This window comes from Amia ocellicauda, chromosome 1 (assembly GCF_036373705.1).
Source record: "Amia ocellicauda isolate fAmiCal2 chromosome 1, fAmiCal2.hap1, whole genome shotgun sequence".
Classification (NCBI taxonomy): domain Eukaryota; kingdom Metazoa; phylum Chordata; class Actinopteri; order Amiiformes; family Amiidae; genus Amia; species Amia ocellicauda.
The window spans coordinates 38,341,910-38,413,998 of record NC_089850.1 but is presented as its reverse complement, the minus strand read 5'-3'; positions in this window follow the sequence as shown (position 1 = coordinate 38,413,998).

The following is a 72,089-nucleotide window of genomic DNA, read 5'->3' as shown; positions in this document are numbered from 1 at the left end:
CAGGAGCGAAGTGGCAAAACTCTGATGCAGAATTTCAAGAAGCTTTTCAAGGAGCAATGCGCAGTGTGGAAACAGGAGTTGCCATTTATTGCCACAGAACTGCATCACCCCAGATGAGATGGACTACCCTTCAGGTAAATGGGGAAAGGTCAAGAATAAGTCTGTGAGCAGGTCATTTCTGGAGATAGGCTTCCTGACCCGATTGTGCTGATGTAAATTCAATTAGTATCCCTTTGTCTTCCAAAACAAATGAACACTTGACCTTGAGGATGAAAAGTGTGCAACAAAATTCGAAGATGTTCAAGTTTACAAGCATCAAAATATGAGCAAGAGGCCGTGGATTTCAGAATTAAAAAAAGGATACAGTAAATTAACTTTCATTGTGTTAGTGATGTAACCCCTCTGTGAGAGTATTAACCTTCTGTCAGGAGACTGGCCTTTTGGCATTACTTTATGAGTAACATATAGTGTCAATTTGTAATGTTTTATGTGTTTTTTTGCTTTTTGATGCAAGCTCAATCCTTAAGCAGGTGGCTCCATGGAAGCATTGCATTACTGTAAAACTTCACTTAGTTTCATTTAGACATCAACAACATTAAGCATACAACTTAACATTTTCTAAGAAACCTTTTTGGGTTGTCAAGGGATGTCAAAGACAACACAAGTGAAAAAGCAGGAGGAGCTCCTCCCAGCTCTTAGGAAAGCACACACAATTTAGATCAGTGAAAAGCATCTGAAAGATGTCAACTGCTATGTGGTTTGGGATTTACTGCAGATAAGGGCTAATCACAGTGTATAGAGTTTATTCACTGTGTGCTTTTTCTCCTGCACTTTTGCCACAATGTTTGTATTCAGACTGTAATGTGCAATTCTGTTTTATCAAAAAATAGGGGTGGGAGGTATTCATGAATTACTATTGGAAACTTTATCAGTTATCATCATATTGGTGTAGAAGGAATCACAGCAACAACAGAATCTTGTTTAAGTGTTGCGTTTCTTATCAAGGTCTCATACAGCAATATCCATATTATAATCCCAGAGAAATATAGTGGAGCACCGATTCAGGCAGGAAGGGCAACTGATGTCTTTCGCTGCACTGGAAATTGTATGGCAGCAATGTATTACAGAGTTCGCATTAGGAAGGGTCCTTAGAAGTAAATATTACTGAGAAGGGTGGGCCTACACCCTTTGGCCATGATAACTTTTTGAACAACAATCAGTTGTTTTGAATGTAATACTTTCTGTTTTACAAGTGTGATCAGTTTGGAGTTTTGTACTAAGAGTTTTGAAAAATCACCACATACTATTGATAATAGTACCAAAACAGTAAAAAAACGTGTAATAGGTAAATCCAATTACAGGTAATATTGTATGATTTTAGTATTTCAATGGTTGTCTTGGTTATTGCACATCAATCAAATAAAGTCTGTTGATACACACACACACACACACACACATATTCATATAGTGTTAGGCTTAGTGATCTTTATTTACAAAATATTTATTTACAGCTGAAAGACTACAGCACCCATAATGCCTTGCTGCCTCTCCTCCATAGGTTTCACTGAGCTGTGTCACTCATATGCTCTATGGGAGCTGTAGTTCTTGAACCAAATACAGACAGAAAAGCACATACACACAGTACAAAGATTAACATCACCATCATCATCATCATAATTATTAAAAACAACATATTTGCTGATCGTTCTGCATGGCATAGTCTTGCATTTTAATATGATTGTTTTATATGATTGATTTAATTGTATTGATTTAGGCTAGCAACATTGGAATAGCTACACGTGTCTGAAGCAGTGTGGAAGATATTAATACCCACTGCCGATTCGTCCACCCCCCCCTCCGCCCTGCATTGCACCCGCACCCCAGTCTGCTACCTATAACATGGGTTATTGTACCTTTCTCTTTGAAAATGCAGTGCGATCACCTTCGTGAAACACAAAAGACGGACCTCTCTACTTTTCATGTATGGGTGTTCAATGATTTATTTTATTTTTAAGTGTGTTTGCTCTTTTGCTTTACGCATCATGAATGAATAAATTAGTAATTCCACGTCACATAAAAATACTCTCTCAGTGTAACAACTGAAATATACACCTGAAAGCATCAAAAAATCCCCTGGATTACACCATAACCCCCTTTATTCAGAATTGTATAGGATGAAAAGAGCGTGGTTACATGCTGAAGACAGGCTAGTTGCAGAAGCACAAGTGCAGGTACAGGGTGGGGCTGCCTCGCCATCATCACCATTCAATGCATTTGTGATCACCTAACCAGCCCCATGTGTGGCTCATCGGGGACCCACATAGTGTGACCCACTTGTTGCATCTGACAATGACTTCAGCTATTGTTAAAATGATTAATTTTGCATCATTTATTATTATTATTATTTTTATTTCTTGGCAGAAGCCCTTATCCAGGGCGACTTACAACATAAGTGCAAACAAAGTGCAAAGTTTATCATTTATTATAAAGCTTGTTTGTTGGAAAGCCTTACATTATACACTGATCAGCCATAACATTATGAACACCTGCCTAATATTGTGTAGGTCCCCCTTTTGCCACCAAAACAGCCCTGACCCGTCGAGGCATGGACTCCACTAGACCTCTAAAGGTGTGCTGTGGTATCTGGCACCAAGACGTTAGCAGCAGATCCTTTAAGTCCTGTAAGTTGCGAGGTGGGGCCTCCATGGATCGGACTTGTTTGTCCAGCACATCCCACAGATGCTCGATTGGATTGAGATCTGTTGAATTTGGAGGCCAAGTCAACACCTTGAACTCGTGATTCATCAGACCAGGCCACCTTCTTCCATTGCTCCGTGGTCCAGTTCTGATGCTCACGTGCCCATTGTAGGCGCTTTCGGCAGTGGACAGGGGTCAGCATGGGCACCCTGACTGGTCTGCGGCTACGCAGCCCCATACGCAACAAACTGTGATGCACTGTGTGTTCTGACACCTTTCTATCAGATCCAGCATTCACTTTTTCAGCAATTTGAGCCACAGTAGCTCGACTGTTGGATCGGACCACACGGGCCAGCCTTCGCTCCCCACGTGCATCAGTAAGCCTTTGCTGCCCATGACCCTGTCGCTGGTTCACCGCTTTTCCTTCCTTGGACCACTTTTGATAGGTACTGACCACTGCAGACCGGGAACACCCCACAAGAGCTGCAGTTTTGGAGATGCTCTGACCCAGTCGTCTAGCCATCACAATTTGGCCCTTGTCAAAGTCGCTCAGATCCTTACGCTTGCCCATTTTTCCTGCTTCTAACACATCAATGTTGAGGACAAAATGTTCACTTGCTGCCTAATATATCCCACCCACTGACAGGTGCCATGATAACGAGATTATCAGTGTTATTCATTTCACCTGTCAGTGGTCATAATGTTATGGCTGATCGGTGTATATAGTACAAACTTCAGGATCCACCTCATCTCTGCACAGGTTAAAGGAAGGTTTATTATTAAAGGTATGTTGGTTTGACAGTGGGGATAATTTGTCTCTTTTGGTCAACAGAATAGAGATTAACAGGCTGCAGGCAAATACACGCTGTAGTGTCAGCATAGAAAGATCTGCACTTACTCACTAATGGCAAATAAACTATCAAGATTATAGTCCAAAGCAGCAGACCTTAAATTAATGTCATTAATTTTATCTTGCTTATGGCACAAACTAATTAACATCTCTTTTTCCTGGTCGTGAATGTTTAATTAAACACAGGTTATTACATGGGCTATTTTACATCTTATTCGAGCTAGCTGGTTAAGGGAAGTACGACTGTTCAAATGGTGAAGATCAGAAATAACAGGGGGCTAGTGAAGAAGCACGTACATTTTCCATTAGCTTTTTTAAAAGACAGATTTTGTTCTTATCGAATTTCAAACCAGGTCCTAGAACTAAATGCCCTCTGGCTTTTCATACTCCTTTCTATCTGACATACAAAATGCATTTTTCCTGACTGCAGGGCATTAATGACAAATGTCATTCACTGCAATTGTCAATCATTATTTTCAATGATTTATAATGCAGGAACATTGCTGCAAAATTGACCAAAGTTGACCTATTGTATTTCTTCTATTTTGTCCCTCTACAGTAATTCATTAAAAGCCCAAACAAGAGTATACTCTAAAAGGTCTTTCAAAACATTAAAAATCAATACCTACACCAGTTTTCTGTTTGAATGTATCATACTTGTGTTCGCTTCTGAGATCAAGGGGGAAATTAAAAACGATTTATAAATATGCAAATTTCTTGAGCTCTACATATCAATCAATCTCCTAAATATGTGAAGGAACAGGTTTAGTTTTGAATGTATTTAGTTATTTATTTTCTGTCCCAGTTGAGTTCAAACGTTGATGACACCCATGACTGAGTATTCAAATTCACTCCACATACCATATCTTGATCTTATTGTCTTAGTGTAGGAGACAGGATATGGCCCTTCATTTCATGGAAGTTACTTCACGTCCAAGTGCTTCAGTCCTTCCATGGAGTCTGTAGAATTGAAAAAAAATGTGTGTGTGTGAGTATGTGTATTCTTATTTAAGACGCTGTTCTGGGCACATGGGATGAAAGGAGAAATACAGGTGAATGATGTTCTTACCCAGGGGCAAGAACTGATTACTTGCACAAGTAAATAAAACATGAGACTTATTAACGTATTGGAATCATAGCTCCCTGTTTAAAATGAATCATTTCCTTTTTTCCTTTTTTTTATTCTAAAGGTTCATTCATTAGTGTGGCTGGAACCTGGGGCTGGCTGTTTTGAAATGCTTCCCTGTTGAAATCTATCTTGCTCTTCTCTATAATTCATAAATATAAAATGGAAAAGTACAAGTCATGATGGACAATTGCTTAAATCCTGCTGCTAAAACCACACATATATATATAACGTTAAATTAATTGATTTAAAAAATGTTTAGAATAAAAATAAATTAAAAAAACATGCTCAGAGCCAAATTGCAAATGATTATTAACTGTATTCTGCGGTTTATATGTCAATTAACAAGAATTGTAAGAATAACAAAAGAAGGAAGTTGGAGAGTGAAAAACAGTGCCTTCTCCAGTCAAGGTTTCCGCTCAGTCTAGATCTGATCCACAGTAACTTACTGACAAGGAGACCATGGCTGTGATTAAATCAAAAATTTGACCCACCCGCTAATTGAAAACTATAGAGCTGTACTCAGTTGTGGCTTCATTTTTAGTAAGATGACACTTTCATCTAATCATAAATGTAACCGATATGATGTACAGGTTTGCAGTTTTCTATTAGCAGGTGGGTCAAAGTTTTGATTTAATCCGGCCCCATAAATCTTGGCTACAGGACATTTTTGGCCTGGAAATCTGCCACTTAACAAGGTCAACGTTAATCTGAAAAACTAATTTTGCAACATGTATGTTATTCAGGGGGAGGTAAAAGTTATTAAAATAATTGAGAATCTCAAAAGATATTAGACATAATTGAAACCCAGGTTACAAAGAATGAATAAATACAATACATGCAATTTAATCCTTAATCCATGGTGTTCCAAATAGTTTGTCCCACTAAATGCTCTCTCACCAGAGAAGATACAAACTTTGATACAAACTTTGATGGACATTTTAAATCCAAGGTCAACATGCAGCTATTAGCACTGATTTGATTTCAGTTACAAACATTGTGATGGGTATTTCCTATTTATGTTAGTAATTCAGCAAGACAGAGACATTTAACATTTTTTCACTAATTGTATCACTAATTTGCCTACATTTTCAAAGCTGTAATATGACTGTTAGAGTTGTAACCATTTTATAGTAATTGAAGAGACAATTTTAATGTTCTTTTGGCATCATAGATAACTAAATCATGTTTTTTTTTAAATAAAATATACAGACATGGAAAAAAAATGGTTTTGGGTTCATCTATAATCACACATTTTGAAAGATAATAATTAATGTATTATGTTGAAGGAAAATAGCTTACATTCATGCTATACAATAACAAAGAGCCAAGGGACTACTGAGGGTCTCTAATTCACTCTTATGGCTGTTGAATAATAAAGCAGCAAACATATTCTAGCAGTGCTGTTTAATCCATACCAAGTGATGTTAAAACAGAAATAAAATGTTAATGCAGGAAAATCAGTCTGAGGAGAAAGAAGGCAACACTACAAGAACTGTAAGACCTACTAAAATAGTCTATATTGTTTTATATAGCTTACACATTACCTGTGTATGTTCTAGATACCAGCTACATAGTTTTATATGGCATTGCATACATGCCATTTATAGAAAGTATCACTTGATTCATGCAACAATTCGATTCTTTTTATGAAACCTATTTTTATGTTACCTTCTTCTTGAGCAATAATTTGCATTCTCCAGCTAGTCAGGATCCAACAACAAAACAAACAAACAAACACAAACAGCATTCAATTAAAATTCTCATTGGAAGAATGAGACAGAAGGAGATGGACCATAATAACAAATTATAATGTGCAACAAGAAAGTACATTGCATAATTAATTATAATGACATCCTCCTAGATCAAAAATCTACTCACGTTATATGTGTATGTGGAAACTCCAGAGCACTATTTTAGTGCAAACAAAGCCATCATTCTGTTATTGAAATCTGGAGAAAAATATAAAATGAATGGTGAATAAAGCCTGCAATTACATAGGTCCCTATCAATCTTATTTAAATAATAATTTAAACCAGAAAATTCCAAGTGTATTTCACTGGACTTAAATTCCTGGAAATATGTCCCTTCTTTCACAAAAGACCCATTATGGATAAATAACTCTAATGCCAAAAGAAGACAATACAAACTATAAGCAAGACACCGAATCCCCTTTCATTACAATACTAATTGGGTGGGTGTCATCTGAGAATTGTTGTGTGTGTGCGTGTGTATCTTAGTGTGTGTGCTGATGTAGACTGTCTCCCTACATCACCTGCCTTGGGGAAAATACGCTCATGACAAGCTACCATATGATTGATGGCTTTATACTGGTTACTCTTTTAGCAGGTTTATTTGGAGGCACAATTTCTGTAGAAAAAAAAAAGTATCTGCCTCACAATCAAAACAAATGTTGAAACTCCTTGCCTGGATCCATGGAAAAGTTATGCTGTGTAAATAACCAGAAATCATATTCAATGACTCAGCTGCCATTTTTCAGCTGTCACAGTAGCACATTGTGGTTGCAGGGTCTGCATCGAGATGAGGCTGTTTACAGGAGTTTTATTTGGCCTACAATATATCTGAAGCTGATTTAAAAAAGAAAAAAGAAAATAAACTGCTGAAAGACAAAGGCAATAAAAGCTAATAGAAACAATGTAAATGTTCCCCTTGTTTTTTAAATGTTATATATATATATATACATATACATATACATATATAAATGTACATTTTCAATTTGCTAAATATCATATTCAGCTTTTTCTGAAATTATGAAATATTTATATTTCTCACTGATGAAACCAGTTTAGTTGATGTATTCTATTACCCCCAAATCCATGAATTACTATTCTAAGCCTAACCATGTGCTTTGACACTATAGTTTTCTCATAGATCATTTTGATTACATGTGTGCCTGGAATCCAAAAGACTGCAACTCAGCCCTGCCTGTGAATTCTGGATTTGCTTTATTTGACATGATTCAACTTAAGAAATAAGTGTTTTGTATTTGCTTCAGATTACACATGGTACATGAAAGTCGGTAATCAAAATCTAGCTAGTGTTTTGTTTTTTGTTTTTCCAATGCATTTGAATAATAAGGTTACAATTAACCCTTTGGGGGATAATGGGATTGTAAATTCTGACACAGATTTTAAACTACTCATAAAGTCTTGTCAGCATTGCATAAGTATAGGTTATAATACCTGTATGTGATATAAAACCATTGATTTAAGAGAGTAGCGATGCAACATTGACCTACATGACTCGTGCTTTTACAGAACCCCAATGGCAGTGTATCGATTACACATTTAGACAGCTCAGACATTTTGTGCAATTTCAGCTCCTACCTTGGGCTTCTTGGTTTTACTGACAAAGCATTTAAAAGGGGGGAAAAAAGTGTTATAAAGGTTTCCAAGTCTGAAAATACAAAGTTCCTTTCTAGCCCTTGGAAATCAGGGGGGAATACAGCAAGAACAATCATTTACATGGTGGAAAGAACTTAAGCTTGCAATGCTTTAATTCTGATTAAGTTCTGTTTCTCTATGCATGGCGTTGCATCAAAAGATTTTGACAGTGCAGGGAGGCTGAGGAGGTAAGAGGCGAGAGGAGGGAAATTAAGTGCAATTCAGTTCAGTTAATGGCTCAGTGAACCATAAGATTTGACCATTTTCAGCTGATTTGTTGGACTGATTTTCCGCAAGTGTGGAACTCCCAGTGGAGATCCCGGCAAAAAAAAAAAAAAGAATCTGATTTAGAAGGAGAATTTGGAGAAGCCATTTATGTATTTGCACATACTTTATTAAACCGCATACCTGAGTCACGTCCCACACCACTGCATATGACTTTCTTAATTTACTTGCTGCTCTGGGTGCAATGTTGAAAATATTACCAAATATGTGCATGATAAATAATGCATACCCTACAGTTGCTTTGTGGAGTATTTTCCAAAGATGCAGAAGAAAATCAAATTTATAAAGCAAGCATAGCCTGGAAAGATGCTGCCAGGATATTACAAATCATAAACAGAGTTCAGCTGCATACAAAGTCCTATCAATTTCACCTATAAATTAAACCAGACAGGCATGAACCTAGAATAAAATCTATTTTCAGGTTACAAGCCACAACCCGGAGGCTAATCAAGCCAACTTAAACCATTTAAACCTTTCACCTCACAGTATGAATGATTTTCATTGAAAAATACAAAGGAACAGTTTTTTAATGTTTTGTATCAGATTTGTATAATTTGTGAGGGAAACACAAATATGGAGCATGTGCTGCAATTATAGATTGATTGATACATTAAATGATGAACTTACATTAAACATTAAACTGTCCAACCAGTGAATAATTTTTGGTCTGAAAAAATATTTCCCTTGTGATTGATAAACCATGTGGTACTCAATACATGTTGTAATCTACATGATATACATTGTCAAACTAATTGGCTAATGTTTATGTTCATTAAAATCCCTTTAAATTAGTTCCATGTGGTTTAGATGTCTGCGTAAGTGAGCAAAACTAGTTTATTCTGAAACCGCCACAAATGTTTACTCTAGCATAAAAAAGTACTACATTTCCTTTTTATATTGAGATTATTCATCTCCTTGAAAGATGTCCATGAGTTATTCATATAGTCCTGTCCCCAGATGACCACTGGAACTTTGCTTTTGTGGATTTTTTATGGAACTACAAGTCCCTCAATAAATTAAGGAAGGAATACGAAAATATTTAACTCGGCAAACACTCACTATATCAGTTTTATTAAACTTGTTTCATTGACAGTGCATAAGTCGGAAAGAGATTATGTGTAACATAGCCAGGTTTTGAAGGATTGTTCTCTGTGGATCAATTAATCCATTCTTCCCTAGCTCAAGGTTGTGCACTGCAGAATCATTATACCATTTGACAAATATGGGGGGGGAAAGTTCCAACTCAGGCCCACATGAAACCAGTCACCTTGCCCTTGACTTAAAAAAGAGAGATCTTGTGCTGGGAGGTTTTTTTCCACTCTGCAAGAGAGCTGACTACCAAATAGATCTTTTTAAGTGTTCTGAAAATGAAATCGGATAAAGTGGTTGTTTAATTTGAAAGCTATGAACAATTCTGACTAATCACAGGTGATGTAAAACCTTAAAGTTGACAATCACGCTTTCTTGATTGCAGCTTCTGCTAAATTTGAGCCCAATCAAAATGTGAATTATGTTAAGTGCCTTTTTCTCCTCCAAGTGTTCACAAGAAGAAGACAAAAATCACAAATGAATTACTTTTAAGAAAATAATTGTTATAGACATCAATTGAAGATAAATATAAGGAGAAATTAAAAGCCTTGCAGGGCGCTGCAAAAGGGACCAGTAACAAAGCAAATGTAAGTTAGAAATTAATATTGCCATTGGGAATAAAACTAATACAATATGTTTTTTTGGAATTATAACAAAAGGACATTTTAGGAAGTAGTACAGTTTTAAGATACAATGGGATCTGTCTAATAACCTTAGATGATAAAAAGGAAATTACTAATACACTTACATATTACATAGGTGTTCATTAAGAAATATCTTTATAATATACAGTACCAAAATTACATGGCATATGGATCAAATGCAAAATAAAACTGAGTATTTAAAATAGGCAACATCCATGAATATTACGGAATGTATATACTGAGCATCAGGTGGATCTGTATTAGGTTCACTGTCCTTTTGAATGTATATCACTGATCTGTAACTGGTTTAGTTTGTAAATGTGCAGCAAAAAATATGGAGAGTAGATTGAAATTGCATAGCAGCTGTATATGTAATACAAAAACACTTAGATGGTACTCAGGACTGAACAGAACACCTGGGAAATGAAATTTAATGTAGACAAGTGCAAAGAGCCACATCTAGACAGCAGAATTGTGCACTATGAAAACCAGGTGGGTGGTACTGAACTTGAAGAAGCAATTTGTGGAAAGGATTTATGTGTTTAAGATGACTCATCTTTTCTATAATCTTGACAATGCAAGTGCAGTGAAAATGAAAATGCTTAGATATACACTGAAATCTATGCAATTTAAATCAAGGGATGCAACATGTACTTATGTTATCATGTTATTCAAGGTAGTGATTGGATCTCACTTGGAATATTGTGCTCATTTATTGTCTTCTCTTTATTAACAGGAAAAATGTAGCTCTGGATGGTGTCCAAAGAGGAGAGAACAGAATTATTCATGGTGTTGATTCATGATTTCATTTTCAGAAAGGTTAAAGGAAGTTAGGCTTTTTAGTCTTGTTCTGACAGGTATTATAAAGTCTACCACATATATATGGTTGATCTCAACAATGGAAACAAGGCCCTGAGGACACATGTGGAAATTAAATGTGAAAGAGGTGATAACTGGAAATTGGAGGCAGGTCTAATAAAGGGACATGGATTTCTTGAACTAACAGCCCAGATTGAGCCATCTAGATGAGATTCTGGGATTGATGAGCTACAACCAAGTCAGTATGATGGGCTGAAGTATCTCCTCTCATTTTTAAACCTTCTTAAATGACTTTTAAAGATCATGACTATGAATGCAGTACTAATAAGATGATTTCAAAAATGTTATATTTGTAATTGACCAACATTTCAGAAAGTCCAAACTAGAATGTTATAATAAACAGTTGAAACATTCTTATGTAAGTTATGCCTTTCAGATATGTGGAATCACAATGTATATACTAACTACATACAGTTGTAGCTGAACATATTCACACCGTTCAATTGAAACAATGTTATTCAGTGATTCCTTTAGATTGATCTTTAAACTAGATTGTAACTCAAGTTCAGAGTGTTTAACATTGTTTCAGCCTGTACAAATTCCAGTTGATTGAAACAAGTTAAATCATTAAACGTGACACTAACGTTCCAATATAGTTTAATCAAAAGTTTACATACAATGTATAGCACAATTAACAGACAGTAATTTAAACAAACTCATATCAGTTTTAGCAAATAACTGTTCCACACTGCATCTACAGAAAACCAGACGTGTGGTATTTGTCCACTGCTTTGACACTGGTATTCGTAGTCACATATTCATGTAAATGAGAAAATAACTTGTACATAGGCAAAACAAGCCCCCTTAGAACCTAGGTATAAATTGTTCCACTATAAAATCAATAAAATAGTCTGAATGTACAGTGACAGTCACTACAAAACAAACCTATATGAAGAAAGAAACGGAAGCAGACTATTCAATTATACTCAAGAGATGCATACATTTTCCAGAAAGCTACAATTTAATTTAATGTATTTCAAGATCTTGGGACTTTGCTGCTGACAGATGTCCTTCTCACTTTTAAGCCCACAAAAATTGCAATAAAAGGCATTGTGCATGCACTTAGGAGGTGTTTTTATTTCATTATTTCTTGTTTTAAGCAGATTAACAAAATACTCCATGGCACAGATTGTGTGTTGTGCCATCGTTCTTGACAGGATACAGTTTTGCATGAGGTTTGCTTGTTTGCAGTAATAGGGCAATTCATTTTCAGTGTGGCATCAGTCCTCTAGTATTAGCACAAATGAGCTGTAGAATAAATGTCATTTATTGCGTTGTTAGTCAGGCTGTTTACCTGTCTGTAATGCAATGGCTGCATAAAACCCCAGGCTAACACAAAAATGACTTGAATGTACCCAAAACCATGAAGTAATAAATGTCTGTCTGATGTGATGTTATAGTCTCGGCATCGACTGTGTCTATTATATTTGCTTCCAAGTAATTTACTGAAAATAAGTATGGTAATGTCAACCATGGCTTTTTAGATGGCGTTTTGTTTTGCAAGGGGGAAAAACGTAGCTTTTAATGCAAGTATTATACTAAGGTTTGCTGAATATGACTGAGGAAGTAGCTGTAGCTTTCCTTGGATTGAAAATGAAAAGGAAAGCCTTTTCAACCATTGATGTTGTCTTCTGTTTTTATTATCCCTAACCATGATTCCACTATTCTTAACCTAAATGGAGGGTAGTTTTTGGTAATATAAGCTTAAGGTTCATGCATAGGCACATGTCTACAGCAATCTGTTTTCAGAACCAATATCAGAAAGACTATACGACTGAGCATGTAACTGCTTACGTGGGCATTTAGTGAATGAACACAAACAATTACAATGTTTAGCATATTGTTGTGTGTCTGACATACTTTGATATCTCTCTCATATCAGAGGGACCTACAATTTGTTGGAGAACTCTCAACCTTTAATACAGCATGTTTCAATGAACTGTAATATTGGAATTCAAAGACATATTGACTATTTTTGTAGCATTTCTCCAACATTTATGAAATATATCCATTGTTTGCACACTACGCACTTATTAAGGGCATGTTAAATAAATGTCAGTACTCACTACATCTAATTGGGTTAATATACAGAAACATAATTACATATTATTATTATTATTATTATTATTATTATTATTATTATTATTATTATAGAATTTTATATAAACTCATGAAGAAGATGTATGTATGAACTGCTGGTTATTTTGCAATGAGAGTGCAGTTCTGACAATGTCCCTTTGCTAGTAAAATATCCATGCTAGACCTTCCTGAAACACTCTCTTCGGTGCAGTCATCTTTAATCTGTGGCATGAAAAGCAAAACCAGGATGCTGTCTGATGGAGGGTGAAGGGTTTCAAACACTAGCAGTTTATGTAGTCCATGTGATTACGTGTAATAAAATAAGCAATTTATTTGTATACGATAATAAAAAACAAAAACAAAATGCATACATTGTAATGATAGGAAAAACAATAAAGGTATGATTGCACACCTATATCAAGGCCATAACACTGTAGAGATAGTAGAAAGTAGAAAGTAGGCAGAGCAAAAGTACAACACAGATTCAGATCAGTTGATATATGATATATATGACACATACACACACACACACACGCATATATATATATTGGTTAAATTTGATATTTTCATTTTAGACTATAATATATATATATTTATTATAGTCTAAAATGAAAATATCCAATTTGGGTGCTGGTACTTTAGGCAACTTTTCATTTCACAGATTGTGAGTTTTCCATTGTACTGCCTCTGTACCTGTAGAACTCATGACCAGGGTTTCTCATTCGTCAGCACTTCTGATGAACAAGTCTGCATGGTGTTGGCTTTCAACTCATATGTATTGGTGTCTATTTCAACTTCATCCAACTTAAATTTTCTTTTCAACATAATTCTGTTTCTGCAGCAAAGCTCAAATATAAATATAAACTAAACATCACCCTTTTAGAACACTTTTTGAATTAATTAATTGCAGTTACATGCTGGGTTCTTCACACCTTTTTTGAAGGTCAGATTGTAATGGGCTGGCCATGTGCTTTGTCAGCTGGCACATGACTTATAACTGTCAGACACCTTAAATGCTAATGGTGAAATCAGTCTTATAACTGCCTCCACTACACCTGCTAACTTCTGTAAGGAAGTCACCATGCCTACATCCTCAGAGAGACAAAGAGTGGCAGATATTTGCAGAAATAATTGGATGACCTTTATTTCCCTTTGCCTGTAAGGGTATTATTCCAAATACAGTTATATAAATAATAAAACTAGATCGAGCTTTTAGATGCAGTAGAGCTGCACAGTGTGAAATTGATATTACATTATTTTAGGAAAAAACAAAGGCGTATTTAGTGTTTTATATTATGTAAATTTTATATTGTGTGTTTTGTTGGGAACATTGTAAACAGAATTAATTTTACGTTGAGACAGTAACTTTTTAAAGTTAAAGTTGTCCGTTGTATGGAATGGAATGAGCCATTGCAGAACCATAACATACTCCCATTTCATATTCCTGTTTAATGTTCCATTCCATATTCCCTGTGAAAGATGAATCCAGGTACTAAACAGAAAATAAATACATAATATATATATTAAGAAATGCCACATATCTAGTCTAATCAGTCACTTTTAATATCTTGTGCATGCACATGATGTTCACATAATAATATCTGGAGTGTCTCATTAAAAAAGAGAAATATTTAAAAAATAGATTTGTTATATATATATATATATATATATATATATATATATATATATATATATATACATGGATATCCATTATGTTAAATTTAATAAGAATGGTTCCACAATGTTGTGAACGTGAAACAGTGTTTCAATGTGAAGAAAACGGTGACAATGTGAAGAGAAAATAAAAAAGAACATGCAACTATATCTTTGAACACAATGGTGAATTTCTAAATAGTATGTTTTCATTTCCTAGTTCCCTAGCTCATAGCAACTGAGATAATGTCAATATAATACAATTATTTTACCCTTTGTAAAGTGTAAAAACAAAGTGACATTTCAAGCAAGGGTTTTTGGGGTCCTAATCATTCTGTTGTTCAATTGGCTTATTTCCAGATGGGAGAGCATAATGGACTATACTTTTGCTGATCAATGACTTCATCTATTTTGTAAAGAAGACCAGCATGAATCATCTAAAATGCTCCATTAATTTTACCATCTGTGGCTTTGTGTTCCTATTTTATTCTTATTTTCTAAGCAATTGCATATGAGATATGTTTGCATCATTAATAATATTAGACAATCAATAATGTGTGTGGAGTTTGAATTACACTGGTTTAATTTATACACCACAAATCAAAACTACAAAAATGATGGGTGTCCTAATGAATAGGCACACAGGAAGCAGTGATGTGTGGTGAGGTCAATGGCTGGGGAGGCACTGACTAGTATCAGAGCTAGATTTACACACATATGAACCCAATAGATTAAATTCACCATTCAATTGTCAGGTTGCGACTATTGGTTGGTGATCGTATGTTTCATATTTCATATCAGCAATCTTTACAACACATACATACAGGTAAGTTACATATTCGATTCACATTTTATAGGCAAATGCAGTTCCACTATTCATACTCATTCAACACAAATGAAAATATATATTGCATGGTCTTACCTTTACTTGTAAATGAAGTCCATTCGCCTATCCTTCTGGACAAAGATGTCAGTGACGTTGTTGTAGAAGTCCTCTTTATTTTCTTTTAGTTTTAAAAGTCTCTCCATCTCAATAGAGATGATTGCCAGGGATGAAAGTTATCCTTGGTCAGTCTGATTCCGACTGTATGTTTTGAGTTGTTTCAAAGCAGAGAACGACGTTTCAACGGATGCTGTTGTAGCTGGTATAGTGAGCACCAGCTGGAGTAACTTTGTTGCCTCAGGAACCATCTGCATTAGATCATTCTGGGCCAAAAAGCTGAGGAGCTGTCCAGGTGATTTGCATTTGTTCCTCACTATTTGTGAACTATACAATCTGGTAAGATCAGCCTTTAGTCTAAAAAAGTCAAAGTACCTTGCATATTTTGATAGGCTGTGCAGTTTGGTGTCATCTAAATGTTGTGACATTTCATAAGATTCCGTGCAGTCGACCAAACCAAGGAAAGTTAGCTCACTGAAATGATCAAACCTAGATTTCATTTGAACACTGATATTGTCCAGAATGTTATAAAACATTATTTTCCTCTCATCTCTGATCGACTGTTTACTTCGGGCATTGTCTGTCAGACCAAGTGTGATGCATTTCTGCTCGAATCGATCATAGAAACTGTCAAACTCTTGTCTCTGGAGTTCCACAACTCCCATTGTGTTGCGGATTCGCGCACAGCAGAATCCAATGTCCATTACGTTATTCTGTATCACACGAAAGAGTGCATCGGTTTCATTGAAAATGCCCTCATATGCCGTTATGAAGAAGAAGGATGATGCTTTTGACAGCCAGAGGTCATATCCAGCGGCCATCATCAGGGTGTCATTGTCCCAACCATCGGGATTTTCACTCATAATCCGGAACACAGCATGCACACTAGTCTAGAATTTGAGCTCCAACTCGTGAGTGCTGCTCTTGGTAAACGTCGCTTCACAACATCATCCAGTAGGTGGGTGCGCTTGGTCGACTTATTGAAAAATTTGTGTGCATAACAGTGGGTAAATGTGGCTTCAGGTACCAGCTTTTCAACGCAATTGTATTTCCCCAACACCCCCAAAACATAATCAGCAATAGCCAGAGCTCGTCTGTTATCACTCACATCATCAAATCCCAAGAATGCCTCCCTCACCTTACAAGTCACCTCACTTTTAGCCACATAACGTAAAATTACATAGACCTGGGCTTTGTTTGTGATATCCGTTGTCTTGTCTACTTCAACTGCAACAATTGGGGCTGCATTAATCTCCTCTTTTATATCATTTCTAATTACATCACCGTCTGCTTCGATTAAATCGTTCTTTATTCTGTTTGATAAGCCAGAAAACACAGTGGATGTCTCCAAATGTCTAGCTAACTTTTCATCTTTCTCGGAAAAAGCATGTAATAGCTCCACATACTTGCCACGATTAGAAGAGCTTGCACTCTCATCGTTACCATGAAATGCTAAGTCCTGTCTGGCTTAGAAGCAGGTCGCATTAATAAGGTCTTTTAAAATCTCAAGGTTTTCCTTTACCTTAGCATTGTGGATGCTGATATTTAATTTCCACTGTTCATTCAAAGCCAGATCTATTCTTGAAGTTCCAAAAGTTTTTAAAGCAATTTGACTTTGAATGTGAGTTGTTGATTTTTCATGTTTGTTGAGGCTCCTTGGTAGATTTTTCAAGTCACAAAATCCTGTATTAGTCCAAACGTTGTCAGTAGTGGAGAACAGAAGATAGGGAAAGCATTAAAGGCAATTCTTCATAGCACAGCCACACAGCCAGTCTTTTCGTTGGTACCACCCTATTTGGAACGACCGTGTTATTTTCTCTCCCTTCATTTGAAGTAGGTCCTTAAACTCAGGAATTGGTCTTCCATTGTTTATCACAGTTTTGATTGAAAGTCCAATTATGAGAATTTTTTAAGGTTAGATATAACGTTTTCCATTTTTGCAGCCGCTGCAAATTTTTTCCTAGAGCTAGCTTACATGGAGCGAGCATCAATTACATGGGCTCAAAACATGCCCCCCTCAGTGAGGCAGATGTGATAGCTACTTCCCCTGCTGCTTTTTCATTGCAATTTTATGACGAGACCAGCGAGCCTAAATATCTAGGCCAGCAGAGAAGGCTTTGCTGTCCCTGATGGCTTGCCACTGCTTCACATACATGAAATAAGATACCTGGACCATGGAAGGCAAGGACATGTAATGAAGGGGTCTACAGACATTACATTGGTGACATACCGAGAGATAGTAACAGGCACGTGCTTATTGCCTGTGATCTATCCAGTTTCTGAGGGATTGCGCAATCATTGGGGAGGCTGAGCTAGTTGCTGCCTCACTTCTTGTCTCTCCCTGTATTTGCAGCGGAGCTCTGCAAATTTAGCAATTTTGACTATAAACAATGATTGGAATCACACAGAAATGACATAACACAGATCAGTGGAAAAATCTTAATATTTATTTTTTTACTTTTCGTAACAGCTATTTTCATTGGAGTCTGACAGGTGAGGCTCTGCCTCCCCTGATTGCATGTCCCTGAAGGGAAGTGATGGAAGCCAGCTGATGGAAGGTCTCATGGCCTTCATAGATTATTGATGATGGCAAACACAAAGACAAGACTTGTTTCTCTAGAAAGAACCAACTCTGGCCCAAACATCATTCCAACATTTACCACCAAAACAGATTAACACCAACATTGGCCTTTTATGCCTTGGTTCCACTGGCCTAAGCATCCGTGCCATCTGAAGTCCATCCCCTGTTGTGGGAGGAGGCAGAGCGATTGTGGGGTAGTGTTGTGTTTTGTTATAAAAAAGCCTGACGTGGAAAGGACTTGTGTGTCTATTTTATTCTCTCTGCTTTACATGATTGTAAACAGCATAATAAATACATGTTCCTGTTAAGAAATATTAGGAAGAGCTAAACGTGTATAGACAACATTTTATTCAGACATTACGTTACCGTAAGAAAACATTTCCATGTGCAACAATAAAAAAATACATTTGCTATTTATTATTATTATTATTATTATTATTATTATTATTGTAATCATCATCACAATATGTGCTAGTAGATATGCCTTTTAAACGGCACAACTTGACTCTCTTAACTTATTACTCTTAGTACAGATTTGTAACTGCAAACAACACTTTTTGCCGTATTATTTTTTATTTACTTAGCAGACGTCCTTAAACAGGCAAGATACAGTTGAAACAAAATACACACGTTTCATGATTAATCATACAGTAACAGCAGCTACAATATAACAGGTTGTAATTGAACTAAAGTGTGCACGTTTCAGTGATGGTGTTTATGGACAAATTAACACATTTATTAAACCAGTCCTTAATGTTTTAGAGGGAAACCCATATCTGCTGTATTTATTTATTAATTAATTACACTTGTAAATGGGCACAAGCTAACTAAATTCGCCTTCATACTGATTGTCTCTGCGGAGCTGTGGTACAACAGACCTGCACACCATTCACAGGACAACAGCCTGAAACACGGTCCAGTTGTTCATAAAATATTAATAATGTTTTGTTTTACTTGTCACGGCACTTGTTTATGGAGTCCTGTAAAATCCAAGTTTGGCAAGTTTTTAATACATTCGAATATTAGCTGTATGCAGTAATTGTTTCTGTATGTGGACTTCACTCAATGCAGCTAATAAAACTAATTTCTTCATGATCACACACAGCACTTAATAATGTAGCTGATGTGTATCTGAGGTGTTTCTCTTCCCTGTTTCCCAGCTGTGGGCTAGAACATGTCCAGATGCTTAAGCCAGTGGAAACACCCATTAAAGCGTCCGGGGCCAGTGGAAACGGGGCATTAGTTGCTTAATGGGCAGCCATGACTCGGGTCACCACTTTGTAAATGCCTAGGATGGGACAATGTCATTTCAGTCTGGCTCTTTTCTCTAACTGGCATTCTAACTGGCCATTTTTCCATTTCCTTTCACTGCACAGGCCTCTCAGGTTGGCCTGAGAAAACAGGTGCTTCTGTTTGCACTAGGCACTTTGGCAATATGAATAATTATTGAAAAACTGAAAATTAAGAAACCTTATAAAATTAAGATTGTGTGAGCAATACTCCAGTATGGCCATTGGCCATATATGGCCAGGACTCACAACAGTCATGTCCTTAAGCGGTGAAAGGAGGGTGAGCTTTATTCACCTGTGTCCTAACTGATTGGCCCAGAGGGGTCTGAGAAGAGACTCTTTTTGTTTGTTGACAGTGAACAGAGATGAGACGGGAGAGTTGTTTGTTTTTATTAATAACTGAATGTTCTTTCATTTTATGTTTCATTATTTACAGTTACAGTCAGGAAGTGAACGTAACAACAATACAGTTTATAATCGCTGAACCTTGTTAGTTTTACATTGCATTTGTAAATGGTTAGAATTTGTTGTGAGGATTTCCTTTTTTTTTCATTCCTTCTAAGAACATAAGAAAGTTTACAAACGAGAGGAGGCAATTCGACCTATCGTGCTCGTTTGGTGTCCATTAATAACTAAGTGATCCAAAGATCCTATCCAGTCTATTTTTAAATGTTCCCAAATTTTCAGCTTCAACCACATCGCTGGGGAGTTTGTTCCAGATTGTGACGACTCTCTGTGTGAAAAAGTGTCTCCTGTTTTCTGTCTTGAATGCCTTGAAGCCCAATTTCCATCTGTGTCCCCAGGTCCGTGTGCCTGCAGATCTGGAAAAGCTTTTGCAAAGAAAAAGCCATGCTCCAAACTATGCAAGAACTATTTAGGGAAGAAACAGTCAGCTGGTATTCTGTCTATAATGGAGTGGCCAGCACAGTCACTGGATCTCAACCCTATTCAGCTGTTGTGGGAGCAGCTTGACCGGATGGTACCTAAGAAGTGCCCATCAAGCCAATCCAACTTGTGGGAGGTACTTCAGGAAGCATGGGGAGAAATCTCTTCAGATTACCTCAGCAAATTGACAACTAGAATGCCAAAGGTCTGCAAGGCTGTAATTGCTGCAAATGGAGGATTCTTTGATGAAAGCAAAGTTTGAAGGACTCAATTATTATTTCAGTTAAAAATCATTATTTCTAACCTTGTGAATGACTATATTTCCTATTCATTTTGCTATATTTCCTATTCAAACTCATTTCATGTATGTTTTCATGGAAAACAAGGACATTTCTAAGTGATCCCAAACTTTTGAACGGTAGTGTACATATTACATAACGTATTATATTATATATACATATTATATAACTTGAGTGATGCCTTTACCTGCCTGAGAGCATATATTAACAAAGGTTAATTTTGTCTTTTGGTAGAAGGATCACAGCATCCACCCAAGTACTCTCTGCCTTACTGAAGCAAGAAAATCAGATTTTTAATATGTTTTTGAAGATTTCCTAAAATTTTGTTTTCCAGTGAAGGAAAGCAGGGTTGTTTTTACCTCTTTAACTGACATGGTTTGCTTCTGGCATAGTGGCAGCTGTTGGCTACACCAACTATTATTTTGGCAGCAGCAGGGGACCTCTTACAGAGATGTCAGACAGGTAACAAGTATATTTTAGTTATAGGGGAGTCTGGGGTCTGCTGCCAACATAATATCCCTAAAGAGGCATGCATGCCGAGCAGGTGACACACACATTATTGCAACTGTTCACAGGGATAGCAGTTCTTCTGAATGTTTTTAACTGATCAGTAGACCAATTTTCAATAAATGACCTTGAGGTAAATGTGCCATCTGTTAGACATTAAGGGCATTAAGATCACTTGTTACTGAGCTCAGACATACCATCTGGTCCAACATTTAACCAAAACCAACTATGCTAAAAATGTCTGTCTTGGACATTTGAAACCTCAGCCTCAGTTTACTATCTTTCCTCTCTCTGAATGTACCAAAACAAGTATGACAAGCCAAATTATCATTTAAAGATATCTCTAAATGCATTTCAAGATATCTTCAAATATTTCAAGATATCTCTAAATTATTTAGGTGTTTTTTAAAGATATCTCTACATGATTTGCAGATATCTCTAAATCATTTAAAGACATCTGCCAATAATTTAGAGATATCTGCAAATAATTTAGATCTCTAAATGTACTTTTAATTGAGATATCTTTAAATGATTTGCAGATATCTTTAAATGATTTAGAGATATCTCGAAATATTTGAAGATATCATTACATTAATTAGATATCTCAATTATAATATGGCTTAACATTAAAACAAATCTGAAATCAGTTAATTTAATTGTATTGATTTAACAAAGTGGATGCTAATATACTTCATATAAACTGAGAATGAGAAGCAAAACACAAAACAAAGCTGTGAGATATATTCTTTAAAATTATATGCAGGGGAAAGATAGATAGATAGATATTGTATATTGCTTGACAACTAGATATCTAAGCTAGAGAGTAAATGGTTAAACATTTTGCTGAATAAATGAAAATCTAAACCTCAAAGCACTTTTCTGAATGTTTATTGTCATCCCCCCACATATTTCCTGTTGTGCTCCAGGCTCCATCATTATGTTTATCTGAGAGATTGGTCAGCTTCTTTTAAAATTACATCTAAAACTCATATTATCTGGTTTTATCCTACATGTGAATTTAAGTGCCTCTGTAAATGGATTTTAATGGTCAGTAGTGAACATTTAATACATGCAACACAATAGATTACATTTTTGATTAAATGTTGTTTTTTTGTCTGGATAAATTTGACATTTTGTTGTCATTGAAGAAAATCAAAACTCACAATTTTTTCGCTTTATTTATTCATTTATTGTTTTTACCATTAAATATATTTACTGTGGAAAGCATATTACAGGAAATTGAATCCTGCTTGTCCTGCAATGCATAATTTAGAACCAGAAAACAAAACATACATAGAGCAAAATGTGTTTGTGGTCTAGCTGTATTATTTTTCATACTCATAAAAACATAAAACAAATTAATCCACTTTCTAGGTTCTGATCTGATAAGTACAGTGTTTGTAGATTTCCCTTTGTAAAATGGAGTGCAGAGTAGAGAGTGTAATTTCTACAAAAACAAAACTAATTTTCCTACAAGCCTGTAGGGCGGTGGGTTAATGATATTCGTCAAATGGGCTTTCTTTGTTTGAGTAGGGACTTTTAGGATTCTGTTCAGAGAAGGACTGCCGTATGCTTAGGGAGAAAACTAAATTCCTCTAATTCTGTAATTTTATGACCACACACAACTATCTTACTTTGTTGGGGAACAATTTTAAAAGTGGATTTAAGAAGGAGGTGTTTTGCTTGGTTGAAACTTGGATATTCCAAAAATACCCTCATACAAAAATATTCAAATGTTAAACTCGAAAACAACCCCAGGTTTTTATATAAAATCCAATTTAAGGCAAGACATTAAGGAATTTGGATTTGGAGAAGACAGGTAGGAATATGAATAATTTTTTATTGCAGTTATGCAAGACTCAACAGGGAATAAAATGTTTGACCAAAAAGCAATACATGACGAAGTTAGAACATTTTAAGGTGAGTTATATAAGACAAATTATCATATAAATAAATTCTTAAATGGCATATAATTTATAGGCTTACATTCTAGATTCCCCTGGATCAGATATAGAACACAGTGTATTTAAATTTACACAGTTGAATCAATCTGATTTCTGTACTACAGAAGAAAATATGATTCTTCCTCTTCAGTTGTTACGATCCATGATCACTACTTAACACGGATTTAAATATAACATGTAAAACTGGAATCCGTGATTCCACACTGCTCTCACCAAACCTAATAAAATGGATTTATTAAGGCTAAGCACTATTCTGAAACTGAACAGATTGTCCGCTAATTTAATGAGCCTCTTTAATGAACCTCTTAAAGCATTAGTATACATTTGACAGAGCTGGCCATTTTGGTTAATTTACATATAGCCACCAGTTAAGTATTTATGGAGTATTAGACGAAGCTGCCTTTATTTTTATCCATTTTATCTCAACTTCTAGAGGTTGCTATATGTCAAAAATACAAATATAAGGATTTCAAACAGGAGTTTCCTGCCACAAAATCAATTAGTATGATTTATTATTATAGCCATTTTAGCAATGTTTGATTATACTCTGGTTTGGTAATAGTATCTGCCTTCTCTATCAACTATTCAGATGCTACAAATATACAGTTCAGTCACTGGATATTTTATCTAGGCCTAGACTTCCTCCTCAGATGGCCAGTTTTAGGATTTCAATATACCCAGCTGACTTTCACTGTTCAACAACCATTACAGAAGATTTCCAAAATGTGAAATAGACCCCAATGGATTTAATGGGGCATGTAGCAGCAATAAAAATAAAAAAGTTAATTATTTTCTCTGATTCTTATTTTGGCAGAACAGCAACTAGAGTCATAAGAACATACGTTTACAAATGAGAGGAGGCCATTCAACCCACCATGTTTGTTTGGTGTCCATTAATAACTAAGTGATCCAAGGATCCTATCCAGTCTATTTTTCAGTGTTCTCAAATTTTCAGCTTCAGCCACATCGCTGGGGAGTTTGTTCAAGATTGTGATGACTCTCTGTGTGAAGAAGTGTTTCCTGTTTTCCATCTTGAATGCCTTGAAGCGCAATTTCTATTTGTGTCCCTGGTGCGTGTGTCCCTGCTGATCTGGAAAAGCTCCTCTGGTTTCATGTGGTCGATGCCTTGAAGACTTGAATCAAGTCCCCATGTAGTATTCTCTGTTCAAGGTGAAAAGGTTCAGGTCCTCAGTCTCTCAGTAGGACATTGCCTTCAGACCTGGAATAAGTCTGGTTGCTCTCCTCTGAACTGCCTCTAGAGCAGCGATATCTTTCCTGAAGTGTGGAGCCCAGAACTGTACACAGTATCCAGAAGAGCTCTAACTAGTGCATTGTACAGTCTGAACATTACTGCCCTTGTTTTAAATTCTACACTTTTGACAATATACCCTAACATTCAGTTTGCCTTTTTATTGCTTCCCCACATTGTTTGGATGGAAAAAGTGAGGAGTCCACATAGACTCCTAGGTCTTTCTCATGTGTTACTTAATCTAGTTCTTGTCCTCCCATAGTGTAATTATAGTGGACATTTTTGTTACCTGCATGTAATACCTTGCACTTGTCCACATTGAATTTCATATGACTATTATCCTTTTGAATAGCCTGTGCTGCTGAGATTGCATCTGCTGAGCCACCTATTTTAGTATCATCTGCAAATTTGACAAGTTTGCTAACTATCCCAGAGTCCAGATCATTAATATAGATTAGAAAAAGCAAAGGCCCTAATACTGATCCCTGTGGAACTCCACTAACAACCTCACTCCAGTTAGAAGCAACTCCTCTAATCGACACCCTCTGTTTCCTATACATCAACCAGTTCATAATCCATCTACTTAAATTACCCTGAATGCCTACAGCTTCCAATTTGAGGATCAGTCTTTAGTGTGGAACCTTATCAAAAGCTTTTTGAAAATCTAAGTGTATCATATCATATGCTTTCACGTGATCTGCAGCTGCAGTTGCGTGTTCAATTACTAAGACATTATCTGCCTCTAAACCCTATCTAAACCCATGTTGACTATCTCCAAGAATATGGGTTTCATTAAGATGCTCTAATAATTTTTTTAGTAATGCAGGTGAAACTGATTGGTCTATAATTTCCTGGCTCAGTTTTGTCCCCTTTCTTGTGGATTTGTATGACATTTGCTGTCTTCTAGTCAGTTGGCACATCCCCTGTTCTAAGTGTCATTTGGAATATTTGAGTTAGCGGCCTATAAATAATTTCCCTAATTTATTTAAGTACTGTTGGAAATATCCCATCTGGCCCAGGTGATTTGTTGGTTTTTAATTCTGCTAGTCCCTTTAGTACCTCCTCCTCATTTATCCTGATCTCTCTTAGGGTTTGACTGGACTGGTTGTTAACCTGTGGCATGTTATCTGTTTTTTCCTTTGTATAAACCTCTGTGAAATACTCCTTTATAACATTTGCTACATCTTGTTCGTTTTCCAAGATACTTCCATTTTGGCCATTTATCTGTTTCACTTCCTCCTTTATTGACCGCTTGCTGTTGTAGTATTGAAAAAACTCTTTGCATTAGTTTTAGCTCAAAGAGCTATGTTTATTTCTATTTCCCTCTTTGCTTTCCTGATCCCTTTCTTAAGATCTCTTTGCAGTTTTACATATTCTTTGTATTTTGTTTCGTCTATCCCTTTTTTATGTGCTATACAACATTTTTTTTCCTCTTGATATTTTTTTGCATACCTGTATTAAACCATTTTGGCCAATGTTTTTTGGTCCTAAATTTGCTAAGTTTTGGTACAAATTTCTCTTGAGCCTCAAGTAGTATATTCTTAAAATGTAACCATCCATTTTCAACTGACTCTGTATCCAATGTGCTCCAGTCTAACTCTTCTAAGTGCCGCCTCATACCTTCAAGGTTTGCTTTTTTTAAATTGTAGATCATTGCTTTAGACTTGGTCCTTGTTTTTTGAAAGTATGCCTCAAAGCTAATCATATTGTGATCACAGTTTGCCATTGGTTCTCTAACTAGTGTCCTTGGTCATTTGAAAATATCAAATCAATGCATGCATGCTCTCTGGTTGGTTCCCTGACAAATTGAGTTAGAAAGCATTCATTTACTATCTCAACCATTTCTATTTCTGATTCTGTAGTCCCGACTGGGCTTTCCCAGTCAATGTTTGGGAAATTGAAATCCCCCATTATAACAGCCACATCCTTGCTACATGCAGTCCTGATTACAATGTACAATGCAACATCTTTCTGAATATCTGAGTTGCGTGGTCTGTAACACACTCTTACCACTAATCCTCCAGATCTTTTATTCAAAAGTTTAACCCTTAAAGATTCTGTTTCATTACTAGGATCTAATTTGAGTTCTTCTGCCTCAATGTCATTTCTGACATATAATGCAACCCCACCACCTCAATTTGGAAAACAGGTAACTTTAAACTAACCACACTCAAAAAATCTTCACCATAATTACTTTATGAAATGCCAAGTGCAAAACTCGTGACCTGGATGTGGGGTGCAGAAAGTGAAAAACAATTTCATGCTCGATAAAGAGAAAACAGATTACGGTGAGCTCTGTATTGAAGGCTCGCCACATACAGGTGCTATCATTAAGAAACACAGTTGGTTTAAGAACCTTGGAATCCCAGTCACTTTTACAGCACACTGGAGGACAAATCAAATGGTGTGACTATGTGTGTCATTTTCTGGTCAATCCAGGTGTTCTTTTATATTACAGTTACGGACAGAAACAAGCATTCCCCAATTAAAGAAGATATTTGAGAAGGGACTTACAATATATTTTTTCAAAATAAAATAAGTTATCATTAACCTGAAAATAGGACTTAAAACTCCAAGTACAAATTCACTCAGCAGCATTGCTAAAAACATTCTGTAACAAACCTGAATTCGGCTAATTTGATAAGAAGTACATTCCACCTGGAGAAGGTTATGTGTGGGGTTAGCAGGACCTGTGACCTATACACAACCCCTGGACATTTTACATTCAGAACCTGTGGCTTTGTCCACCAATTCATCATTTTTACAATGTCGATGAGATATTTTTCTTATTGGGCAACATTGTCCTATTTTCTTCATCTGTCATACTAACTGTGGATTTCTAACCTCTGCAATCCTTTCTCTCACAAGATGAAAATAAAAACCTAATATCTGTGAACTGGAAGAATTAAACAAACATATCCTTGACTAAATGGCTTAATTGAAGGACAGAAAATTCCTCTCTTGGAAGACATATTGCATCAGTCCAAGGCAGGCTCAAATAATCTTATTGTATCTGGAACCCTTTTCTTATCATAAGATAATTGATGCCTTCAATAAGAAATTGATAAATAGTTCATTCACTTAAAATATGAGCTTTTAATGTAATCTTTCTGGCCATGTTAAACGTTTCTCAGTCATTCAATTTAGAACATGTCTATGTGCATGTTGAAATATGTTAGATGTCATGAGCTAAATTGATTCATATGAGTGTGGAAAGAATAGTTATGGGCTACATCAATTTGTTAAATTATTGCAATAGTAAATAAGTGAACATAAATTCAATTCAAGTGGATTTAGCAAAACTAAATATATATTTTTTCACCACAAAAATACAGAACCAGCTACCTGGTTTGACTCGTCAGAGTCATGCCCGTCAGGTTAATTATTTTTCATATATGTCTTTCCTAGGTTTTATTCCACCATATTTAAATACAGAAACTATGAGCTGAATTATGTAATTTATCTGAATTTCATTACATTACAACTTTATATTTTGCTGATATTGATATATTAGATTGCCTTGTTAGACACTCAGACTTTACAAATGATAGTACTTGCAAAAATGGGTAATTCTGCAGTAGGAAAAGTTAAGAGGACAAGTTTGATAGGTATGTTAATCTATGTCCCTAGCAGGTATACACAGAATGCATTTCTTACACAATAAAATATAGCACTGTTGGTTAAAAATAGTATGAACAACAAACAATAGCTTTTAAATCTGTACAAATATCATCCTGTATTTATACATTTGTGTGGGAACCCACCAACAGTCCAATTCTGAACAGGTTCTCTTCAATAGAACAAGGATAGCATATCAAATGGTTAAAGTTACAGGCTATAAGACTTTGGATTCAAAACTGGTGTGACAGACACAATTCCAATCGCCCCCTCCACTCAACCTTAATGAGAGACAAATCTGCCACTCCATGCCAAAAGACCAGTCCCTTGACATGTGGGATTAGTACACTCTTCCAAGTTAAGGAGAGTGAATTCACTGTAACATGCTCATAAAGACAGCTAGCCCTCTCACACTTAGCTGGGGTTTGCCAAATGGAATTATTGTTGGAAGGAGAACATTAACTGAATTTCTTCATGCCCTATGTGTTGTAAACATACTTGAATGCACTGGGTGAATTATTTATGCTTAGATTGCTGTGTGCAAAACTTATTACCAATTTCATCAAACACACAAGAAAACCCAAAAGCTCTTGAGGAACCTTCTCAGGGCACTGTACTGGATAAGAAAACATTGTTCTACATTGACAATTTGAGTGTCTCTTCAAAATGAAATTGCTTCCACGATTCCTGACAGTCAGCTTTGACAAATCTCTTCAGCAGCAATTCTTGCCAGACTAGCTAGTTAGCCTCCTAAGTCAAGTAATGAACATCCACTGGCAATCGTATTAAAGGCCGAATTGGGGAAAATTACCTCTCAATACTGACAGACTTCAGGAGAATGTCTTGATGTGTTGGGACTGTCATTAAATCACATTACTGGCTTACAGTTTTGCCACAATTGGCAATGATTTGATTGCTTAACTTAATTTTGATTTGAACAGTTGTTAAATTACTCTGAATAATGCTATGTAAACATCCTAAACATGATAAGACCATCTGTATTACTAATTAAAACTTAGTTCTTAATATTTTCCATTTTATGAATTTTCAATTTCCTTTATCATGATATTTTGCTTCAACATCCAAATCTTCCCTTAATACAGATATGGCAATTAATTACCCTAAGACCTAAATCATGTTTAGAATCTTTAAACTGAACTGTGATTAAGCAGAAAAGAATGAAAGTGTTTTCACTGTAACCCTGTTTACTATATCAGAATTGTAGTGGTTTCAATAAATCCCAGGAAACACAGATGAAGAAGTAACAAGTTTATTATACAAAAAATAAATACAGGTTAACCCGGAGCTCTCCTCTCACATGAAGTGAGGAAAAGAACTGAAGATGTGAGTCTGAAAAAGACCCTTTGTATGTTTTGATAGACAATAGGTTAGAGTCTTCTCACTCAAACCAGTCGGAGGAGCTCAAGTTACCCCATGCATACCAATAGTCGTTGATTAAGTATTCAAAAGACAATAACTGTATACAATTCAAGAAACAATGAACGTAGGCGTAGGCAGGGCAACATGACCCTGGTAGATGTCTGCAACTTCCTTAGTTTGGCAAGAAGCTATAGATCAAAGATGTTTTAACCAAACAACAAAGTAGCTCCCACAAAAGGGTTAATACAAACAAATGATTGCTGCATAGACAAAACTGAAACAATTAATACTATAATAACATGAAACAATTAATAATATATAAATAATATACAGAACATAATAGAAGTATTTTTTCCCTCTACAGTCTTTTAAGTGCCCTACTTCAAGTCTTAACAACAGCCCGAAACCCTACCCTAGCCAATACCAAATGTTCAAGATATATACAAATCCGCATCCAATTCAGTCAACAGCAAATCAACCCTAAATGCAAACCTATGGTTACTTATAACAGTAGCCCAGGCCACATCACAATCCTAATTTGATTGCTTAACTGAATTTGCATGCACAATTGGGGTAAATTATTAAAAATATTTCTGTGTAAACAACCTAAATGTAACTGTAAAAACAATTCCCAGCTCCATGTGTATCACTAATTAAAACTTAGCTTGTAGACATTTGTCTGTGTTGGACAATGTTGGCTCAGGGCAAGAGTGAAATCTCAGACTCTACATTATGACTGCTTGACCCCACTGGTTTAATTATACCACTGTTATGTATCCTCTGCTGGTTGTTTGTGTACACTGAGGCTACATGGGCAGATCTTCATGCTGGGGACCTAACAATTTTTTTTAAAACAAACAGAAAACAATAACATCACACCTCCAGATTTTTTTTCTTTTTACTGCAAACTTGTGCCCATTGTACATTAATTTGATAATGTAACACTGTGGGGGAAAGGCTGAAGTATAAATTGCTTAATTTAAAAAAAACAAAAACATCCCATCCATTGAATGCATCAATGTAGAAGGTCTCTTGCAAATGCTAATAGCTCTCTCCGACTAACCTGGAAATTTCCATCTCTTTTTGACTAATGGGTATCATTTCCAAAAGATGCTATGTCATTTTGAAAATGTGGCAAACATGTTTTGTAAGTAATATGATAAATATTTAATACATGCCTAATTCAGACTTTGGTATTTGGAAAACCTATTTGATATTGATTCATTTTGTAGTGCTTGGCTTGACAGTTGTAAATAGGCTGTGCTTTACAAACAGCCTATACAGTACATTTTTAAAATAGTAAATTGACATTAATAATATTTCTGCAGGCCCTTTATTGATTTGTTGTTTTATGCATGGTTATTATTATGATACACCAAATCTTTATGTCAGAGCATCATTATTATACATATTCGGTTTACATGGATTTCCATTTGCAACCTTTGATTCCAACTTTATTTTATAGATCCAGCTCTAAGTAACATCTGTGTTCGGATATCTGAGTCTTGATGACATACAATGTCAGGGGTTGCTCCCTATGAACATACACAACTAATTACAGGGCTAACTTGTCAGTGATAATAGTGTCATTTAGGACTAGTGATATACCAGCAGATAAATTATTAATATGTCACAGTGCTGCATTCCCTCAGTTTTGATGATATAATATTAGCTACAAATGACATCTAGATTCAAATCATTTAACAGATATATCAGTAGGCTGAGTAACATAGAGACTGGAATTATAAAGGCTTTTCCATTTCCGTATTTCAATATTGTTTTCTCCTAAACTGGAACCATTTGAAGGCTTTTATTCAAGTTTGGATTTGAACTGGTTTATTTACTTGTTTACTATTACAGATCATCTGGTGATTCAACATTAACTATTGTTATACATTTTCTATTTGTATTGTATGATTTCATTATTTTTATAATATTTGAATGGAAAATGAACTATATCTATAACACACAGTAACAATGAATGTCAAATGTTAACACAACCATGTACTCAGCTTTTCCAATTGCAAGGTAAATTGAAAACTAGTCATTAGATTTCAGTATAGAGGCTATCACCTCAAACATCTGGACATCAGCAGCCTGCTAAGGTTCTGCAGAGTTTGCTAGCATTTTTATTGAAAGGATTGTGAGTGGAAATCGTAGAGTAGGTGTTTTTCTTTTTTTTTTTTTCTTCCCAGTGTCCTTGGCTCTTGAAATACAAAGGAAATTAAATGTTAACTGGACTGATGGATGGAACTCAATAAAGATGGTTGTCATCCATCAGACGACTAGCCATTAACTGAAGATATTTAAGTAAATTAAAGTAAGGATTCTAACACAATCAAAAGGACATTTATATATATGAAATTGGACACATGTTGTGCCCTATAGTAATGAATGTGAGATAGCAATTGCGAGACAAAGGCTGGGATTAAATAAAAACTCTGACCCACTTGATAATCGCAATTTACTAAACTGGTATGGATAGCAGCTCTTTTGATTGTTGGAAGGTGCAACTTCAGTGGGTGAGTTCATGTTTTGATTTAATATGGGCTGAGGTTTAATATTGCACAACAAGCAAATGCATAATTTAAGAACAGAGTGCTATTGTAGCTTGATCACTATGGCATTGCTGTTCTTCATTTTCTCAAAAGCAAACGAACGTATCTTATTGAGTAGTCTGCATTACATATTAATGTTAAACACTGAACAAACAGATAAGCAGGTTTCCAAATTCATCTGATTGTAGGTCACTGTACTGAGAGAAACATACTTGGCTGTTTATTTTAAATGCAACATTGTTATTTATAAATGAAAATTGTGACTATAACTGAGGCTGAATGCCCTTTACTTGTAACTAGCAGATATTAAACTATGTATTTTAGGTCACAAATCTGATATATCCCCACCAGACAAGAATACAGCAATTCACAAATATATTTGCTACATTTGCTAAAAGTACAAACTTATATAGTTATTCAGATATTCAAAGAAGTGAAAACTTTTATATTGGCAACAAAAAACTAAAACAATACATATATGATTTTGATCCTGGCAGCTGCATGGCAGTCAGAGAGATGCAGCCCTGGTTTAACCCCAGAAGCACAAACACTAGCCCAGCTTAAGAAAATGAAAAAAAAAAAAAAAAAAAACATGTATTTGTACATACACATGGGAAATGAAAAGAAACACTCTAATGACAAAACTGTTTGCTGTAACCCTTTTGAAAATTACATATGAATAAATTAATAGGTGGCTGTTTGTTACATACTTATCAGGTAATACATTCAGCCACCAATTGTGGGTTCGATTGTTTTTTGTCACATTAGGTCCTCCTAGCTACTAGTATATTAGTAATACTTTTGTATTAAAGCAGTATATCAAAGTGAACCATGCATGTACACTCACCTAAAGGATTATTAGGAACACCATACTAATACTGTGTTTGACCCCCTTTCGCCTTCAGAACTGCCTTAATTCTACGTGGCATTGATTCAACAAGGTGCTGAAAGCATTCTTTAGAAATGTTGGCCCATATTGATAGGATAGCATCTTGCAGTTGATGGAGATTTGTGGGATGCACATCCAGGGCACGAAGCTCCCGTTCCACCACATCCCAAAGATGGTCTATTGGGTTGAGATCTGGTGACTGTGGGGGCCAGTTTAGTACAGTGAACTCATTGTCATGTTCAAGAAACCAATTTGAAATGATTCGACCTTTGTGACATGGTGCATTATCCTGCTGGAAGTAGCCATCAGAGGATGGGTACATGGTGGTCATAAAGGGATGGACATGGTCAGAAACAATGCTCAGGTAGGCCGTGGCATTTAAACGATGCCCAATTGGCACTAAGGGGCCTAAAGTGTGCCAAGAAAACATCCCCCACACCATTACACCACCACCACCAGCCTGCACAGTGGTAACAAGGCATGATGGATCCATGTTCTCATTCTGTTTACGCCAAATTCTGACTCTACCATCTGAATGTCTCAACAGAAATCGAGACTCATCAGACCAGGCAACATTTTTCCAGTCTTCAACTGTCCAATTTTGGTGAGCTTGTGCAAATTGTAGCCTCTTTTTCCTATTTGTAGTGGAGATGAGTGGTACCCGGTGGGGTCTTCTGCTGTTGTAGCCCATCCGCCTCAAGGTTGTACGTGTTGTGGCTTCACAAATGCTTTGCTGCATACCTCGGTTGTAACGAGTGGTTATTTCAGTCAAAGTTGCTCTTCTATCAGCTTGAATCAGTCGGCCCATTCTCCCCTGACCTCTAGCATCAACAAGGCATTTTCGCCCACAGGACTGCCGCATACTGGATGTTTTTCCCTTTTCACACCATTCTTTGTAAACCCTAGAAATGGTTGTGCGTGAAAATCCCAGTAACTGAGCAGATTGTGAAATACTCAGACCGGCCCGTCTGGCACCAACAACCATGCCACGCTCAAAATTGCTTAAATCACCTTTCTTTCCCATTCAGACATTCAGTTTGGAGTTCAGGAGATTGTCTTGACCAGGACCACACCCCTAAATGCATTGAAGCAACTGCCATGTGATTGGTTGGTTAGATAATTGCATTAATGACAAATTGAACAGGTGTTCCTAATAATCCTTTAGGTGAGTGTATAATATTCTACCACGAGTTGGACTTTGTTTCCAATAAAGAGCTTATTTGGAGGCTGCTGATTAGTAAGAGCTTTGTAGTCATGGTTGTGAAGTGAAGGCTTCAAATGTTCAAATGAACAATTACAATGAAAAGCATTACCTTGTCAAAAACCTTAGTTTGTGAAGAAATAAGGCAGTTGCTAGAAAATGTAAGACATTTAAGAGAGTCTTTTTAATTGATTGGTTCTAAGTTTTACATTTCAGTCTCAAACTTGATACCACCAGCATGTTTTTGTAATTGTTTGTTTACCCAGTATATAATACTAAACATAAACTACCGTTCAAAAGTTTTGGGTCACTTACAAAAGTCCTTGTTTTCGAAAGAAAAGCACATTTTTTGTCCATTACAATAAAATCAAATTGATTAGAAATACAGTATAGACATTGTTAATGTAAATGACTATTGTAGCTAGAAACGGCTGATTTGTAATGGCATATCTACATAGGCGTACAGAGGCCCATTATCAGCAACCATGAGACCTGTGTTCGCACGTTAAGTTTATCATTTTAAAAGGCCAAGTGATCATTAGAAAACCCTTTTGCAATTATGTTAGCACAGTGGAAAACTGTTGTGCTGATTAAAGAAGCAATAAAATTGGCCTTTAGACTAGTTGATTATCTGGAGCATCAGCAATTGTGGGTTTGATTACAGACTCAAAATGGCCAGAAACAAATATCATTTTTTTTAAACTCATCAGTCTATTCTTGTTCAGAGAAATGAAGGCTATTCCACGGGAGAAATTGTCAAGAAACTGAAGATCTCGTACAGCGCTGTGTACCCTTCTAAGAACAGCGCAGACTGTCTCTAACCAGAACAGAAAGAGGAGTGGGAGGCCCCGGTGCACAACTGAGCAAGAGGACAAATACATTAGAGTGTCTAGTTTGAGAAACAGACACTCAACTGGCAGCTTCATTAAATAGTACCAGCAAAACACCAGTCTCAACGTCAACAGTGAAGAGGCGACTCTGGGATGCTGGCCTTCTAGGCAGAGTTGCAAAGAAAAAGCCATATCTCAGACTGGCCAATAAAAAGAAAAGATTAAGATGGGCAAAGGAACACAGACACTGGACAGAGGAAGATTGGAAAAAAAGTGTTATGGACAGACGAATCTAAGTTTGAGGTGTTTGGATCACAAAGAAGAACATTCGTGTTCATGTAGACCAAATGAAAAGATGCTGGAGGAGTGCTTGACACCATCTGTCAAGCATGGTGGAGGCAATGTGATGCTCTGGTGGTGCTTTGGTGGTGGTAAAGTGGGAGATTTGTACAGGGTAAAGGAGATCTTAAAGAAGGAAAGCTATCACTCCATTTTGCAATGCCATGCCATACCCTGTGGATGGCACTTGATTGGAACCAATTTCCTCCTACAACAGGACAATGACCCAAAGCACAGCTCCTAACTATGCAAAAACTGTTTAGGGAAGAAGCAGTCAGCTGGTATTCTGTCTATAGTGGAGTGGCCAGCACAGTCACTGGATCCCTATTGAACCCTATTGAGCTGTTGTGGGAGCAGCTTGACCGGATGGTATGTTAGAAGTGCCCATCAAGCCAATCCAACTTGTGGGAGGTGCTTCAAGAAGCATGGAGTGAAATCTCTTCAGATTACCTCAGCAAATTGACAACTAGAATGCCAAAGGTCTGCAAGGCTGTAATTGCTGCAAATGGAGGATTCTTTGATGAAAGCAAAGTTTGAAGGACACAATTATTTCAATTAAAAATAATTATTTCTAACCTTGTCAATGACTATATTTCCTTTTCATTTTGCTATATTTCCTATTCAAACTCATTTCATGTATGTTTTCATGGAAAACAAGGAATTTTCTAAGTGACCCCAAACGTTTGAACGGTAGTGTACACTCACCTAAAGGATTATTAGGACCACCTGTCAATTTCTCATTAATGCAATTATCTAACCAACCAATCACATGGCAGTTGCTTCAATGCATTTAGGGGTGTGGTCCTGGTCAAGACAATCTCCTGAACTCCAAACTGAATGTCTGAATGGCAAAGAAAGGTGATTTAAGCAATTTTGAGTGTGGCATGGTTGTTGGTGCCAGACGGGCCGGTATGAGTATTTCACAATCTGCTCAGTTACTGGGATTTTCACGCACAACCATTTCTAGGGTTTACAAAGAATGGTGTGAAAAGGGAAAAACATCCAGTATGTGGCAGTCCTGTGGGTGAAAATGCCTTGTTGATGCTAGAGGTCAGAGGAGAATGGGCCGACTGATTCAAGCTGATAGAAGAGCAACTTTGACTGAAATAACCACTCGTTACAACCGAGGTATGCAGCAAAGCATTTGTGAAGCCACAACACGTACAACCTTGAGGCGGATGGGCTACAAAAGCAGAAGACCCCACCGGGTACCACTCATCTCCACTACAAATAGGAAAAAGAGGCTACAATTTGCACAAGCTCACCAAAATTGGACAGTTGAAGACTGGAAAAATGTTGCCTGGTCTGATGAGTCTCGATTTCTGTTGAGACATTCAGATGGTAGAGTCAGAATTTGGTGTAAACAGAATGAGAACATGGATCCATCATGCCTTGTTACCACTGAGCAGGCTGGTGGTGGTGGTGTAATGGTGTGGGGGATGTTTTCTTGGCACACTTTAGGCCCCTTAGTGCCAATTGGGCATCGTTTAAATGCCACGGCCTACCTGAGCATTGTTTCTGACCATGTCCATCCCTTTATGACCACCATGTACCCATCCTCTGATGGCTACTTCCAGCAGGATAATGCACCATGTCACAAAGGTCGAATCATTTCAAATTGGTTTCTTGAACATGACAATGAGTTCACTGTACTAAACTGGCCCCCACAGTCACCAGATCTCAACCCAATAGAGCATCTTTGGGATGTGGTGGAACGGGAGCTTCGTGCCCTGGATGTGCATCCCACAAATCTCCATCAATTGCAAGATGCTATCCTATCAATATGGGCCAAAATTTCTAAAGAATGCTTTCAGCACCTTGTTGAATCAATGCCACGTAGAATTAAGGCAGTTCTGAAGGCAAAAGGGGGTCAAACACAGTATTAGTATGGTGTTCCTAATAATCCTTTAGGTGAGTGTATATCTCCCATGATTCCAAGCCGCCTGGTAAAAGTGTATTTCCCCTGGGGTTGGGGACAAAAAACGTTCCTGTAACTATAGATTAGAGTTAGTCATGAGGATGACAGATTTAATTTCTTCATTTTTCAGACAGAAATATCCGCTGGCTGGTGGGAGATTTATTATTTCAGTGCCATCTAGAATAGGACAAATTTGAATGATGACTTTGATTAGGATGGGTGACTTGTGGGTAATACTTTCAAACTCTGATTTTCATTGCGACTACTATTTCTTAGTATGTGATGGGCTTGAGCTGCTTATAAACATTTCAGAGCCAGAGTAAGAAACTTGAACCGGCACTTACTCAATCACCTGATTTTAGCTCATACTGCAATCTTATCTAACAAACTGTCAAAATGTGGTATGGCAGAGCACCTTTACCTTAGGAAATGAACCTATGCTTACATGGTTGAGTGACAGCGTACTGTGGTCAATAGGCAGCTTAATTATACAAATAAGCATTCACAGAGTTCCCACGGTAATTAAATAGGTCCCTCCCCATTGAGTAGTAGCCTCCTTTGGAAAGATAACCATTCTTGCAGGCCCTATTTGATTCAGGGCTCTATTGGAGCAATGATGTTGCCCTACCAAAAGATAACCAACAAGAAACTATATAGCTTTAATGTATGGAATACCTTTTAGCTTTAAATAAGATTCCACAGAAAAACAAACTAAACATCTCTGGCTAAAGGGAGGTATATATCATACACACATTTAACCTACATCAGTTTATCACTGGACAGAATTGATGAGGCTCCATGTCTTCATCAGATTATCAAAAAGTTGTAATTTAAAACACAGCTGAACATGAGGACTGTGCAAACTGTTTCTAAAAAGTATTGTTTGTTAGCTCCAGGAAAACCAGGTTTGTTATTTTGAACTTTGTAAAATAACAGTACATAAGCATTTCTCTTTCATCTGCCTTGTCGAATTCCTGCCAGATACATTGCTTCAAACCATTTGTTTTATCCCTGCATATACATGCAAATACATTTTATATCAATAATAGAAACCCTTGAAAGAGTCCTAAAGATTAATTTTAAACAGTTCTCTGCCAAGTCCATAAAATAATTACTATTGTTGTCTGTTTACAGAGCACCAATGTCTCCCAGAGCATCTTTCAACAGTACTAAATGCTATGCTAAAACAGGTACTTATTAATTTTTAAATTATTTTTCAAACAGCAAAATGCCCATCTGTTGGTGGTTTAAATTTTGATTTCTCTGCGTCCACTGGCCTGAAAATCTGCAGTATCAATTCATCCATAATTGATGTTGAAACAAATCTACAGCCAATGTATCATGTTTGATGTATTTGTTATCCTATTATCACTAAAATAAATCTTATATTCATAAAAGGGTTTTGGCATCAGTGGGGTTCCAGGGTTCTCCTGCTGTCATTCAGCTGGTACATTACTTATTAATTTAAAACAAAAATCACATAAGCTCCTAGCAGTATAATATAATTTGCAAAACAAGTGCTGTTTAAATGTATTTAAAAATAATTTGATCTATTCTGGTTCTCCTTAGTACTTTACTGATCCACCTGTTAATTTCTATAATTGTGATATTTTTATAATACATTTCCAAAACAAACGATGATATGAGGTGAATCAAAGAGATCCTTGAGTGAATACGAAGAATAAGAAAAGAAATACATACAAATACATTGCAACTGCATATTAAATCAAACTAAATTCAAGTTTCCATTATCTTCAGTGTTCTAGAATCCATACATTGCAAATCTGTCATAATATGTTGCCGAATTTTGCAGTATATGAATGTGAATGCTATTGCTGGGATTCACAAAACTCTTAATCAGGATATCCATCTGCCTTCTAGATTGAGCTGTGGAATCTGGTGGTTTCCTCACTCCTGGTTATATCAGCTCTGTAAGCAATTTGGAGTGGTTCTATTTTCTTTGGATGCTTGCAGGAAAGGTCATTGGATGGCTATCATTTATTTTGAAAAGCTATGCCTATAACAGAAAATGCTACCATAGCCAATAAGCACAATATCAGTGAAGGTAAAATGAAGATTTTAAAATCCAGCTGCAAAGCAGAGACTCACTTGGATCGGTCTAGAGATCCTAAAAAATGTTTTCTCTTGTTTTCATATGTTTTTTGGTAATAATCCTTATTTTGTTTTAATATATTTTTTTGTTTTGACATCTAGATCTTTTAAAAAAAAATATTTTGCTTGAGGTCTCTCGCTTTGAAAGCATGCATTTGGACTCATGAAGACATTTTGGTGTGTCTGCACTTTATTTTGCAGTATACATTTACAGTATCAATGTGTTCCTCACTTTCAGATAAATACAAAGAATTTCAGGCAACCAGTGCTAGGCACGCACACACAAAATGCAATGATTGATTAAGTACTTGTCAGTATGAAATGTTGAGTTACTTTTTAGGTTAATTAAGTTTCTAAGTTTCTAAGGCCCTTTTGCATTGTATTTTAAAAGAAATAGTGTTAGTCTTGGAAGTCTGAAACTGTCTGGACCCCCCTACACCATACCCTGATATTCTGACTTTTCTTTTTCTTACTGGTAACTAGTCATCTTACTGGCAACATCTTGTTTTTTAGGAAAGTTTGTCTTAGATGGATACAAAAATGCCTTGGTCTAATTAAGGGGAACAAGTCTTTGTAAGACATATTTAAGAACAATCTTACTGTAATATAAAGCCACATTTCAATCACGCTGGTAAATCGTCCACGATTTTAAACACTGATTATCTGTATTTGCTGGATTGATAATTTAAATCCTTCTAAAGGAAGAAAGAGAGAACAAAGTATAAGAAATAGGGGAGTTCATATTATATTATACTATTATTTTTTAGGGTAAAAGCTCGGATTTGTGACTATTGAAAAGATATGATGTCCGTAATGATGGATCATTTGGGAGAAAACCTGTTTCTCAGGTAGGTAAAGGGACTAATGAATAACTACAACTGAAAAACATTTAATAATATTAGATAAAGAGTGTTTAGGTGGCAAATAACAGATAGGTGTGTATAAACAGTCATTAACTTACATTTAACTGCAGGAAATTACAGAATAGTTTGCAAATGTATAGAATTCTACTTGAATTAAAACATACAATAAATATTTCAATCACATTTCAACTTTAATCTGATAAAAACTGCAGCAATTTCCTCAGTCCAGTAAGGTTTGAACTAGGGCCAATTTCAAACACACTGCACATCTGGGAATATTTTAACACACAAAAAATACTTTCTTTTCCATTAAGACCTTTCTTGTTCAAATTTAAAACCTCTTTGTTTAAATACAAAAATCTGTTCAGTCAATAGATTTATTATTCTAGCTGGGATATTTGTTCCACCACAAAGCAAGATAACTAACTTTTCAAAGTAACAGTTTCTTGATCTTTTATTTTAATTTATTGAATATTATTTAATATCTCAATTGACTTAATTGTATTCCTATTTCTATAGATTCTGCATTACATTTTAAGCAATCACACACTTCTCCAGGTCTGTAATATTGTATCTTTTAATATTATTATTTTATTCTTGCATACATTTTACACTAAGATTATTGAAACGTATGTTGACTTCTGTGCCATTTGTAGAGTAACTGATTTGTCAACTATGGTATCAAGCTGTGATATAAGTGATATAGATTATTTGGCCTTGTTTTCCCAATTGGATTCGACAGTGCTCTGAATTAGATAAGTAAATTAGCAGTTTCATTCAAAGTCACTTACACTCTAAATCTTTGGAATATAATACTAAAGATGAGATGTAGCATGGTGTCCAAATGTTCGCTTATGTTAACCAAATCAAAATCCTTATTCATTCATACTGTTTTATTAAAGGGGAAAGTGACCTTATATGGTTTACCTTTTTGTTCAGAAAGTCATCTTTGTCAGAAATACTATTCATCTAATGAAAAACCTGTGGGTCAAAAATCTTTAATGCCTTCAGAAATGTGTACACTAGTTTAAGCAAGTGAAGTATTGCATTAGTGTTTTTTTTTTTTTTTTTTACTTAGTGTAAGTTTGGCAAATGGCATGGAAAGTTTGAACATAGTTAGATTAAATTTAGGGATATAATATGAAATAGAAGAAATGCATCCCACAAATTTTAAGGTGCTCAAGACAATCAAAACAAACATATCGGCTAATCACAAATTACAAACTAATTACTAAAAACTAAAACAAATTTAGGATACACTTCAAAATACAGGTACATTAACTACACTGTACTTCTTATTACATTATTAAATACACATGGTATGCATGTAAGTAATGTTTAAATCATATAACTGGGACAGTAATTACACTGTACTATTACTACATGACATTACAGTAAATTACGTTAAGAATTCTTTACAAAACAATTGGTGTAGGTACAATATAAATACAGTGTACTTAATACAGTCAATACATTTATTTACATAATTACTATCATGTTTAATTAGTGATATGAACTATATTGAATTCCACTTAGTTTCAACTGTCCCCAGATCATATTTTAAAATATATCACCTGGTAATGAAAAGTTGTTTAACCCCATTTTCCTTTAAACCTTGTAACTTAAACCTCTGTTCAATGTAATTGTTATGAATAATTTTCTAAGCAAACGCTCTCATCCACAACTATATCTCATTGTTTTATACTTTCAGTTACCCATTTATACAGCTGTGCATTTACTGGAGCAATCTAGGTACAGTGCCTTGCTCAAGGGTACATCAGCAGTGCCCACCACCTGGGATTGAGCCCATGACACTCCACACTGCAGTCCAATGCCATGACTGCTACACACACTGTTGCCATGTCAATATGTAAAGCACTGATATGATTGCTCTATGAAAGATACACATAATAAAATGTAATTACAATGTGTATCATGATAGTTACAATGCAAATATTGTAATTCAGTGTAATTCCTATGGAAGTGTGATGTATTTCGAAGTGACGCACTGTGCCCTGGCAATAAAAGGTAACCGGAATGTAGTTACATTGTGTGTCATGGTAATTACAATATACCAGTGTAATTATGATGCCATTTCCATGGAAGTGTACAGTATTTTGAAGTGATGCATGAGATATCATAGTAACAATAAACCCAGTGTCAATACAGAAACTTCAACAGGCTAACGTTTAGGCACTGCTGTTTCCTGGTGGAAAAACCATACCTGGATAGCCTTGCGGCTTTTCCTACCATTGAGTATTCCGAGATTAAATAAATATGCGCTTATATTAGGCTACATAAACCTACCTAACATCATCATAAAAATAATGCTATTTCTGAAAAAATCTAGCAACTATAAACAGGGCAATTATGTTCTTATGTATTTATTTACGATCATATTCAAATACAAGATTTTGCCATGCAGTATGATCAGAAAATTATATTGTTGTTAATAATAAGTTAGATAGGTATTAAGTACACTGTATTTATAGTGTACCTACACTATTGTTTTTTAAAGAAATCATAATTTAATTAAGTGTAATGTGATCTTGTTATATGTAGTAATAGTACAGTGTAATTACTGTCCCGGTTATATGATTTAAACATTACTTACATGCATACCGTGTGTATTTAATAATGTAATAAGAAGTACAGTGTAGTTAATGTACATGTATTTTGAAGTGTATCCCAAATTTAAACTAAAAACAAATTGTTGATGGTGTAATGCTTCCAAGGTAGAATCAAGAATACACTGAAAGCAAACATTTTCAAAAGATACCATCAGTCCAATTTACTATTTTGTGATTGGCAGGTGGGTCAAAGTTTGGATTACATCCTAGCCATTCTAGCCCCAGTCAAGTGGAGTATCTGCTTGAAAAGACAGTAGGTCTACCCACAAAAAAAAAAAAAAAAACCTGCAAAGGCATAAAATCAGAATAGAAAAATATTGGAGAGCGAGAGAGGCAATTAGAGACAACTGAATCCAAAAGGATTTATTTATAAAAGTGTTCATTCCAGAACTTAAAATGGAAATATGAATGTGTGTGACAGTACTGATACTGTAGCCATTGAGAGCAAGCAAACTGCAGATGAACGCAATCAGCATTTTTTCTCTCACAGAGTGTTTACAAAAGGTCCATTTAGACCATTTACCATCATTAACAAAATATACAAAACATTGCTACCAGAGGCCGTTATAGCAGATAATGAAAGAGGGCCATGTTATTGCTTAAAATAAATGAATCACCTGGGCCTAATGCAGTCTAACCAAGAGTCCTCAGGGGAAACCAGTGAACAGAGTTTTAAAGCATTATGATATATATCTAATAAATCTACAAAACAGGACTCATTTCACTGGACTGGAAAATTGGCTACATACTTCTCATACACAAAAAGGGAGATAAATTAGACCCTGGGAACTATAGGCCTATAAGTTTAACGTCAATTGTATGCAGATTCATGGAGTTTATAATAAAGGCCAGGTGGAGGATTCATTGTGTTGTAAAACTATCTTCCGGGAAAGCTTAGTTTCAGAAAGGAGAAGTCTTATGAAACCAATTTATTATAGTTCTTTAGGATGTCACTTCTGGAGTCTGAATGTCATCTAGTTCACATTATTTGATTTACTCAGGTTTTCAAAAGTATGTTTACAAGATTACATTTCAAAGAGTAAACCTGAAAAAAATGAGTGAACAGAGAGCAAATCATAAGAATGGATTCATAACTGGTTACAAAATATTAGATTTCACAATTAGGCCAAGGATCAAACTGGGTTGAGGTAAAAGCCAATGTACCAAAGAAAGTATTGCAAACACTCTTATTCTTATAATAATAAGTAAAGGTACTGATGAGAATCTTGCATTTGTCAAAAAGCAGATACTGTAGAACAGTTTATAAATGCTGCTGAGGCAGAGACTGTAACCTTGCAACATCTTTAAAGCACTTTCAATGGAGTGGAATATCATTTCTAACTAATTCACCCATGGGTTTTGCACAGTTCTTAACATAATAGAATAAGTACACAGGTTAAATGTTAAAACAGGAAAGAACCCATGCATGCCCAAGAACTGTGACCAAGAAAACACAGATTCAATTTAAACTATGCAAGTAATATAAGTGGGATAAACAATGGTCAAGACGAGATACGAATGATTCACTAGAAATCCGATACCTTAATTGGGGGAAGGAGTGTAGAGGTTTTACTTTCTGAGATTGAATTTCCAAAAGATGTTGTGAATAATGTAGGAGGAAATATTAGGCAGCTAATTTATACTTTGTTAAAGCTACCAGTAGAAACAACACAGTACTGGTAGATAATGTAAGATGGCCCCCAGGAGAAAGACTGTTTGGGGAAAAAAAAATACTTTAATTTAAATAATCACTGTTCAGAAAAAACAACACAAGGACCTAAAAAATAAAACTATTATCTGAATGAATTCAGGCTTGAATGCAGAATGCAGACAAACCTCTTTAAAGGACAGATCCAGTGCTCAGAATATACAGTATATAATATGTAAGTACCAAAGAAAGCTTAAAACAGAAAGGCATTCATATTTATGATGTATACATATATATGAATGCCCTTCTGTTTTAAGAGCTTCATTGTGACAATACTAGAGGTTGAGGAAATATATAATTCTTCTTTTCTCAACAGTTAATTATCTTTCAAAGAGAAGAAACAGTCTACAACTTCTTCAACATCTGGCAACGTCTGTTCAGTTGAAGGATTGCTTGAGTGAAATATTCAGATGGGTGAAAGAGACCACCATTTATCTATTGGTACAAATGTGCAAATTGTTTATTTCAGAGACAGCACCATTGTGTGTGTCACCGCTCTCTTTGGGAAGTGCAGGGAAATTCATACAGGGGAAAATAGCCTTTTGCATTTTCAAGATAAACAACCAAGATGCATGATTTCTTTCTCTTTTAAAAATGCAGTTGCCATATCTGTTGTGCAACAGTGTTGTGTGTAAGACCTCCACATAGCAGTACATCAATTACACAAGCAGTTAATGTGAGAGGACTGCTTTTCACATGCTAATAGTGGTAGTATATCATTATTAAAAGGATAAGGTTCAGGTCACTTTCAGTGTGGTCTGCAAGATGATTGGCAGGTGGTAGGTTACGAAAAAACATGTTTTTTTATCTTTTTTTCATTTGATTAGATTTCACCAGCATTCAGAGGCTGAAGCCTGCCTTTACTATTCAAAGTAGACCAGCACTCTTGAGCTAGAGAACATTTCAATGAGATAATTAGGAATTGGTTGGTTACTTCAAACTGACTACCTGAGAAAGCAGCTGAGCTTAATTAGTTGCCTAATTACCTCAATGACGCCACCTGGAGCCATGGCCTCTGAATTCAGTTTGTTTCGATCTAAGCAAATAGTGAGCTTCTGGCTAGCGTGATTTATTGTTTTGATGAAAGGTGAAATGTTTGATTAGTTCATTGTTTATTTAGTTTTTCGAAGGGGAAGTGTAAACATCCCTTGCATTAGGCTCTTGTATAGAGTCACTACTACAAACATACAAATAATTGTGCAGGTACCATTTGAAATTACGTGCTACATATTACATGTATAGATATAGATAGTGTTAATACCCAGTGTAACACCATATGTGGTCGGCACGGTGCTGGACAGCTATTGTGGATAAGAAGAAACATAGAAAAAAGACCAATAATCAAGCTTTCTAACAATATCACTATGTGGCAGATGTAGCTACTGAATCTAGACTAGTTTAGTTAATTTATGTATTTTTATGTTAATGTATTTTTTTAAAGCTGTAGAATAGCCACTTTTCTAATATCATTCCCACACTCACAAATAAACAATGTTTATGGCTGTCACCTTCTCTAACAATGATATCTTTCTCAATGCTCAATATGTATATGTTTTATATATTTTGCATGGGTGTTCTGCCTGCTAAATGTGTTTAAAAACATGTATTCATTTATATTTACAACTTATATTTACTTGTATTACCTTTTCTTAAGAAATAAGGATGGCAGAGCTGGATGAATCCACATGGATTGACAGTATATCTCCACAGTTATTGAAAGATCGTATCTGGATTATTGAATGTAACATATGAAAAGTACTGCGACACTGACATTTACTGCTAGGCTGTATATGCTGAGTTCATTCATTACTAATAACCTCCTTTTATGCTGAGAGTAAAAAGAGGTACGATTTAACTTGAATTATATAGACTATGGATGAAATACAAACCATGATCAATTATACCACTTGTAATTAAGACCTAAGTTTAGTCATTATGGTATATTATGCTGCAAAGCTCTGATTTGACATTAAGACTACACTTCAGTGTGAATATATCTCTGCTTTGGAAATTTCCTTTCAGTCATGATATCTTCCATTAAACATATGTACTTATGCTAATTTAATCTGGCATCTTTTTTTTCTAAATATATGTATAACTCCAATGGGTTGTGTTTAGGACTGATATTGAAAAATGCTTTTGATTGCAGAAAGAAAAAACAGCCACAAAGGAAAACAAATATGACTTTCATGTATTTGGTTCAGATGGTTCAGTTTGCACTTTCTGAGAACACGACAGATTATGAGAAACAATATATATATATATATATATATAATTTTTTTCAAATATGTAGTTCTAGATACATGGATCCCTGAAGTCTAATAGCTCATTCAAATTGTTTGTATGCATACATATGAAGACTTTATTTTATTTTTAATGGATTCCATTTTATATAATATCTTTTTTAAATGTTGCTGGATTCTTTATTCCATGCAACCTCTCAGTTCCATATAATAGCCAATCAAAAACTTGTTTATGTTCATTAGTGTAATGACGGACATTTTTTTCCAGTAGACTTCATGAGTATTAATACTAATTTCCAAATATTTAAATTAACATTGAGAGAGGGATTAATAGTTATACTAGTTAAAAACATGCATTTGTGAATCCAGTTTTAAAATAAGCTAGATTTGCGTTTTCTCAAGTGATTTACTAGAGTAACTGTAATACTTGAAAGTAGAGAGGGGAGCCATATTTCACAGGCTTCATTTATATGCAGTCTTAAACTGTAAGCCTTCTTTGTCAGCCCTTGTCAAAAATTAATAATGCCAATGCTCACTTCCCAAGATAAACGACAAGAGAAGTGTGTGCTGAATTGTGAGTATGCTCATAACTGGTGATCGATATCCTTTTTGCTTTAGTAAATATTGTAGGTTCACCTTTGACAGCAATGGTGTCATGTTCCCCCAACTTTTGCCTAGCTAATAATTCCATCTCTCTTAGTGTTAAGGTTTGGGTCAGTGCAATATATGTGTTCAACAGGAAAGCATTTCACCTACGTAAAACAGGCTGACATGGTCCAAAGGGAATTATCTCGTTACGTAGAAGACAATTCTTCTGATGAAAACATACCATCCCAATATATATAAAAACAATGTATTGCTCTATTTTTCAGTACACTTGCCTCTGCCTCTCTTAGGTTTGATCTCTGCCATGTTACATCATCTCTCTCCCACAAGAGTTCCCAGGGCAGGAGGTGGGGGGAGTTGGGGGTTACGTGTAATATATTGGTGAATTGACTGCAAGACTAAAACATCATTATAGACCAGTGGTTCTCAACCCTGGCCCTGTGGACCCACATATATATATATATATATATATATTACCACTATTGATCTAGCCAACGCCCCGTAAATAAGGTACTGTGGTTTCTTGTTTTGCTTGTCATTGGAAATGTTTTTTGTACCTGCGTGTTGCCTGGCTCTTGTAGAAGCTGAATTTGTCTCCCTTTCTTAACTATTTATCTCTCTAACTCTTTCCTATCTCAGGTAGTGGAGAAGACTCTTGGAATACTCTATAATATACCTCTTAAAAGGGTTTCAATTTTGGTCATAACTATTTGTACAAGCCTATATATATTTTCGATTATAATAAAGTCCTGCTGTGCATCTTAGAAGATGTAAAAACAGTGGAACTGATTCATGTGAACTTACACAGTAGATTTGGAAATCAGGAAAAGTAAAACCATTGTTGTTCTGTGCTGTGATCAGGCAATACAAAGGAACTCCTGTGTGTCTTGACACACCACTTAAATGTATTTCAGTGCCTCTTATCAGAATGTCTGATATAAAGACTATTATACAGCTCATAATTAATTTTAAATTTAGCACACTATAACTGAATATGGTAACCCAGATGGAATCATGCCATACCTAATCAGTTTGAATTGCCAGTTAATTACTTGGCTGCAATATGTGAAGATATCACTTCTAATATATGTTGTCAGATAGTTGTGCCAAATACAACAGGATTGCAAACAGCATTCTACCCAAGTTATTTTGAACATGACCAAGTGCTACTCTCAGGTCATTAAGTTAACAGTTACAAGAGTTGTTTTCTGATTTTGAAAGCTGAACATAGAAGCACTGAAAGTACAAGCAAATATCACCAATACACCCCCATGTGAATAAACAAACCGACACACAAACACATTGAAAAGGCTTGGCATTTTGAATTCAAAGCTTTTTGAATTTTATTTTAAAAACAAACCACTTCTCACATCAGAAAGAATGGTGGTTTGTTAACCCCCACCACTCACCCCTCTCACTGATATCCTCACAATAAAACAGGCCTTTATATTACATTAAGATCAGTTTGCTTTAAATAGTAACGATTTCAATAATACCAGGACATTGTAATGTTAACACTTAATACATATGTTTAGATGAATAGCAGTTAATGAACAGTACTATTGATACATAATAAAGTACAATCTTAAAAAGTATTAATAATGTAGTGCTAGTCTTGTTACTGTATTATTATATGTGATTGAACATTGAAACCTTAGCTTTGTTGTCTGGTGACAGTGACTTCTCATTGCAATGCATTAAAGCAATTTCACTCTCCCTTTTTATTCCCCATAGGAATATGAGCAGTGAATTATGTTTATTAAAGATTAGTCATTATTTTATAGGCCCCTATTTATTATCTCTTAATCGTAAATAGATTACTTTTTAACTGACATAGATATACCCGGATTATACATTGACACCCCAGCAGTATATTATTTAAGCATATGAGGATGTCTACAATGCCATATTTGTAGTCACCCCACAGTCACCTCTTTAAGATAAAGCATCACCAGAGAATTATGTAATAGAAAATGTAGGGATCTTTACTGAGAGTTCTATCTATATCCTGTTGTTTCCAAGGTAATACTACTTGAATGCAGCTGCCAGGATCTACTGGAGGTATATACAGTGTGTCATATGATGAAAAGGTAAATGTGATCTCTACCTGTCCTTCCTGTCCTAGTAGTGTCAAAACTCACTTCTTCAAATCAGCAAACACAAACACTCAACCCCCCTCCTTCCACATGTCAATCCTTTGCAGAAAATTAACATGAGACAAAAGCTACCAAATGTACACAGACGTATTGCCTGCAGGATACGCATGAGTTTATATCCCTACATCTACCTCCGCCCGATAAGCATTGCCTGTTCGAATTCTAAACAGGAAATACACAAACATAATGCCAATCCTGCAAAACAAAATTAAGATGACACTGAGCTGACATCTCCAAAGCCCTCACAAAGACCGATTGCTGAAATGACCTGTTTTTTTCTTAGTTGCCACAATCTCCCAATGGATTTTCAGATCAATAGATACAAAAATAGAAGCTACGGGCTCAGAGTCACACATTGAATGAAAATGTAGTTAATCATGTGCCAGAAACTTCACAAAGACCACTGGTAAAATACAGCAGAATTGCAGATATACGTTCAATATGTGGAAGGTTTGGCCCTGGTGTACAAATAAAATTTGTTTTTCATGTTTAGCAAAGACATCTGTTCCGTTGTTAGTTTTCCCTTCTTTTTTTCCACCAAGAGAAGTAGATAGAACAAACCTCATAAGACATATGGTCCCAATTCACTAAACAGCTTTTTTGATTATATCTTGTTTTAATTTGCCTTTAATTGCTGGTGCCTTCTTTCATGATTGGAAGATAGCTTAGGAGTTGCCCCCTGTTTAAGAAACGTGAGAAAGCTGCTTCTAAAATCGGAAAGGCTGCCTGATATGACTTTACTGATTGCAACCATATTGAATCACTTGCTACATAATTAGATCACATAGCATCTGGATACACAAAACATTGGTATTCACATTTCAATTGTTTTTTTGTTTTTTTTTTCTGGCAAAGAAGATGTCTGCATTGCAAAACAAATTGATTCCTGTATCAAAATACCATCAGCTAATGTCATAAAAATTGTTAGTTTGATAGAATATACAAATACAATCACAGCATAAAAATAAAGTGCTTTATAAAAAAAAAAAAAAGGAAAATGCTTATAGGTTAAATATAGTAGTTAACATAATGTTGACACTTTTGAAACTCTTAATATCCTGGTGGCAAAAAGCTGGCAGTTGAACTGTTATACTACAGCATTGATGCTTGTCAAGTCATTAATTGTATTGGCTGATAGATGCAACATGCTGAATAGTCAGTGAATTGACTGAGTTGGAGTTGGAAGAGTGGTAATACAGTGTTAATACTGTGTTAATTTCACACAACTCAAAACCTTCAGCAGAGCATTTCCTTCATGTCAGGAAATGAAGACAGCAGATGGGCTGTCATAAGTACATGAACAGAAGAAAATTACACAGGAAAAAACAAAAGCAAACTAAATGCACAAATTATCAATATACATTGTGTAATAGGAGATGGAAAACAATTTGGAAAATAACAAACATTATTTTATTGTATTATTTCAACACAGGGAATCTCTATGGTTTTACAAAATGTCTTACAAATCATATAAACCCTGTTCTCTTATCTTCTGATTGCCAGTAATATTACAAACACCACATACCACTCTGGAAGCTGCATATGACAGATGTATTTGTTTATTTCTAGCCTATTTGTAAACACAAACAATTAGTAAATAAATAAGATTATATATAAGGATACTATGACATACGCCTTCTCCATATTCCTCTAAAAACAATTAAGTATGTATGTCTCAAACACAGATATAAATACAGGTGCAGTTGTTTAATTTATCTTAATAAAAAAACATTGATTATTAAATTTGACTTAATTACCAATTATATCTGTTCAGAGTTTGCAGAACACTGACTCAGCCAGGAGAAAACTGGATAACACTTTGAACTATGGTAATATCTATATCAGTTAATAATTGATCTATATAATATTAATAGATGATTAATAAAAATGTTTAAAAACCGTATTCATGCAGATATATGTCTATTATAAAATGGTTACATTGAATATGTCTAATGCAATATTTGCACACTGTGTATATGCACAGAGGAACATTCCACATAAATCGTCATCAACGGGACGGAAATCAAAGATTTGAATACTAATGTCTTAACTGCATAATAATAACAGTATAACTTGGTTAGTAGTGTTTAAATGTATCTGTGATGCAGAATAACAAAATAGTGTTAAAATCTAATTCATGCCATGGCACAATTTCATGTACATTATTATTATTATTATTATTATTATTATTATTATTATTATTATTATTATTATTATTATTTAATTCTCTAAAATGAGGGAGAAGTAATTTTATCTGTTCTATATTGATAGTTCTGAGAAATATCATAATATGCAAATATTGACACTAGAGGAAGAAACACTATAGGAATACGGAGCACTGACTGTCAGCATGTTAGTCTAGAATACATATAGCCTTCAAACCTATTGATGCAAACCTGTGGATGCAGAAGGAAATGATTGTGTTTGAACAATTATATACAACATAAATACACCAGGGTTTATATGTTAAAATATATCAGCAAGTGAAGTCATTTTCTTGTTTTGTGTTTATTTACACACTACAATTGACATGTTTTATTGTTTATGTCAGGTCCTGTCACATCTCTGTTATGTACCTGAACCGTATCTGTATAACACTCATACAGTGCATCCAGAAAGTATTCACATTGCTTCACTTTTTCCACATTTTGTTATGTTACAGCCTTATTCCAAAATTGATTAAATTCATTATTTTCCTCAAAATTCTACAAACAATACCCCATAATGACAATGTGAGGGAAGTTTGTTTAAAATCTTTGCAAATTTATAAAAAATAAAAAACAAAAAAATCACATGTACATAAGTATTCACAGCCTTTGCCATGACAATCAAAATTGAGCTCAGGTGCATCCTGTTTCCACTGATCATCCTTGAGATGTTTCTACAACCTGATTGGAGTCCACTTGTGGTAAATTCAGTTGATTGGACATGATTTGGAAAGGCACACACCTGTCTATATAAGGTCCCACAGTGAACAGTGCATGTCAGAGCACAAACCAAGCCATGAAGTCCAAGGAATTGTCTGTAGACCTTTGAGACAGGATTGTATCGAGGCACAGATCTGGGGAAGGGTACAGAAAAATGTCTGCAGCATTGAAGGTCCCAATGAGCACAGTGGCCTCCATCATCCATAAATGGAAGAAGTTTGGAACCACCAGGACTCTTCCTAGAGCTGGCCGCCTGGCCAAACTGAGTGATCGGGGGAGAAGGGCCTTAGTCAGGGAGGTGACCAAGAACCCGATGGTCACTCTGACAGAGCTCCAGCGTGTCTCTGTGGAGAGAGGAGAACCTTCCAGAAGAACAACCATCTCTGCAGCACTCCACCAATCAGGCCTGTATGGTAGAGTGGCCAGACGGAAGCCACTCCTCAGTAAAAGGCACATGAGGGTTTGCCTGGATTTTGCCAAAAGGCACCTGAAGGACTCTCGGACCATGAGAAACAAAATTTGAACTCTTTGGCCTGAATGGCACGCGTCATGTCTGGAGGAAACCAGGCACCGCTCATCACCTGGCCAATACCATCCCTACAGTGAAGCATGGTGGTGGCAGCATCATGCTGTGGGGATGTTTTTCAGTGGCAGGAACTGGGAGACTAGTCAGGATTGAGGGAAAGATGAATGCAGCAATGTACAGAGACATCCTTGATGAAAACCTGCTCCAGAGCGCTCTGGACCTCAGACTGGGGCGAAGGTTCATCTTCCAACAGGACAACAACCCTAAGCACACAGCCAAGATAACAAAGGAGTGGCTACAGGACAACTCTGTGAATGTCCTTGAGTGGCCCAACCAGAGCCCAGACTTGAACCTGACTGAACATCTTTGGAGAGATCTGAAAATGGCTGTGCACCGACGCTCCCCATCCAACCTGATGGAGCTTGAGAGGTCCTGCAAAGAAGAATGGGAGAAACTGCCCAAAGATAGGTGTGCCAAGCTTGTAGCATCATACTCAAAAAGACTTGAGGCTGTAATTGGTGCCAAAGGTGCTTCAACAAAGTATTGAGCAAAGGCTGTGAATACTTATACATGTGCTTTTTTTTTTTTTTTTATACATTTGCAAAGATTTCAAACAAACTTCCCTCACGTTGTCATTATGGGGTATTGTTTGTAGAATTTTGAGGAAAATAATGAATTTAATCCATTTTGGAATAAGGCTGTAACATAACAAAATGTGGAAAAAGTGAAGCGCTGTGAATAATTTCCGGATGCAATGTAAATGTGCTCTTAAAAACAAACAAGCAAAAAAAAAAACAGATTGGCATGAACATCAATGTTTTCACTGACTGGCTGCAGATAATCAGGGTCTACAAACAATATAAGACAGCTGAATTACTGCTGTGTGTTATTAAAATGGGGGGATGACTCAACAGTGTTCTATTAGACCTATTAGAAAGCTTCCTGCCTCACTTGATAACTTGATCCATTTTCCACTTTTCAGGATTAACTCCTGTCTAGAACTTCCAATATTTGTTTAGATGAGTAACACAAAAGACGAGGGCATAAAGACACTTCCCAACACAGTAACTGTTTGCAAGCACCACAGTTGTTTCAGTTCACTAGACAGCCATCTTAACATGAACACACATACACATGCACATGCATAAATCCTTGGCAAAATCCTTCAATAATCTTTCATTCCTGAGTGAGTCAACCAGTAAAAGCCTTTATTTCCCAATGCATGTTCAGTCCTTTTATCCATACATCACTGGTTGGAACCAGACTTTGAAGTCATAGGTTTCTTAGGCTGCTGTCACAAACAGCTGCTACCTACATTATAGCATGTACATTATATACATTATCTATTATCTATCTATCTATCTAAATATAGATTCCGTTTCAAGACATTAAGACTGTACAGAGCACCAAATTCCACCTCACTGCAAACTGCTGTAATGAACAGAGTTACATCGTTTCTAGCCACTCATTCGATATCGTTAATGAGTATTGAAGTGTGTTGCATTCAATCCACAAACTTTCTCAAAAGCTAGAGGATGTGAATCACATCCACTTAAACTGATATTCTCCATTCATCTGGAACCTCTTGACCTGCATGGATAACTTGAAGCTAAGCACATTTCAGAGTTCTTGTAATCAGGCAACGCCAGACATCTGCATGTAACACTCACGTTGCTTTTCTTATATGACATTTGTTCCAGGGACAGAAGTGTTGTTTGTCTGTCTCATGGGTATTTTTAAAGTGTAGTCTACTATTTCCATTCTCAAGAAGCAGTTTCCTTGTGTGAGGTATACACAAAATCACTGTTTAGTTGTGGAAATTAGCTGATAGAAAAATAAAATAAAAAGTCACCCACAAGCTGCTGCCGTTTGTACCTGTTACTGCCACCCATCGAATTTTCTTTCAGCAGCCTCTGTGGGAAATATTCAACTGACAAATAGCCTCCTGGAAGTAGAACCATAAAAAATGCATCATTTTAATGCTTTATTGTACTTTGAAATATAGTATCAAACACTTCATTATTTCAATTTTGCCAACAAAACACCAACAGGTACATCAGGTAGGCCTGATCCCTAACTTACAGGACAGGGAGTGTATCACTTCTGTATTTTACTTGTGTAATATTTAACTATTTCCTCATGTGTGACAGTTCACTCCTGTCAGGGCACAGCTTGCCTCCCTTTAGCCCTGACAACTGCACGTCAATTGGTGCTCCACACTTCTTGATGGTGCGTGGTTGGCTGAAACCGGTCTCCATCAGTGCTACCACCCCAGCTGTGCCTCAAGTTATTTAATCTCTCCCTTTTTGTGAAAGTAACGTATATGCACCGCAACCCCTGAGTTTGCTTTGAGGCACCCACAGACCCACATCCCGAACCCTGGTACATTTGTTTTGTTTGCCCTTCTTTAAGTTAGTTGTTTTTGAACTACCCTTCCTGTGATTTTGAAGACTCCTCCACAAGGGGTATTTCTGTTTTCTTTTGATTCTCATACGAGAACTCTTGTAAATAACATTTGATGGCAATTCCCCAAACCCTCCGTGTTGCACCTGTCATCCTGTTACACTCGGGTTAATGTACAGAGATAGGTACTCATGTTAATAACTGATACACACAAACACATAATCCAATAAAACAAAAAAAACCTTGAGACATAAGTAATTAAAAAAATATGATTATAATGCCTCTGGTCAGCAATAACCAGGGAGTCTATATTTGCACAGTGCTAAGGTATTAGCATTCTATGGCTATGTGTTAATTGCAAATTTAGTATTTTTAGATCAATATATCAGAAATCAAGTAAACAGAGTAAGCTAAACATTTGTTTAAAAGAAGAAGCACCTTTATTGCAAACAAAAAGAATGCAAAATTCTATTTAATTAATTTATGACTGAGACCAGCTGAATGAAGACCATTCAGACATAGAGGCAGATCCATATAATTAATCATGTTTCATTCTAATACATCCAAATGTGGTTCAAAGCAGCTGTACATTATGTTTATATTAGTGTGCAATTGCACTCTTTGAGCAGTCACAGTTGTATAAATAGTTGAGGAAGCCATTCATATTCTCTGCAAAGAAGTTTGGAATTCCAGTGATATCTCGATCTCTGTTACATCTTATTTGCGTTTCTATGATATATTTGATTTTGTTGACATCTGAAGAGGTTCCAGACAGGTGCGACAGAAAGTTGAACTGTAAGGTGGCTTGTTGAAGCAGAGAAAAAAAAAATATTGTAAAGATGGGATATCATAATTCTGTAGAATCTATATTGTGATCTTGACACCACAAAGTCTCTCTCTGTATACAGTATATCTATCTATATATAGATTTCAGGTGACATGAAATCTGTATCTGTTGCTTACATGCATTGTGTGTAACAGTCTTGATTAAGAACACCAGAGGAGGGGACGTCAGGTTGAAAAATGATTAAAGCTGAACTTTGGCTCTGTATGCATCCCCAACTATGATTTGACAGGTCTGTTCTGAGAGATGGTTTCTGTGCTGAGCTAAAGGGTGGGAACTGGAAGCTGATTAGTTCCTTCGAAGTACTAACAAGGAGATATTCTAAAACTATTAGAATATAACCAATAGGTACAAATGTACATCATGTTCTGACTTACAGCAATTTTGTTCTGGTGGATTATTTTTTTTTGGTAATGGATCTTACAATTGAAATAATAATAATAAAAAATCCAATTTCAATCTGTATCCCACTGGTGCACCAACTATGCAAAACATACATTGGCAGTGGCAGGTAATAGAACTGTTGGCTGTTCATTTTGCATTGATAAGAAACCTTTTGTGAAGACAGAATAGATGTCCTCAGAGATGGGATGTGTTATATATTATAGGACATGGCTGAATCACATTATCAGGTGGTATAAATTAAATCATGCAATGACGGTTGAATTTTATGATGACTTAAAAAAAGAAAACTGCTTTGGGATGACACTTCATTCCACTCTAAACAAAAAATACAGTTCCTCTCATCTTATTTGAAACCCCCTGTGGCACTGTTGCAGTTATAAGTCAGTCTTTAGTGTCAAAAAGCATTGCTCTAGTGTCAGTTGGATGGGTAGAGAAGATGATAAAACTGTTTGGATTTCCATTACATTATCAGTGGCTACAATGTTCATAACTATTTTTCATAGGGGTGGAATGGAGTGAGGGTTCTTCTGCTTTACGATGACTCTTATTACATGTAAAAACACTGCCACCATGCAATTTCATAGACTGCTTGGCACAGAACTGCTTAAGTGTAAAATTAGGATTGCTTTCACATCTGATCCAACCTGAAGCTTTGGAGTGTTCTCTCATTAATACAATTAATATAAGAGATTTGTTTTGTTTCTGGGGGGGGGGGTTCCCACCAAAAAAGTGGTGATATGTACATGTCCTACGTCTATGTCTTGCCCATTGATGATGATGAAAATATTAATAATAACAGCTGATTAAGTGTTTTCTTTTCATTATTTATTTTCAAATCACGCAAATTCATCACTGTGTAAAAATAAAATTATAAAAACTGACTTATAAAGTCAGAAAAGCAAATCAATGTAACATTAAAATAGTTTATTATATAGTAATACCTTTACATAATCCATAAGTGACATGGATGTAGGGGCTGGGATTTGTATGTATTTATAGTAATTAAAGTAATTGGCATCCACCATTGTTTATTCCATATTTAATAGAAATCAGACTTTGCTTTTGATTTTGTTTTTCAACATAATATTGTCAATAATAAAACAAATGAAAATAGCATGGACAAAAATGATGGGACCCTCAACCTAATATTTTGTTACACAACCTTTAGAAGCAATCACTGCAATAAAATGTTTTCTGTAGCTCTCAATGAGACTTCTGCACCTGTTAACAGGTAGTTTGGCCCACTCTTCCTGAGCAAACTGCTCCAGCTGTCTCAAATGTGATGGGTGTCTTCTCCAGACTGCAAGTTTCAGCTCTTTACATAGATATTTGATAGGATTCAGGTCAGGACTTATAGAAGACCACTTCATAACAGTCCAATGTTTTGTTCTTATCCATTCCTGGCTTTTAGCTGTGTGTTTTGGGTCATTACCCAGATAGCACAGGATGTTAGGCCGACGTCGGTATATGGTTGGCATGATTGGACAGCAGTCGCGGTCAGGGGTTGAGGTATAGCCAACGTCGGCATATGGTTGGCATGGTCGGACAGCAGTATAGTTGGGGGGGGTGAGGTATAGCCAACGTCGGATTATGGTTGGCATGGTCGGACTGCAGTTACGGTCAGCGAGATGGATCTTGTCCGACTAAATGCCAACAGATACGATATCAGTGCATCTTGTTTTAATGCATTGACCTATATAACTTTAAAATAGCATACATATGAATAATAATCATAGTAAATATGTTTGATATGGTCAGAATGTGCAGTTTCAGTACTGAAAGTGCTCGAGCGCTCTTCCTCGAGCACACAGGCGTCTCCTCAGATGACGTCAGAGCGGAGAGCTGCTGGAAAGTAAGTTCACCTTCACGACTATTATTAAAACATTTAAATTTCCAGTTGAAAAGTACTGAAAAGTAGAATATGTAATTGTCTGAATTACCGGGTTGTATGTATGACACATTAACTGTGGTTGTTTTCAAAATAACATTTTTTAAATATCAATGTTAGGCTTAAAGTGTAAATGATAATATATAGCCAGTTGAGTAATTAATTATGTAGCGAATGTATTTGAATTTGTAACTAATTTGTCAGAAGTGAAAAACAGATGTGTTCACATTTTCTTCGCATTGTATTGTTCTTCAGTGAGCTGGTTTCATTCTTAAGTGTGTGAAGATGCCACAGATTTGTTTGTTTGTCTGTGTAAGAGGACACTGAATGAGCCAAAGATGTAACTTAATGGCTATAGGACAGAAGGGAACATTCACATAACTATTTTAAAAGTTTTCAATACTGACAATTAAAATTACAGTTATAAGAATTAATATGGCTTATTGAATGCCTTGTAGTTTAGTTCTTTTTTGTTTATCTGTTTGTGCTTATTATTCCTTAATGCCTCTGCTGAGTGATTTGAATATACGATCTTACATGTCTTTCTGTTGTGTTTTGATCTGGGGATCTGTAAGTGGCTACTGCACATTTACTTATTTAATATTAAATGCGTTATTTAATTGGGCTTGGTTCTGTTGAGCATGTATAAGACGTCAGCTTTTTAAATAACTGTGTATTGGATAATACATATTTTAGTAATACTCTCTCAAGATTCCTGCATCCGTACCTCACAGGGAGAGAGAAAACGAAGCATTGACAAAGTATGATTGTAGTTCTGCTCTTCTGCAATATATGTCTACAACAGCAAGAATGTATGGCAAGCCAAATTATCATTTAGAGATATCTCTAAATCATTTAGAGATATCTCTAAATCATTTAAAGATATCTTCAAATCTATTAGAGATATCTGCAAATCATTTAAAGATATCTCTAAATGATTTGAAGATATCTCTAAATGATTTGCAGATATCTCTAAATGAACAGGAAGTCATTTGAAGATATCTCTAAATGATTTGCAGATATCTCTAAATGAACAGGAAGTCATTTGAAGATATCTCTAAATGATTTGCAGATATCTCTAAATGAACAGGATGTTATTTGAAGATATCTCTAAATGATTTGCAGATATCTCTAAATGATTTAGAGATATCTGCAAATCATTTAGAGATATCTTTAAAAAGCACCTTATTTAGATATCTCTAAACCGTTTGCAGATTTCTCTAAATCATTTATAGATATCTTTAAATGATTTATAGATATTTTTAAATATTTGAAGATATATTTAAATGCATTTAGAGATATATCTAAATGATAATTTGACTTGCCATAAGAACGGGCTCTGAAAACACTGAGGGCTAAAGGATGAGGACGAGCAACACTGGATACAGGATAAGAGCAAAGGATACTTTTGGGGATGAACATTTGCAGGTCAAAACATGGATGTAATGTCTGCATATTTTTCATACTGTTCCCCCAAAAATGGGTTTTGAATGTTGTAGGGATCTTCAACCAGTAGCTAAAGATCATGTCAATATTGATTAATTAAGCCAATAATTGGTTCAATTAAGTTTCAGAGAGCACGGCTGGAATGCAAATCAGAAGTCCTTGGAGTACTCCAATATCAAGGTTAGGGACTTAGTTTAGTTAGGATCTAAGGATGTCTGAACTGACCCTTTTTCTTCAGGTTTACACAAATAATGATTTAAAACTCATGCAAAGTATTCAAGTTACAATGCCTCTAACACGGTTTGAAACCTACAAAATAAATCTGTGCAAATAATTACAAAAAAATGAAGAATGAAGTAACTGAGAGCTCATGCAGAACAAAAGTCAGAAGACATCATGGGTCTCGAGAAACTGAGTTTTAAATTCTGTCAATAACATTAAGATATGTTTGTCACGCTGTTGTATTTCAAATTCATTTCAACTGGCACATTAATTTAAAGGTGCTCAGTATTTTATTCATCCATGCCAAAATCTTTAAGGAACTCTGAAAAGGAAAATGCTCTACATGATTGTAAAATGACTGAATATGGTGAGGAAGACGCTGAACTGTAAAATCTAATCAATGAATTGCACACAATGATGTGCTGAGAAAAAGTGAAGAACACAAGACTTTCCAGTTATAATTATTATAACTATGTAATAGTGACCTGGTCACTAATGACAAAAATATAGAAACTGGAAACTGCAAACAAAATAAATAATAAAATAAGAGAGAATTAACAATTTCACAATGTGTGACAAATGTGAAAACAACAATGAATTGGACACATAAGAAGAAGAACAGACAAAGGATGTACAAAAGAAGTCATAGAGTAGAGCCCAAGAGATAAAAAAAGACCTAGAATACCACATAATAGATGTGAAGAATCCCCTTTTAATTGGTCTCAGAAAAATTTGGGAGATGGATACTTTTCTGTAATACATATATATATATATATATATATATCTGGTGTCACATCCCAACCGTACTTAAGCACAATTATATTTGGGGTTGTGGAGTTGTGGCCAGATTGACCTTTCTGTTTCGGCTTACTCTCGCTCTGCTCCACTTGGCCGACAGGAGGGACTGAAGAGGCCCCAAATACCCCCCCGTACATGGGGTCACCAAAGAGCACATAACGAGACAGCTTCTACCGGTTTGTACCAGATGCATCTCTCTGCAGACACACAATACAAATTTAGCACAGAACGTACGTTCTAGTAAAACCACAAGAAGATGGGGAAGTGGGCACATGACCCCCCTTTGCCTATCTAGACATGCGTTAGATACAGTGAGGGAAAAAAGTATTTGATCCCCTGCTGATTTTGTACGTTTGCCCACTGACAAAGAAATGATCAGTCTATAATTTTAATGGTAGGTGTATTTTAACAGTGAGAGACAGAATAACAACAAAAAAATCCAGAAAAAATGCATTTCAAAAAAGTTATAAATTGATTTGCATGTTAATGAGGGAAATAAGTATTTGATCCCCAATCAATCAGCAAGATTTCTGACTCCCAGGTGTCTTTTATACAGGTAACGAGCTGAGATTAGGAGCACTCTGTTAAAGGGAGTGCTCCTAATGTCAGCTCGTTACCTGAATAAAAGACACCTGTCCACAGAAGCAATCAATCAATCAGATTCCAAACTCTCCACCATGGCCAAGACCAAAGAGCTGTCCAAGGATGTCAGGGACAAGATTGTAGACCTACACAAGGCTGGAGTGGGCTACAAGACCATCGCCAAGCAGCTTGGTGAGAAGGTGACAACAGTTGGTGTGATTATTTGCAAATGGAAGAAACACAAAATAACTGTCAGTCTCCCTCAGTCTGGGGCTCCATGCAAGATCTCTCCTCGTGGAGTTTCAATGATCATGAGAACGGTGAGGAATCAGCCCAGAACTACATGGGAGGATCTTGTTAATGATCTCAAGGCAGCTGGGACCATAGTCACCTAGAAAACAATTGGTAACACACTACGCCGTGAAGGACTGAAATCCTGCAGCACCCGCAAGGTCCCCCTGCTCAAGAAAGCACATGTACAGGCCTGTCTGAAGTTTGCCAATGAACATCTGAATGATTCAGAGGAGAAATGGGTGAAAGTGTTGTGGTCAGATGAGACCAAAATCGAGCTCTCTGGCATCAACTCAACTCGCCATGTTTGGAGGAGGAGGAATGACCCCAAGAACACCATCCCCACCGTCAAACATGGAGGTGGAAACATTATGCTTTGGGGGTGTTTTTCTGCTAAGGGGACAGGACAACTGCACCGCATCAAAGGGACGATGGACGGGGTCATGTACCGTCGAATCTTGGGTGAGAACCTCCTTCCCTCAGCCAGGGCATTGAAAATGGATTGTGGATGGGTATTCCAGCATGACAATGACCCAAAACACACAGCCAAGGCAACAAAGGAGTGGCTCAAGAAGAAGCACATTAAGGTCCTGGAGTGGCCTAGCCAGTCTCCAGACCTTAATCCCATAGAAAATCTGTGGAGGGAGCTGAAGGTTCGAATTGCCAAACGTCAGCCTGGAAACCTTAATGACTTGGAGAGGATCTGCAAAGAGGAGTGGGACAAAATCCCTCCTGAGATGTGTGCAAACCTGGTGGCCAACTACAAGAAACGTCTGACCTCTGTGATTGCCAACAAGGGTTTTGCCACCAAGTACTAAGTCGAAGGGGTCAAATACTTATTTCCCTCATTAACATGCAAATCAATTTACAACGTTCTTTGTTGTTATTCTGTCTCTCACTGTTAAAATACACCTACCACAAAAATTATAGACTGATCATTTCTTTGTCAGTGGGCAAACGTACAAAATCAGCAGGGTATCAAATACTTTTTTCCCTCACTGTACGTGTGGAATATAAATAACGAAATGGTCACATATGTCTCCATATTTGGGCATAAAATAGAAAATATTGTGTTTAAGCTTAATCAGGAAGATAGTGAGGATATCATAAGATAGGGAGTTGTCTCCCCCTTATTGGTTCAAACTCACCCTGTCCAGGATATCGCATTATGTATATAACATCATGTAAGCTCTATGATTTTAGGGAAGTAAAAAAAGAGACCTGTGTGTCTGTGTGTATTACTTTTCTCCAAGCGGCTTGAATAAAGAATCTGTTTGATTCAATCTACTCTACAGTCTGATTTTTCTGAGAGCAATTAAAAGGGGATTCTTCAGTTGGGAAGATTAAATAAAAAGATGTGCTGGTGTGACCTGGAAAACAGACACTGTATATCTAAACAAATGGAGATACCTCAGGGAGTCCTTCATCCAGCAGTGGATCGATATAGGCTCATGATACATACACATACAAACACACACACACACACACATTATATATATTAAGCAAAAAAATAAATGTCCCTTTTTCAGGACACTGAACTTTAAAGATAATTTTGTAAAAATCCAAATAACTTTACAGATCTTTATTGTTAAATAGTTAAATAAAGTCCACCTGTGTGCAATCTAATTGTCACATGATCGGTCACATGATCTCACTATATATACACCTGTCCTGAAAGGCCCCAGAGTCTGCAACACCACTGAGCACTGGGCACCACCAAGCAAGCAGCACCATGAAGACCAAGGAACTCTTCAAACAGGTCAGGGACAAAGTTATGAAGAAGTACAGATCAGGGTTGGGTTATAAAAAAATATCTGAAACTCTGAACATCCCACGGAGCACCATTAAATCCATTATCAAAAAATTGAAAGAATACGGCACCCGAACAAACCTGCCAATAAAGGGCCACCCACCAAAACTCACGGACCATGCAAGGAGGGCATTAATCAGAGAGGCAACAAAGATACCAGAGATAACCCTGAAGGAGCTGCAAAGCTCCACAGTGGAGATTGGAGTATTTGTCCATAGGACATAAGCCATCCACTTTAAGCCATACACTCCACAGAGCTGGACTTTATGGAAGAGTGTCCAGAAAAAAGCCATTGCTTAAAGAAAAATATAAGCAAACATATTTGCTGTTCCATAAAAGGCATATGGGAGACTACACATTTAGCTTTTTGGCCATCAAGGAAAACATTATGTGTGGCACAAACCCAACACCTCTCATCACCCTGAGAACACCATCCCCACAGTGAAGCATGGTGGTGGCAGCATCATGCCGTGAAGATGTTTTTTTATCGGCAGGAACAGGGAAACTGGTCTGAATTGAAGGAATGATGGATGCCGCTAAATACAGGGAAATTCTTGAGGGAAACCTGTTTCGAGACTGGGAATCTTCCAGCAGGACAATGACCCTAAGCATAGTACTAAAGCAACACTTGAGTGGTTTAAGGGGAAACATTTAAATGTCTTGGAATGGCCTAGTCAAAGCCCAGATCTCAATCCAATTGAGAATCTGTAGTATGACTTAAAGATTGCTGTACACCAGCAGAACCCATCCAACTTGAAAAAGCTGGAGCAGTTTGGCCTTGAAGAATGGGCACAAATCCCAGTGGCTAGATGTGCCAAGCTTATAGACATGTACCCCAAGAGACTTGCAGCTGTAGTAGCTGCAAAAGGGGGGGGGGGGGGGGTGAATAGTTATGCACGCTCAAGTTTACCGTTTGTCTTATTTCTTATTTTTTCCACAATAAATATTTGGCATCTTCATAGTGGTAGGCATGGTGTGTAAATCAAATGATACAAACCCCCACCAAATCAATTTTAATTCCAGGTTGTAAGGCAAGAAAACAAGAAAAATGCCAGGGGGTGAATACTTTCGCAAGGCACTGTATACACAGTAATGTGCAAAAGTTATAGGCAGGTGTGAAAGAATGCTGTAAAGTAAGAATGCTTTCAAAAATAGACATGTTAGTAGATTATATTTATCAATTAACTAAATGCAAAGTGAGTGAACAGAAGAAAAATCTACATCAAATCAATATTTGGTGTGACCACCCTTTGCCTTCAAAACAGCATCAATTCTTCCAGGTACACTTGCACACAGTTTTTGAAGGAACTCGGCAGGTAGGTTGGCCCAAACATCTTGGAGAACTAACCACAGTTCTTCTGTGGATTTAGGCAGCCTCAGTTGCTTCTCTCTCTTCCTGTAATCCCAGACAGACTCGATGATGTTGAGATCAGGGCTCTGTGGGGGCCATACCATCACTTCAGGACTCCTTGTTCTTCTTTACGCTGAAGATAGTTCTTAATGACTGTCCCTGTATGTTTGGAGTCATTGTCATGCTGCAGAATAAATTTGGGGCCAATCAGATGCCTCCCTGATGGTATTGCATGATGGATAAGTATCTGCGTGTACTTCTCAGCATTGAGGAGACCATTCATTCTGACCAAATCCCCAACTCCATTTGCAGAAATGCAGCCCCAAACTTGCAAGGAACCTCCACTATGGTTCACTATTGCCTGCAGACACTCAGTGTACCGCTCTCCAGCCCTTCAGTGAACAAACTGCATTCTGCTACAGCCAAACATTTCAAATTTTGACTCATCAGTCCAGAGGACTTGCTGCTATTTTTCTGCACCCCAGTTCCTGCGTTTTCGTGCATAGTCGAGTCACTTGGCCTTGTTGCCACGTCGGAGGTATGGCTTTCTGGCTGCAAGTCTTCCGTGAAGGCCACTTCTGACCAGACTTCTCCGGACAGTAGATGGGTGTACCAGGGTCCCACTGTTTTCTGCCAATTCTGAGCTGATGGCACTGCTGGACACCTTGTGTCTTGCCATGGTGTATGACTTTTGACAGTAAACTCTCTTCAGCCACCTCACCCAGTTTTATTTCTCCTACACAGCTGTTTCTGTTTCAGTTAATGATTGTGTTTCAAACCTACATATTGAATTGATGATCATAAGCACCTGTTTGGTATAATTGTTTAATCAGACACCTGACTATATGCCTACAAAATCCCTGACTTTGTGCAAGTGTACTTAGAAGAATTGATGCTGTTTTGAAGGCAAATGGTGGTCACACCAAATATGGATTATATTTAGATTTCTTCTGTTCACTCACTCTGCATTTAGTTAATTGATACATATAATCTATTAGCATGTCTATTTTTGAAAGCATTCTTACTGTCACAGGAGGTGTGTGACGAGCCAGTTATTTCACTGATTAGTAAATTATTCTATTTGTTTCTTTCACTTTTATATTGTTGCGTGCACTTTAAATTGATTGTTCATTTTCATTTATGAAGTATGTTTTTTTGGCTTCCTTATTTTGGTTTTACGATTTGCGGTGTTTTATTGGGTATTGGGTTTCTAATTGTTTTATTGTTTGGCTCAGCACACACCGTGAGGTACATTCTCACCTGGATTTACCCACATAATCTCTCCTGATCACCTTCACCTGTGCCCTGGTTCTCCGCTTCTATGGCAAGCCAAATGATCATTTAGAGATATCTCTAAATGCATTTAAAGATATCTTCAAATATTTAAAGATATCTTCAAATATTTAAAGATATCTCTAAATCATTTAAAGATATCTATAAATAATTTAGAGATATCTAAATAAGGTGCTTTTTAAAGATATCTCTAAATGATTTGCAGTTATCTCCAAATGATTTGCAGATATCTCTAAATGATTTAAAGATATCTGCAAATCATTTAGAGATATCTGCAATCATTTAGAGATATCTTCAAATAACATCCTGTTAATTTAGAGATATCTGCAAATCATTTCAAGATATCTTCAAATGACTTCCTGTATTTTGGCTGAGATTATCACTTCCTGTTTCCTTATTCAGTTACATAGAAATGAATGAACAAGTTAACAGGAAGTGATAATCTTGGGCTACATACAGGAAGTCATTTGAAGATATCTCTAAATGATTTGCAGATATCTCTAAATGAACAGGACGTTATTTGAAGATATCTCTAAATGAACAGGAAGTCATTTGAAGATATCTCTAAATGATTTGCAGATATCTCTAAATGAACAGGACGTTATTTGAAGATATCTCTAAATGAACAGGAAGTCATTTGAAGATATCTCTAAATGATTTGAAGATATCTCTAAATGATTTAGAGATATCGGCAAATCATTTAGAGATATCTTCAAATCATTTAGAGATATCTCTAAATGTACTTTTAAATGAGATATCTTTAAATGATTTGCAGATATCTCTAATAGATTTGCAGATATCTTTAAATGATTTAGAGATATCTTTAAATATATGAAGATATCTTTAAATGATTTAGAGATATCTCTAAATGATAATTTGACTTGCCATACGCTTCAGCATTTAAGCTGAGAGGGATCCTTCAGAGGAAGAGACACGCATGCTCATAGAAAGAGACGGCTCATGAGGTGGTGAACAGCAGGATGCAGAAACTAAGCCAGTGCTGGAGAGAGGAGCAGTGGAGACTTCTACGGGGCTGATGAATTCCTTACCTTTGGTGGATTACAAATAGTACAATGGAGACTTTGAACCCAGAAATGGCGAAGGGATATACTACGGACTGGGCAGCAGAGTAGTGACGACGAGAGCTTCGAGCAGCTAAGTTAATGGGTTTTTGCTGACTGTATGCGCCAAAGAGTGGTAATTAGTAAGAGCACGAGTGAAGTGCCTTTGAACATGGAAAATAAGAGCCACACGCAATAATACTGTTGAACTGTTTTATTTTGAACTGGGTGCATCCACTCTCCCCTGGTTTTCTATTTCCAGTCTGCGGCTGTCCGTTTGGCCAACGTGGCGCTGTCGGGCTGTGAAGACGGAAGCACATGAGGAGTAGAACTGACTTACCTGAGTGACCGGAGTGTTGATCATACCTACGAGAGAACAGTTATTTGTGTCTTTTGCATACGGGATATAATTGCATACAACTAATAGTTTTATAGGATTTTATTAGTTTTCTTTTTCTTTCTTCTTTTTTTGGGATATTATTGGGCAGGGTTTTCTAAGCGTTTTTTGCCCTTTTATATTAAAGGCGATTTTATATATTTAGTTTCTAATTCTGTGCAATCATCCAAGACAATCTTCATGCCCTGTCTGGAGCTCTGTTAAATAAATATTGTTACATCTTACCTGGCTGTGTGAGTGTCTTGGGGTCCGTCGAGCCTGCCGGGGGGAACATTAGAGTGGGTAGACGAGTTCCTCCCTCGTATACCAAAGGAGGTGGCGTGGTCGGATAGCGTAGTCGCCCCTAAGCACCCACTAGGGTGTGACATTACTTTACAGCATTTTTTCACTGCAAAAACTTCTGCAAAGGTCTGTATATATAGGTAATTCCCAGCCATAATGCAAATTGTGTTCTACAAAAAAATAGTTTTCAAAGGTGGTTGGTTAGAAGATAAGTCTATTCAATAAAATAAAACATTATGCTACTATCCATGCTCAGTAAGATACAACAGAAAGAGGACTGTCCCATTTGCAACATTGTGGATATTAAATTGTGTAACTGGCAATAATTTGATCTGAAGCTGCCATTTAAGGGGCATACAAACAGTCTGAATGAAGTAGATATAGTAGGTGATACAAAGAAACACTAAAACATTAACTAAACATGCACTTATCAAACATATGGAAATAATACCTACAGTATCCCAGTGTTAAATACATGTATGATGCATATTGAGACATTTTGACCCTGTTCTCACATACATTACATTTTATATCAGATTATAATCATGATGTGTACAGCATTACAATAATGCTGCCACAGCTGTGAAACGATCACCTTGTCTAAATGACCCTGTAGCTGAAGTATTAGCACTCCTTCTGACATGACTACCTAGGCAGCAGGTGGTTAATGCACTATAAACTGAATAACAGTGTTCATAAGCTGTGAAAATATGATTGAGTCTTAACTTTATTTCAGTTATAAAGTAGGACTGAAAGCTGCTTCCTCCTCAGTGAGTTTCTCTTTCATACTAGTATCTTCCATCATACTCATTACTTGTGATTTTTCTCTTTAAACAATATATATATATATATATATATATATCTATATTTATTTATTTATTTCCTGAGTCTTACATTTTAACCAATTAAACAAAATCTGCTACAGAGCAAAACATGACTTTGCTCAGAAAAGGCATTTCTCAAATAGTTTAAACAAACCTGTCAACTTCCAGGTTAAACAATTCAGACAGAGTCAAGATGTAGGAACATTTAGAAACAACTGCACAAATTATTAAATTAATGGATTAACTGACACATTTCTGGTTTCTAGTTTTTGAAATGCTGGAGTAATTCTCTAATGACGTAAATAATGTGTTAAATACAAATTCATGAATAGTCCTGGCACCAATGCCAATGTGGCAAGAGAGAGATGTATATTGAGCAATGGTCTTAAATTGGTGGGACTGCAGTGCAGAAACATCATGTTAGGGAAAAGCAGCCATGGAAAATCATTGGAAGAAAAGACTCATTCCTATGTTAATAAACATTTTTTTCCCACTTTGACCAGGGTTGGCACAAACATTAGGAGAACTACAGTCCTATGGAGTGCCCTTGGAGATAGCTTGCCTAGGGCGTCATTTATTATTATAATTTTTATTATTATTATTATAATTTTTATTATTATTATTATTATTATTATCATTATATATTTCTTAGCAGATGCTCTTGTCCAGAGCGACTTACAAAAGGTCTTACATCCTAGAATGAAAAAGCTGACAAGTGCAGACAAGATGTTAAGAAAAAAGTTAAGCTATGGGAAATCATAGGGTATATCAAAATAAACAATACAATACGTTATACGTTGTACAAATGCAATCTTATAGGAGAATAAATGACTAAATTGCAAGTAGTCTGAAAAGATGTGTCTTGAGTAATCACCAGAAGGATGTCAGGGACTCTGCTGTTTTGAATTCAGTGGGAAGCTCGTTCCACCACTTAGGGGCCAGGGATGAGAAGGAGCGGCTCTGGAGGAAGGGGAGTGGAGAGGAAGCAGAGTTAGTCTTCTGGCACCGGAAGACCACAGTGGTCTGGAGGGGATGTGTGGGGAGACGAGGGACTGAAAGTAACTCAGTGCAGTCTGTTCGAGACAGCGGGTGAGGGTCAATGTCTTGAACTGAATGCGTGCCGGAATCGGGGCAGAGAGAATACCAGACGAACCACAGAGTTCTGGATGAGCTGGAGTGGGCGGGTAGTAGTTGCAGGCAGGCTGGCCAGGAGGGAGTTGCAGTAGTCCAGGTAGGAGAAGACCAGTGACTGGACAAGCAGCGGAGTTGAGTAGTTGGTGAGGAAGGGTCGGATTTGATGCATGTTGCTCAGGAAGAAGCTGCGGGTGCGTGCCAGCTTGGTGATGTGCTGAGTGTAGGAGAGCGCAGGATCGAGGGTGACTCCTAGGTTCTTAGCGGAAGAAGAGAGAGACAGTGTCATAGATTCTAAGGGGATTGAGATGGAGAGGTCAGCAGAAGGTGAGGAAGGGGGGAGGGAAGACAGATCAGATTAGGAGAGGTTGAGCTTGAGGTGGTGTGAGTACATCCAGGCAGAGATAGCAGACAAGCAGGAAGAGATGCGAGAGGGGATGAGGGTGTCGGATGAGGCAAAAGACAGGAAGATCTGGGCATCATCTGCATAAAACTGGTAAGAGAAACCATGAGATGCGATGAGGTGGCCCAGGGAGCGAGTGTAGAGAGAGAACAGGAGGGTGCCCAGGACGGAACCTTGGGGAACACTGTGAGGAGAGGTTGGGGGGTGGATGAGGAACCTCGCCATGTCACTTAGTAGGTCCGGTCACTGAGGTAGGAGGAGAACCATGTGAGAGCAGTTCCAGAGATACCAAGGTCAGCAGGGCAGGAGAGGAGGATGGAGTGATCGACAGTGTAAAATGCTGCGGAGAGATCAAGGAGGATGAGGACTGAGGAGAGGGAGGGCCCCTGAGTACAGCTGAGGGAGTCAGTGACTGCCAGGAGAGCAGTCTCAGTGGGGTGAGCTGTGTGGAAGCCGGATTGCAGAGGATCAAGAAGTGAGTGATCGGAAAGAAATGCAGAGAGCTGATGGTGGACATCACGCTCAAGGGTCTTTGAAAGGAAGGGGAGTAGGGAGACAGGATCAAGGGTTGGTTTCGTGAGGAGTGGGATGACAGCAGCTTGTTTAAAAGCAGAGGGGAAACAACCAGTGAGTAGTGAGGAGTTGAGGAGGGAGGAGATTAAGGGGATTAGATCAGGAGCAGTTGCTTGAAGGAGGCGAGTGGGGAGAGGGTCCAGGGCACACGTTGTAGGTTTATGACCTAGGAGGAGAGAGGAAAGATCAGAGTCTGAGAGAGGTGAGAATGAAGAAAATGAAGGTTGGTCAGTGGGAGGCTTGGTTGTGATGGGAGAGGAGGCAGGACTGTTGAAGAGCTTGCGGATGTCTGTGATCTTGGAGGAGAAGAAGGAGGGGGGACAGAGAAGAGGAGAGAAGGGGAAAGCAGGATGTTCCTCCTCCCTGCCCGATAAGACAAGGGGAGTGGGACAGGACAAACAGAGAGGATAGGGCAGCAGGGGTGATTGAGTTCTCAGGGGAGATCCATGTCTCCATGAGAGCGAGGAAATCCAGAGAGTGGTCGGAGGCAAAAATGGAGATGAAGTCGGCCTTGTTGGAAGCTGAGTGGCAGTTCCACAGGCCTCCAGAGTGTGGACTAGAGGGGAGGGAGGAGGAGCGGAGAGGCAGGGAGATGAGGTTAGAGGGCTTAGGGAAGCAATGGTGTGCAGGTGCACGCCGAGAGGAAGGAGAGAGCAGGACAGGAATCAGAGAGATAGTCATGGCTCACTGGTGTTGCTGTGCGGCGTCTCCTCGTTGGAGTCCCACAGCTAGAGTCCCTGCCCTTTGTAAGCGTGGCCCTTCAGAAGGGGGGCACTGAGGCTGCTGGCGCTGACTGCTGGCGCACAGGACCTGGGGGACTGTTAAATAGCCAACCTATAACTAATTAGCAGAGAGCACACCTGAATTGTGTTGGATTACACTGCCCTGTCCAGATCCCGCAAGTCACGCCCTAGTACAGCGTCAGCCAAATTAAGTGCTTGGGATGTCTGGCATGCTAAACTCTACGTAACTGCCTGTTCTGATTGCAGAAAAGTTTAAGTTAAGTGCACAACAACACTATACAATCTCCCTCTACAATAGTATATGCAATGCAGCTGTTTCTGGTTACAGAGACTCTGTCAATATATAGTTCAAACTGCCCTACGTAAGACAGTAACTAACAAACAGTAGCTGCCCTTACAAATATAGGTGTAGTAAAAA